The following is a 65,260-nucleotide window of genomic DNA, read 5'->3' on the forward strand; positions in this document are numbered from 1 at the left end:
TTACATTCTACCTGAAGAAAAGCATGCCTGTTTTCAACTGGTATCATGTGCATCCATTTATGAAATGTCAGGAACACTACGTGATTGTTTTCATTGAGGGCTAATCTACCTCTCCTCAAAGAGCACGTGCTGGGGTCCCAGGAGGAAGTCCTAATAATCTCCATAGAAATTTGTTCCGTTCTATTTCCAGTTCTCTAATGCATATGCCATTATCACCCCATATCTTTGAACCATACAATAGCTGGGAAATCACTTTATATTTCCAGTGCTCTAATGCATATGTCTTTATGGCCCCATATCTTTGAACCATACAATAGCTGAGAAATCACTTTAGCATAGAATATTTTTAAGGCTGGAATTATCATCTGTCCACCCTGTGTATACAATTTCAAAATAGATCCACTGATCTGCTTAGCTTTTGCAGTACTTGATTCTCTTTCCACTTTCCAGGATAAATTCCCTTCAAAGAGATTACCCAAGTAGTTAAACCTCTGGACCTGTTCTATTATATGTCGATCTATTTTCTATTTGTATTTAAGTGAGCAATGGCCAAATATTGTTGTAGATTTACTGTGATTTATCCTGAGTTTTTCCTCCTTACAGTACATTATATACCTTTTAAGAAGTTTCTTCAAGTCCAGGCAATGTAAGGTGCAATCCTATGAACGTTTAGACAGAAAAAAGGACCACAAGTCCCAGCATGTCCCAGCCAGCATTGTAGGCCATTTTTTTCAGTCTAAACATGTATAGGATTGCACCAGAACGGTACTTCTTTAATTTTTCAATCACCTTGCTTCATTCACAGAATTTTACAGAGGGGTCCAGATTATGTTGTCTTCTGCTTGTAATTTTCCTGTGTTTTCTCACTGCTTCTTCCATCTTTTTTTCCCTTCCCCACAAAAAAACAAAAACAAAACCCGACAAAAAACATTAAGGAGTAAAAAAAAAATGGAATAGCTTTCTAATGGGTAGCACTAGGAGCCCCATATCTGGAAGTCCCAAAGGATACATTAGCATACATTAGGATCTGAACTTTCCTGCCACTTATTACAGGGTGGAGGGCATGCATCCTCCATTTCCAAAATACAATGTTATTTATATAAATATGAAATCAGGTAGGTCCCAACAGGATAGGTGTCATAGAGGGATACTGCCGGCAGCTGGGAGAGATCCAGGAACTCATCGTGTGTCTGTTCTGTGGCCTGGCCTGCCACTTCTCTCCTTCCCACTTTCTTTTCTAGTAGGCTGCACACCCATAAGAGAGCCCACATGACTGTTGTGGAGGCCATTTCACATCCTCCCGTCAAGTGTCAGCTCCTGGTTTTTGAGGGCCCTTGGGCAAACCATCCTCAATGGGGTCCCTCCTTCTGCTCCTGCTCTTCATTCTCAGCATTGCTATTGCTTGTGTGCTTTGACAGGCAGAGGAGAGCCAGTGAGTAAGTTAGTGGCATCCAGCCTGGGCAGGTGAGAAGCAAGTGAACAAGTAGGTTCCAATGGTGCAAAGGAGTAAGTCTGGGTGTGGGCCCTTGGCAAGGGCCCAACAACGCCTACCTTTAACAACAACAACAACAACCTGGAGATTTCAGTGCTACCTTTGACTCCAGCCCTGTTTCTATCTCCCATCAATGCTTGATTTGCACTTTTCAACTGAGACACCACACACAGCTCGTGGTGCTGCTTCTTGTGATCTTACGGTTCTTCTTGTTCATTGTACATCTCCCTCCCTTGTAAGGTGCTTGTTCCCCTCATATTGAGCGCTGTCCACTTACAAAGCAGGTGACCCACTTCTGAGTTATGGCTCCTCCCCTAAAAACTCCTTGTAAATGCATCACTATAATTACATTGCACACAAGTTGGAAATCTCTACTAAGAACGTTAGAAGAACCCTGCTGGATCAGACCAAGGGTCCATCAAGTCCAGCACTCTGTTCACACAGTGGCCAAGCAGATGCTGACCAGAGACCCACACCAGTAAAAACAAAAACTCTGGGATCCCACACTTCCCAGATGCTGCTGTAAAACACACACACAAAAGGGGAGGGGAATCCCCCATCAATCTATTGGCAGTTCACAATACTCATGTTACACTCAAAAAAAGAAACGCCAGTGGACAAGTTTAAAAAAATAAATCCACAATAAACTTGATTCGCCATTCAATTGAGAAGGGATTGCTTTTCTGTTTTCACATCAACAGATGTTTGTGGAAACTGAGTACCAGGGCTGCAGTTGGAATGTTCCTGCCAAGTGTCAGCCTGGGGTGAATTTTTACAACCATATATATGAGCAGATTTCCGCATGGGTTTGCTGACAGACCTCTTGCAGCCCTGGCCCATTCCTGCTTCCCACAGGTTCTCTGCAAAATGCTCATGAAGTCCCTAATCGGAAATTTTGGTTTGCAGCTTGAGTCTTGGTAGGTAGTATATGGCCGTCACCTGGGATGTTGGGGAATGCATAAAGCCACATGGAAAGCTTGGGAATGAAGCTGAAGCCAACCTTACCACTCAAAACGAAACAACCCCCTTGGGCAGCTTGTTTGGTCACTGCTAGCTCAGATCCCATCAGGTTATACTTGGAGGTTGGGTTTTTGGTTTTTTTGCCCCAATGTGCATCACCTTACACTTGCTTACATTGAACTGCATCTGCCATTTGGATGCCCAGTCTTCCAGCTTGGAGAGATCCCTTTGGAGCTCTTCACAATCCCTTTGTGTTTTAACAACCTTAAATAATTTGGTGTCATCGGCAAACTTGGTCACTCCTAATTCCAGATTATTTAGGAGTAAGTTGAAAAGAATTGGTCCCAATATTGATCCCTGTGGGACTCCACTATTTACTTCCCTCCATTGGGAGAATTTACTACTTATTCCTATTCTTTGCTTTCTGTTCTCTAACCAGTTACTGATCCATTAGAGGACCCTCCTCTTATTCCATGACTGCTAAGTTTGTTCAGGAGTCTTTGGTGGGGGGCTTCTACAGCAGGACCTGCCCTTCTATATGCTTACTTTGTCTTTAATAATGCTTTCAACCACTTTACCTGGAACAGATGTCAAGCTAACCGGCCTGTAATTTCCTGGATCTCCCTTGGATCACTTTTTGAAAATTGGTGTTACGTCGGCCATCTTCCAGTCCTCTGGTACAGAGGCTGAGCTTAAGGACATGTTGCATATTTTTGTGAGGACCGCAATTTCATATTTGAGTTCTTTGAGAACTCTAGAATGGATACCATCTGGGCCTGGTGTTTTGTTTTCAGTTTGTCAATAAGGTTGAGAACTTCATCTTTTGTCACCGCTGGATCAGTTCCTCAGACTCCCTTCCTGAAAAATCAGTTCAGGCACAGGCATCTGTCCTGCAGTTGGATCGCTGGATGACAATGGAGTTAAGGGAGTACTAAAGGACAGGGAAATTGCAGAGAAGCTGAATGGGGGATGATAGCACTTTCCTAGCACTACATTAGTTTTGGGGCCCTGCATTGTCACCCACAGCACTTCCGTGGAAGAGTCTTCCCCGTTTAGGTGCTCTAGTCTACTTGACACAATGCCCTTTGACGTACAGAGCAACACCACCCCTGGTATGCCCTTCCTTGTCCTTCCTATAAAGTTTGTATCCAGGGATGACTTTACCCCACTGGTTCTCTCCATTCTACCAGGTTTCTATCCAGGTTCTCCTTTAAAACCAAGCATCCACTGGTTCTCTCCATTCTACCAGGTTTCTATCCAGGTTCTCCTTTAAAACCAAGCACTCCAATTCTCCCATTTTGGCTCGGAGGCTTCTAGCATTTGCCTAGAAACACCTATACACAGTTTCCCTCCCCAGATGTCTCTGCCATATAAGTTGAATCTTCTGTGATTTAACCATTGCACACTTTCTCCCAAAGTACAATTATGAGGGCATTTATGGAACACTCACCAGGACCAAGAGAGAAATCTTGTAATTGTGTAAAGAAAGAGCTACAGGCAGTAATCCAGTTTGTCCATATTTAAATATGATTCAGAGAAAGATGAGGGCAGCAACCTTTTGCACAATTATCCAGGATGTCCCACTGCACTCAGTGAGATGTAATTAGGAGTAAATGATGCATAAGATCAAGCTGCTGCACTCCTGAGCATACTTACTAGGAAACAAAGCTGCAGTCTAATACACACCTGGGCGTAAGCCTAATTGAAAACAATGGAATTTACATCTGGGTACACCTGAACAGGATTGCACGGTATCTTCCACTGAAATCCAGGGCACTTCCTTCCAAGTGAACAGGTTTGGGATTGAAGTGTAAAAAAATTCACATACACAAATCACACTTGCACATATCAATTATCTTTGAAACGAATTTTCTTTCAGTCCTTGGGAATAAGTGAGTATCTTCCCCACTAGGAATTATGAACTCTTCGTGTACATCTCAATGGAAATACATGTATGTATTAATTTCCAGAGTGGAAGCCATATTAGTCTGTTGCAGCAAAAACAATGTGTCTTATGGGACCGCAGAGCCTTAAGACATTTATTACCGCATAAGCTTTTGTAGACTACTTCATCATATGTATGAAGCATTATCCTTGGAAGTCAAGATAACACTTGATGCATCTCATGAAGTAGGACCATCATCCACGAAAGCTTATGTGCCATAGTAAATGTATTAGTCTTTCAGGTGCCACAAGATTTTTATGTTTGTGTGTGTGTGTGTGTGTGTGTGTGTGTGTGTGTAAAATATTATATACACACACACACTCCTAACTTTTGTCTCCAAGCCAAATCAAAGAACATTGCATACCCTTGGAATGGAAAAGCGCAGAGAGTACCGTTTTTCTCTCAGCATGATTAGATGAGAGAAAGAACTGGGCGAAAAACAAAGGCATATTTCAAGGGTGGAGAGCAAAGGTGATTTCCTGTTGTGTTACTTCTCTCTCTCTCTCCCTGAGAGTTTTGCTGCCTTCCTATGCTTTTAGTTTCCAACTTCTACTCCGCCTCAGTAGAACGGGACTCGGGTGCCTCCGTAGGTCACTTCATTTTCTGCCATGCCCTGAAAAGGAGATTAGAGGGAAGCAAAAAAAAAGGGGGGTGGAAGAGATGGGGTGGGGGGGAGAGAGAGAGGAGAGAGTGGATGATGGTGGTGATGGTGAGAGAGAATCTGCTTTCTATTTTCTCCTGTAGATTAAATGCATCTGGATCCCTGTGGAAAGAGCTTCCTTTGGCCACTGTGGTGCAAGTTTTCCCAGAGATATTTCTATGGGGGAAGGGGGAAAGAGGGGGGGGCAGCACAATGAAAAAGGCTTCTCTCCTTGCAGAGAGCGGCTGCCGTTGTTTAGACAGAGAGAGCCTATAAGCAACTTTTGTTGTTGGGAGAAAGAAAAGGGAAAAAAAGAGAAAGGCAGGAAGGACGTTCATAAAGAACGGTATAAGCAGAAAAGGGACGGCTGATGAGGGCGGAGAGGAACACCTCCAGTTTTCTCACTTGCGGTATTTGTGGATGGATGGAGAGCGAGCAAGAGCATGTTTCTTACAATAAATAACACTCCAGCCGGTTCTTTACCTCCTGTCTTTTAGATTTATGCCTATTTAGTGGCGTGGGTGTCCTGTCCGCCACCTCGGAGTTCCAAGACACTTTACAATGGTTTTCCTTATTTTGGGTTGTTATTATTATTTTTAATTGCAGATCCAGAAGCTATAAAGAACGAGCTTGGTGGGGAGAGAAAGGTTGCAGCTTTCCAGAGGGATCAGCAGCAGGGGCGTGGCTAGGGACAAACAGTGTCTTATATTGATGGAAGTTAATGCAGCCTCAGGTCATCTAGTTTGTCTCCCTCCCCCTTCCCCCTCCTCCTCCCAGACCCCCCACCCCCCGCAACCCCTTCTCTTGCCTTCCTTGGAAATGAAAAGGGAGGAGGGAACAGAGGGGGATAAGGAGAGCGGCAGCTCTCGGCGGAGAGGAGGAGGAGCTGGGACGCTGTGGCCAGGAGGTGGGAAAGTGGAGAAGGCGCTGGATCTGGCCACACAGAAGCGAAGCCGGTCTTGCCCGTCCAGCCGACGGCAACAGCAGACCCGGAGGGATCTGGGAGCAGCGCGGCTCCCGGCCGCCCCGCGAAGAAACTTCCACTTTCTTGACCGCCCCCTCCCCGCCCCCCGCGGCGTAAAACTTCCCCAAGCACCGTTAACGCAGCAGGCGCCTTCCTAGGTGGGGGGCGCCCCCCAGGTGGCCTTCCCGGGCGACGCCTGGCTGCGATCCGAGCCCGCCCGTCCCCCACCCGGCCGCACTTGCCTCTCCGCAGCCCCCTCCCCAAGACCGCTGAGCGCCGCCGCCCGCTCGCCCGCCCGCCCGGGATCCGCCCGAGGAAGAAGGCGCCCCCCGGGGAGTGGGGAAGCGGCAGCAGGAGGAAGAGGAACCCCGAGGAGGCGCGCGGGGCAAGGAAGGGGAGGGGGCGATGTCGCGACTGGGCTGCGGGGCGATGGTTCCTCCGCCCGCCTTGCTGGTGGCCCTGGCCGCCGGGCTGCTGGCGAGCTGGGCGCCGGCGGCGCAGGGCGCGGCGTGCGAGCCGGTGCGCATCCCGCTCTGCAAGTCGCTGCCCTGGAACATGACCAAGATGCCCAACCACCTGCACCACAGCACGCAGGCCAACGCCATCCTGGCCATCGAGCAGTTCGAAGGGCTGCTGGGCATCCGCTGCAGCGCCGACCTGCTCTTCTTCCTGTGCGCCATGTACGCGCCCATCTGCACCATCGACTTCCAGCACGAGCCCATCAAGCCCTGCAAGTCCGTGTGCGAGCGGGCCCGCGCCGGCTGCGAGCCCGTCCTCATCAAGTACGGCCACGCCTGGCCCGAGAGCCTGGCCTGCGGCGAGCTGCCCGTCTACGACCGAGGCGTCTGCATCTCCCCGGAGGCCATCGTCACTGCCGAGGGATCCGGTGAGTTGCCGCCCACCCCCCTTCCCATGACACTGGTCTCAGCACCACCACCCCCGCTCTCCAAGACCTCGGCACGTCCCTCCCCGTCTGAAATCAAGCCACCCTCCCTCAACCAGGCGCCCTCCCTACATGTTGCACTACAACGCCCAGCATCCCCATCCGACCGGTCGTGATGGGAGTTGTGGTGCAAAGTGTACGGAGGGCACCTAGATGTGTAGAGCTGTTCTAAGCCTTCTGCTGCTCCCCCGCCCCTCCATATTCCTAAGTATCCCTTCTCCCCAAAGATGATCCTTCCCTCAGCTAAAAAAACCCTTTTCCCTCCACTCTCTCTGGGCTCTTCAAGCTCCAACTTCTAAGTCTGTCAGTCTCTCCTGTCCTCCATCCCCGACCCTCAGTGGGTCCCTGCCTTCTCTTCTCCAATTAGCCATCACTTTACTTCATCGCAAGGTAAATGCCTGCCAATCCTTCTGCTTTTCCAAGTCATCATTTCCCTGTCTTCACACAATTTAAACAGTGATCCATCTTTCGATTTGGCAGCCCCAACCCAACAATTGCCAAGCCTGTCAACTTCATCCCCTCCACATTATTCTCTCCCCAGTTAATCCTCTTTGATCCCAGCGATCAGTCACCTTGTCCCATCTTCTCATCACTCTCCTACCCCCCCCCCCCCGCCAATCTCCCCTCATCTTCTCTGATCCCCCTCTCTGTGAACCTTCTCATTCTTAGCTGGCTTGGCAGAAGGCTGTTTGTCCACCACCTGCTTTTCTGATAACTTCTATTACCTGATTTTGGGAAGCCACAACTCCAGCTTCTCTAAAGCCCACAAAATAACCTCACCTGAGATGACCCTGCCTCCTACCCATTCCATAGAAGCCATACCCAATCCACTTCGAAGCCTGCCAACCTCGTCTAGTCTTCATGAGCTCTTTTTCTGGCTATCTTCTCACCAATATTAAAGCGTGTCAGCTATTCTTGAAGTGTTGAAGGTTTGCTTCTTGTCTGGACTGGGGCTTGCATTACATTCTGTGTGATATGAGGAAGCTGCAGTGCAGGCGAAGTGTCTGGAACTGAGCTGTTTGCTGGAGAATACAACATTCCCCCCCCTCCCGGTTGTCTCTCATTTCTCATTGGAGATAACAGCATGGATTTCTCTAGGATTGGGGCTTGCCCTCCAGGCCTTGCCCCCTAGAAGAACTTGGAAGGTGGCAGGTTGGATTAGGCCTGCAGGCTGGAGGTTGCCTTCCCTTGTTTGATGGAAAGGGCTTTCCGGGATCAGACCAAGAGCCCATGTAGACCAGTATCCTGTACCAACACTGGCCAGCCAGAGGCTACTGGGAAACCCACAGTAACCCTTTACTGCTGTTTGGCCTCCAGGGGAAATTCTGCCTTTCAATCTGGAGGTTCCATTTGATAGTATCCTCCATAAACATTGCCTAGTCCTGTTTTAAAGCCGTGGACATCATCAGCTTGGGGTGATGCCAGAAAGAAGTTATGTGCTGTGTGAAGAAGCACTTTCGTTTGCCTGTTCCTGAATCTTTCATTAGATCACTCTGGGCTCTAGTATTATGGGAGAAGGACAGATCCCCCCCCCATATTTTCTCCTTACTATTAATAAAGCTATTTATATCATTATAAGGTTGAAATGCTTTAGCCCACTCTTCCTCAAACTAGTGCTGGGCTTCAATTCCCATCGCCCCAGCCAGCATAGCCATAATGGGAGTTGTAGTCCAACACTTCTGGAGGACACCCGTTTGAGGAAGACCATATAAGCCCTTCTGCACAGAGTAGGTGCTCTAACCTTTGATCATTTTGGTTTTTTTTGTCTGCACGTTCTCCAGTCTATGCAGTCCTTTTTGAGTTTATATAGCTCCAAACAATGGCTGTTTCTTAAAATTATGTATTCTCAGCAGTCATCTTCACTGACTGTAGTAAACCTGGATCCTCTATGAACCTCCTGAGTCCCAGCGCCCCCTCAGCCTTCTTTTTTCATTACATTACATTTTCCTCGCTTACATTCCTTGCAGCCTGCCTTGAATATCTAAGGTGCTTCCAGAGGGGTTCTAGCGCTAACAGCCAGGCAGCATTATGTAGCTCTCCTGTTTTTTTTTTCCTTAGCACATTTTCCACAGTAAGAAAATAGATGGGAGAAGCAGTGGGAAAACACAGGAAGGCATGATGGTGCTGTCTGGACCCCCTGTTAAATTCTGTGCCTGAAATGGCATGATAAAAGCCTCATGTGGAAGCCCTGCTGGTCTACACAAATAGCAAGTCCCATGGTAAAATTGTTCTTGGATGGTACCACTTCAGATCCAGCTTGGGGATCGTATACCTCAGAGGTGAGCAGACTTCAGGCTTGTGGGATCTGCTTTGCCTTTTCACTAGAATCGCCAGATCCACTAACTGGAGCCAGGAGCAAAAGACATAACTTCGAATTAAAGAATCCTCAGCCTAGAAATTTGCTTTGAGTACTAGAACTAAACTCTCACACAGAAATCCAACTAAGTCTCTCTCTCTCTCTCTCTCTCTCTCTCTCTCTCTCTCTCTCTCTCACACACACACACACACACACACACACACACACACACTCTTCAATTCAGTCAATTTGTTGTTACAATTTTTAAACAATTGGGAGTCAAAAATCCTTACCACTGTTTTTCAAATCAACTAGGGATCTAACACTGGATCCTGCTGGCCCTGTTCAGAAGACACATTAAACCCTAAAGCCTTAACCACCGTGGTTTAAGATGTCTTCTGAGCAGGGCTGCTGTAACTCCTGCCCATCGCTGGATAATTAAATCGCAAATAAACTTCCCTTCACATAGAAAACTGGATGCCAAGGGTAAAGGTTCTAGCCATGACTTGCCAATTTTCTACCTGCAGGTTTATTTGCTTTTAACTTTGTGGGGGAACATCACCATATGCAATCTAAAGTGTCTGTGTCCCAAGAACTGTAAACCAGTTCCTAAGTCACACCATAGTCTACATTTTTTTGCTCCCACCTAGCACCCTCCACAAATCCCTTTGTAAACTCAGTGGAGGTCAGGCAATCGTTGATGATCTAAGCTCAGAGACGCCTCGATGGGGCTTGTGACTCTAAATGGAATGTGCGTCAAATCCAAAGGTGGCTTTTCATAACCAATTATTAACCTACCGTTCAGAGCGCTGAGCAAAAGCATGTGACGCTCCTGCCCCATCCGCTTTCCCAGATCCCTCCTTAGAAATAGAGAGCATCCTGGTGAGGTAGCAATGTGGAGCTGAAAAGTGAGGGTGGCAGGCAGAGAAAGGGTCAAGCACTCTCCCCACCCCCTCACTGCTTTTCTGGTCACGTTTCCCTCCCCTGAACTGTTGTTGTTTAAAGAAAAGGGGTTTTTTTTTGGTTGGGGGTGAATTCCACAAATTTCTTGTGAAATCTAGTCTGTCCCACAACTTAAGAATTAATAGATCCTGGATTTTTTTTCCCTTTAGTCTCAGTCTTCTGTCTAGTGCCAGCAGCATGAAACCCCACCCCCATGTAATATATTAGGGGATTTATGGGTGAGGAATTTATTTATTTATTTATTGCATTTCTATACCGCCCAATAGCTGAAGCTCTCTGGGCGGTTCACAAAAATCAAAACCATTCAAAGTATAAAACAACAATATAAAATACAATACAAAAGCACAACCAGGATAAAATGTAGAGTTTAGGCGTATAGCAGAGGACAGTGTATTAAAAAAAGAAATCAGACAAAAAGGGTCAAAGCAATGCTGGAGAGGGGAAACTCCTTTGAAGCAAGCAGAAAAGAAATAAAACAAAGCAAATATTAAAGAATTGGTGGGACATCGCTGCAATGTGGAGGGCTAGCTGGTATCTTCTGTGATGGGGAGCTGTGGTGCTTGTAAGCAGTGATGTTATGGGCCACTATTCAATACCTGTTGGGCTCATGCAACTTTTCACCCTTCAAGACAGTGTGATGCAGTAGTTATGGAGGTGAACTAAGACTGGGGTGATCCAGGTTCAAATTCCCATTCAGCCATCACTAGGTGACCTTCGGCCTGGCACTATCTCTCAGCCTAACATACTTGACAGTGTTGTTGTGAAAATGAAATGGTGGTCAGTGACTCATGTACACCACTTTGAATTCCTTGGAAGAAAGGTGGGATGTACTTGTTATAAACGAGTAAAATAAAATACATCCCAGTATTGCAGTTGATGTGCTAGTTCCGGGAGTGAGGGTGAGGGTGAGGGAACCATGGTTTTCACATCACTAACATCTCAGTGTTTGAGTTCCGGGGAAATCATGACGTTTCCATGCTAATCTGAAAAAGGATGTAAGAAACAATGGTTAGTTATTTGCTGAGAGAAATCATCTGGAGAGGTACCTAATTTCTCTCCTACCACCACTAAAGCTGAAATCTCATTGCCTTGATTCCTTACTAGTGCTATGTGGCTTGGGGCAGAGGCTCATGGAGCACAAGAACCCCTACTGTGGTCCAGAGGCAGGGCTGTGACCCAGGGAATGACATCTTCCTCCTTTGCTCAATGGCTGTGATGCCGAAACCACCACGGCTGGAATGGGCAGGTAGGGTGGTTTTACTACGGCACGTCAGTAGCAAGGGAACCAGCAAGAATTCTCAGTTCTCCCACAGCAAAGCAGCATCATAAGAGCTCAGCATCAGATCCTGTCCTCCTACTGCAACCAGCCCAGCCTGGTGCTCACCAGACGTTTCGGACTGCAGCTGCTATTATCCCCAGCCAGAATACCTAGTGATCCATGTTAGCTAGGGATGAGGGAAACTGATAGAGGCAGTAGGACAGCTTTCCCCAACCTGGTGCCCTCCAGTTGGGGCAGTATCCAATACTGCCGCTCAGCCTCCACCAGTTCCGTTGCACTCACGGGACCTGCTGTTTGCAAAGTGAGGAATTTCTTTTTAATTAAAAATTTATTGTGAATATCAACAAAAAGAACAGAAAAAACATCGTGAAAACGAAAGGGGGGAAAACCCATACATGGCATATATACACAGGTTTATCATCATTTCCATCATGTGTACCATCCCCCCCCCCCCCAAAAGCAGCAAAGTGAAGAATTTGTGGTTATAAAATTAACCCTGGAAACAAGTACAAACACTTGTTTCCGGAATGGGCATCTTCAGTAGAGCTCACTCCTGTGAGTTCTGCTGATCTGTGCCCTTATGGAAAGGAGTGTTTCCATTCATTTTGGATTACATCAGGAACCACTAGGTCCCCAATGCGCTAGTGGCAGGTCTTGCTGGTGCATGGGCAGAATTAGCTACTTCCCCTGGACTGCAACTCCTGTCATCTCCCAACCATCATAGTCTTGTTGTCACCTACCCAAGGAACAAGAAGAAAGAGGTAGATTAGGTCTCTCTCCTTGCTTTTCCTTTGATCTTTAAACTGGCCTTTCAAGTGAGACTCTCCTCCCCAGATGCTAGGGGGATGGTACCAGAAATACACTGGGCTTCTCCACATTAGGCAAAAAATCCCACAGCCTTACCAGGGCTTTGTCTTCCGGATTCTTTGCGGATTTAACGATCGGCACAATACACGCGGTCCCCCCTTGTTTATGCCACTTCCTTTCCATATGTTTCAATTATACCGCCCGCGGATGGCGCTGTTTTATTGCGTGATTTTGATTTATTACAGCATTTTCGGAATTTTATATAATCATGGATTCCCGCATGAAAACAGCAGGACAGGCATCGGCGATTGATGATGTCATGAAAATGGCCTGCAAACTTCCATGAGTGACCAATCATGAGCCTGTAATAAATCGCTTGTGAGGAGAACCTCATTGTGAGCAAAGAGAGCGAGATTGCAGTTTTATCACCCTTTGCATTTAATGTTGTCTTTGAAACAAAAGGACTGGCTAAAATGGATCAAATAAAATTTATAGGCTTGAAACCATACAGATTACAGAATACTTCAATCTCGAGTCATCGCAGATAGGAAAAGATTACTAACTTTTCTCATCAAAGCGCTCATAGACTACTTATTGCCCTGAGTGTTTGCTCTTCACATTGATACAACAATAGAGCAAAGGCTTTGTAGTAAGACTTTTGAATTTTGCAATCTGGATATCCGTTTGTTTCAGTTCAGGGTATCAGACTGAGAGAGATTGAGCTCAAGGAGCGGTTTTTTGACACCTAATGGAGAAAGGTAGCTGTTGGCCAGTTTGGGTCCATATTCAGATCAGGCTCCTAGAGGATTGAAAGGGCAGTTAGGGATCAGGCAATTGTACACCATGTTGGTTGTAGCCATTGCAAAAAGGATCCTGGTTATAATACACTTGGAATGGTAAGTCCCGTTGGGCAGAGCCAGCTATGGCTGGAAATTCCATTTGGTAATTTTTAATGAGCTGGGAATAGGCCTTTCAGGAGCCCACTCACAGAGCAATAGGCTCATCGTGGGGGCAAACATTTCTCTTTAGCTACTGCCCCTGCATGTTGAAATGTTTAGCGTGGTGTTGGAAGCTTCCAGCAAACAGGCCCTCCTGTGAGTCTTGTGGTAGCCCGGTTGGGGAACAGGGCTAGTGGAAGCCCTCAGGAAAGTGCTGTTTGATGGAGCTCCTTCTATGTGGTTGCGGGCTTCCTTAGTGACAGAAGTGGTGGGCAGCCATTAAAATTCCCCTTAATACCCTGGACTAACACAATATGGCCATAGCTAGACAGGGCAAAATCCTGGGATTGTCCCTGTGTGTTCACATGATGCACAGGGGATCCTGGGATCAGGGAGGGATGATCCCTCCCTTGCCCTGGGATCTAGCCCTCCCCTTTAGGCCCACTTTTTCCACAGTCTTGGGCTGAGCCCAAGACCGCAGAACATGTGGCTGGGCACCACAGTTTGTCCTGGCTTTTTGTGGTTACTTGCGAGGAGCTGGGACCCGTGCACAGGGCACAGAGCTCTTCAGGAGCACTGCGCCCATGGGGGGTGGGGTGGGGGGAGCGAAGAATTTTTTTTAAAAAAAAACAAAAACACTTACCTTTTGTGCATCAGTGCTCGTGCGCTGCTGGCTCTTTAAGAAAATTAAAAAATGGCAGGTGCGACAAGCTCTTCACCCCTCTGTCGTGGACTAACAGGTAGATCTAGCTAAGGCCTAAATGTCTGCTTGCTGCCGCAGGGTCAGCCCACAACCAGGGCTCAATGGTGGGTATCAGTCTCAGCCTGCTCCCTGGAGACTTTATACTATTGGTTTGTTTTTAACTCGGGGAGCATCGCTAGGACGCAAACGAACAGCCTCTTTGGTGTACGCTACCAATTTTCAACTGTTCTGCTTTCAGGAAGCCCTTCCCTCGTAGACCTGTTTGCTGAGAAACTGCTTGAAACCCAGCTGTGTTGACAGTTGGCCTGGTACTACATGGTGTGACACAAGCAGAGTGATGTTATGCCTCCTTAAGTGCCATTAAAAAGAATGGGCCGTGAGCACCGAAATAAGTGCCACCGATTTAAGTGGGACTTAACTGTGCCTAATCTCTAGACTTCACCAAGTGCCTGAGATCCAGAGTCCTGCACACAAGATCTTCCCCCATGCAGTATTTGGTTGTCCTTTTTCACCTGCCAAGCCCGTAAACCATCTTTTAAATTAAAAAATGGTTTGCAGGGAGGCCAGCCCTGCGCAGGGCTAAAATGTAGAGGGAGATGTGGGTGTGCATGTAAGCCCCACTCCCAGCCCCCCAGCGTACCTGGCTTCTGTGTAGACCTCTGCACATTTGAGCATGAAGATCTGAAGAGGGCTCTGTATGCGCGTTCAGCTAAATGTGCTTACAGATTTCCAGTGGTGGGAAACCCTGATAAAGCAAGCTTTGCAGCGACAGGAACTCTATAAACACTTTCAGCTGAATGCACTTACACAGCCCTTTATGCTCAGATCTTTACGCTCAATGTGCAAAGGTCTAACTGGGTACCAGGTGTGCAGGGAGGCTGGGGCGAGGCTTATGTGAATTCCCATGTCCCCCTCCACAGTTTAACCTTACACGCAAGCAGGCGAATGCCCGCGTAGAGCCAAGGAAGCTGGTGAATCAGGAACTAGACCAGACTCCTCCAGATTCATATGTGGATCCTGCAAAATCAACGCTCTGAACTTAGGCTCAAAGGCATGGCACAGGGAAATGAAGGCACAAAGACATGATATTGGCCGAACTGTGGAAATATGTGTATTAAGAACATAAGTGCCATGCTGGATCAGACCAAGGGTCCATCTTGTCCAGCACTCTGTTCACATAGTGTCCAACCAGCCATTGGCCAGGGACCAACAAAGCAGGACATGGTGCAACAGCACCCTCCCACCCATGTTCCACAGCAACTGGTGCAACAGCACCCTCCCACCCATGTTCCACAGCAACTGGTGCAACAGCACCCTCCCACCCATGTTCCACCACAACTGGTGCAACAGCACTCTCCCACCCATGTTCCCCAGCAACTGGTTCACAGAGGCTTACTGCCTCGAACACTGGAGATAGCACACAACCATCAGGGCTAGTAGCCATTGATAGCCTTTGCCTCCAGGAATTTATATTCTGGCAGGATTTTGCCTGCCAAGTGTTTGTATTGTCTAAAAGTTGTTTTAGTGCAGGTCTCTCACTGTTTTCCCCCCCCAAGTTGTATTGTGGATTGAAATTGTCCAGAGCTGCTCGGAGTGGTGCCCAGGCACTAGAAAAGGGGCTATGAATTTCTACAGAAATAAATATAAAAAATATGGTCAGGCGATGAAAGGGAATAGTAGATAGATCGGTATGGGCAACCTGTGGCCCTCGGCCTACTTTCATGTGGCCCTTGGCCCAGTTTCAAAAGCCTTCTGCATACAAACAGCCTTCTGGCAAACGGGATCTGTCCTTCGTGGCAGCCTGCTGTGTGGGGAAGAAGGAGAGGGAGAAAAGAGGGTGGCAGAAAGAGAGCGAGAGAGAGAAGAGAGAGATGTGGCAGGAAGAGAAAGAGAAAAGGGGTGACAGTCCCCTCCCCCCAATTTTGGGCTCTGGCGACTACTGGCTTCTGCCCTACCCACTGCTGACAGGGGCAGGATCTGCACTACTGCTTTATAACCATTTATAACGGTTTTGACAACTGCTCAGGCCCAGGACACATTACATATACCATTTTCAAACTGTTTTCAAAGTGTTCTATCCTGCTTGTTATGGCACTCATGTTCTCCTTGTGGCAGCTGGTTGGCCACTGTGTGAACAGAACGCAGGACTAATTAGGCCTTTGGTCTGATCCAGCAGGACTCTTCTTATGTTCTTATGATGTGTGGACCCTGACAGATTACCCAGAAGGGAATGCGGCCCCTCAGCACAAACAAGGTTGCCCACCCCGGGTGTAGAGTTTAAAAAGGGCTAAAGCTGTGCTTGTATTTGTTCTTGCATAGCTGCTCTCTTGTTCCTTCATCATGGTAGACCATTCGCTGCCCTCTCAGCTTGTATATACCAATTGGCTCTATGCGAGTTCGTTCTTGTGTAGCTTAGATCAATGTCCGGCACTGCTGGGTCCTGACCCACTGAAAACGTCAGTCATGGCTTTTTGCGTCGAAACGTCTGTTGTTTCTCGGCCGTCGCCTCAGCTGAACAGGCCAGCTCAGTCCTTCTCCCTCCTCGGGGCTCCTTCCAGCTTCTGGCTCTCCTCCCCACCCCCTTGCCTTGTATTTTGACATCTGCTCTTCAAGCTCCAGCCGTTCTGAATCAAACTCCCCGGGCCTGTCTGTAGACAGAGCTCAGACTGTTGTTGCAGCTGCGTCGGGGGTCGGAACCTGCTGGGAAGGTTTCAGCGCAAGTGGTTTCGAGTGCCCGGAACGAGGAGGCAGCCTTGTGAATGTCTCATATTGAAGGCTTTGCGAACGCCTTGCTCCGTCGCACGGAGGCGTTTTCCAGAGCGCCCAAAGAACAGATCCGCACTCAAACCAGGCTTGGCAAAGGCTGCAGCCATTTAAAAGCAGTCGCATTCAAACCTGAAGAAGAAGAAGCCGTTTTCTGTCAAATTGCCCCAAAGTTACCTATTCCCAAGGACCACAAGCGGCACAATAGTTTCATTGAATGGTTCCAGTGTGAAATCCATGAAGGCTTTCTTTCACTGAATGGGAACATGATGACATTCTAAATTCTGAGTTTCAAAATAAAAAAAATTGAAAAAATTAAACAAACACTCCAGCCACTATGTTGAAGCCATCTCTACACCCCCCCACACCTTCCCACCCCCCCTTTCCAAGGAATATAAATTAACCTTCTAAAAGTAGAATAAGACATTTCTATTCTAGTGAGTTACTCATTTTAAAACTGGATATAGTTTCTGGGCTTGAGAATTCTTGTCTTCGTGCCAAGCTAAAGTAGCAGGGGAGGGGGGAAAGGGAAGATTTGCCGGAAGGGGTCACCATGCATTGGCACTGTTGACCACAGGCCTTGGCCAACTTAGTGGGCCTAACTGGTGTGTCATGCAGTGTAGGCAGAATTTGTGGGAGAGCAGGGAGCAATGCTGGATGGTGTGTCAGCCTCGGGAAAACATTTCTTGGTTTCGGCATGGACTGCTATGCTATGGGTGAGGGGGAAGGAGTGGAGAAAAACCAGCCCAATTGCAATGCAACTTAGCTTGTGTTAACAGCCACCATAGAATTAGTTAAAGAGGATTCTGCAGAGGGTTGTGGCTCAGTGGTAAAGCACCTGTTTTGCATGCAGGAGGTCCCAGGTTCAATCACTGGCAGCTCCAGGGAAAGGGCACTGTCTAGGGTGACCATATGAAAAGGAGTACAGGGCTCCTGTATCTTTAACAGTTGCATTGAAAAGGGAATTTCTGCAGGGTTCATTTGTATATATGGGGAACCTGGTGAAATTTCCTCTGCATCACCACAGTTAAAGCTGCAGGTGCCCTGCCCTCTTTTAAATCTGGTCACTCTAGTATAGCTCCTGCAGCTTTAACTGTTGTGATGAAGAGGGAATTTCACCAGGTTCTCCATATATACAAATGACACCTGCTGAAATTCCCTTTTCTATGCAACTGTTAAAGATACAGAAGCCCTGTCCTGCTTTTCATATGGTCACCCTAGCACTATCTGAATATCTGGAGAGTTTCTGCCAGTTAGTGAGTAGCCAGTACTGAGCTAATTAGACCAAAAGTTTGACTTGGTATAACACAGTTTCCAGGGCTGGCCCTGCCATTAGGGAAAATGAAGCAGTTGCCTCAGGCAGCAGATGCTGGGAGATGGCTGCAAGGTGTTGGAGGAGAGTTCTGTGGGCCATACAGCCTGCCCTGCCTGCTGTCTTCCTGTGGAGGATGGCGCCCCATCATCACTGTTGAAGACAGATTCATCTGCCAGTCCAGTCGATTGGACGGGAGGGAGCATGTTAACCTGCAAAATGTCTTGGACCGGCCATGACAGTTTTCTATGTTTCTGTGCAGTGGCTGTAACTTGCAGACTGATCCAAGATAGATCTCTAGGCAGGGAAGGCCCTACCACTAGGCAAAGTGAGGCGTTTCAGGCGGCAGACGCTAGGGGCCGGAAAGAGACAGGGAGGTGTTTACGACATACTCAGCCTGCCCTGCTCTCCCCAAGCTAGCCTGTTGCCTCCAGGTGCAGTGGCGGATGCCATCTTATTGCCAGGGTTGAAGTAAGAGTCAGCTGTCAGCCCTGTCAGCTTCTGTACGTGGAATTGAGGGAGCAGGAATCAAAGGAAGTGGGGAATATCAAGTGTACAGATAAAAAGCAAACTGAGCGAGTGCCAAGTCTCCATCTCTGAGCCGGCCCTGGGCTTTCAGCCACACGGGCAAAGCTGAAGGTGCTGGAAGAGGGAAGCTAGGGTGACCTTATGAAAAGGAGGACAGGGCTCCTGTATCTTTAACAGTGGCATAGAAAAGGGAATTTCAGCAGGCGTCATTTGTATATATGGAGAACCTGGTGAAATTTCCTCTTCATCACGTGCTCTTCGCTCCTCTGATGCCTTGTTTCTTACCTGCCCAAGGGTCTCTACTTCCCTTGCTCAGCTTCGTCCATTTTCTTCCACTGCCCCTTACGCTTGGAACGCTCTTCCAGAACATTTGCAAACTACAAGTTCAATCGCAGTTTTTAAAGCTCAGCTAAAAACTTTTCTTTTTTCTAAAGCTTTTAAAACTTGATTTTGATCTTACTTTTATACTGTTAGTTTTACTCTACCCTGTGCCTGTTTGGTGCATTCTCTTCCCCTTCTTATTGTTTTATTATGGTTCTATTAGAATGTAAGCCTATGCGGCAGGGTTTTGCTATTTTATTGTTTTACTCTGTACAGCACCATGTACACTGATGGTGCTATATAAATAAATAAATAATAATAATAATAACAACTACAGTTAAAGCAACAGTTAAAGCTGCAGGAGCTATACTAGAGTGACCAGATTTAAAAGGGGGCAGGGCACCTGCAGCTTTAACTGCTGTGATGAAGAGGGAATTTCACCAAGTTCTCCATATGTACAAATGACACCTGCTGAACTTCCCTTTTCAGTACAACTGTTAAAGATACAGGAGCCCTGTCCTCCTTTTCAGATGGTCACCCTAGGGAAGCGTATAGATCTCCTTCCTGTATTTGTCATCTTCCTTGCTCACAGGTATACCTGACCATTGTTGGAGGCTCAACATTGGAGCTCTAGTTTGAATTTTTATATCATGTTCAGCTTAACTTCGGAATAAATACTTTGGCGTTGTAGGCCAAAACATCTGAAGGGCTGCTATTTTATCAGGAAATTAACACAAAGAATGCATCTGTTACACAGACTTCCACCATTTCCATCAGCCTTAGCCAGCATAGCCAATGATCTGAGGGAGAATGGGAGTTGGAGTCCAAAACATCTGGAGAGCCACAAGATGCCCACCCCTGAAGTAGAGGAAGTGATCCATTTAAAAACAAACAAACACATTTACAATATTATTTTCTTTTCCATGATCTGTCTGCCATCGAATGCTTTTCAAAACTCTTAAAATGCAATCCTACACATCTCTACTCAGACACAAGCCCACCAAGTTCAATGGACTTCCTCTCAGACAAGTGTGTACAAGATTGCAGCCTTATTTCTGGTAATATTCGCAAAGTCACCAAATGGCTGCAAAAATATAAAACATGATTTCTGGATCCTTCCTCCTACCATTGCAATACTAGCATCACAGTCCTGTAGAAGTCTACTCAGAAGTAACTCTAATTGAGTTCAACAAGAAAAAAAACACAATGTCATGTTTTTACAACAAGCCCGCCTCAATTAGGAGCTCCGTTTATCTCCATTGGCTGCAGGTGTGCTTTTTCTGTTTGGATGGATGGACCTCTTAGCAGGATGATTTTTATATTGTTTTTAAGGAAGGTGTAGTTCAAGGTTGGGTAACTTGTGGTCTTCCAGGTGTTTTGTCCTGCCATTCTTATCAGCCCTAGCCAACATAGCTAATGGTGAGGGGTCATGGGAACAGTAGGTCAGAACAAGTTGCCTGTCCCTGGTGTAGTTTGTCCACAGTCCATTTCTTCTTGTCTGAGCCTGGGAATTCACTTGACTTGTTTGATCTTGAGGGAGTACCTCAGAGCCCCCGTTCAGAAGACACCTTAAACTACGGCTTTAACTACAGTGGTTAAGCCAGAAAGCCAGGCCGTGTTCAGAAGACACCTTAAACCATGGCTTTAATCACGGTGAATAAGGCTTTCTGACTTAACCATCGTGGTTAAAGCCATGGTTTAAGGTGTCTTCTGAACTAACAGCTTGGCTTTCTGGCTTAACCACCATGTTTAAAGGCGTGGTTTAAGGTGTCTTCTCAATGGAGTCTATAAGACCTATATTGGTTTTGCTCACTGTAGACTGTATTCAGTGGATCCATTTGTGACAGCAAGTTCGCAACACCTTATGAGTAATTTGCCATGTGATTCCAATATGTTCCATGGAATGGTTGCTCACAGTTTGTTGCTCACAAGAGTGCAACAGCCTATACGACGCGTTGTTAAGTTTAACGTCAAGTGCTTCATGAAGAACTTATGTTTTAAGTGGTGGTAGTTCTAAAGGAAGACATAACTGCTTCATAAAGGAACAATTGCCTTAATCTTTTTTATTATTTCCAAACATCAGTAAATAAAAAACACTAACAAAACAAACACGTCCACAAAAATAAGACAAAACAAAATCAAGCAAGCAAACAAAACACCAAATAAAATGTTCTTCCAATATTCTCCTCAGCAAAAATATATAACAATGTTGTCATTATTATTATTGTTTTTCTTTATCACTGTCAAATCCAAATCTCTAATTTCTCTCTCCACATTTTCTACACTATTGGTTGAATCCACAGATATACAAGTCATTTTTTTCTCGTCCCTTCATAAAGTTTACAAAAGGTTCCCATTCAGTTATAAATCTTACAGTCGATTTTTCCCTCATTATTGCCGTGAGTTTCGCCATCTCCACCAGCTCAAACATCTTCAGTAGCCATTCCTCTGTCGTGGGCACTATTTTGCTCTTCCATCTTTGTGCGTATATCAGTCTTGCAGCTGTCGTCATATATAAGAATATAGTCCCATGATTCTTTTTCATCTGCTCATCCATAAATCCCAAAAGAAAGTATTCTGGTTTCAATTGGATATTAATTTTTAGGATTTTTTGGATTACAGAATGGATTTGTATCCAGAAAGTCTTTGCTTTTTTGCAGGTCCACCATGCATGGTAGAATGTCCCTTCCTGCTCTTCGCATTTCCAGCACAATCCTGATGCCCCTTTATACATTTTGGCCAATTTTGCTGGTGGCATATGCCACCTATACAGCATTTTGTAAAAAAATTCTTTAAGATTGGTACTTAACGTAAATTTTAGCCCTCTTGTCCACATATTTTCCCATTGTGCCATTGGTATACTATGTCCCATATTCTGGCCATAAAGGGAACAATTGCATTCTAAGTTTCATAGCCTTGATGTATTGTTATCTCTATGTTATGTATTATTCCCCCACACCCCCAAATTAAAAAGTTCAAAAGCTGGTATTATTTTTCTTTAACAATAAGGGTTTGCCATATTGGTCAAGCCTTGCTTTAGATCAGGATGTTGAATTTTTTCCAGCCCAGGTTCTGTATTCAATTTCAAAGTTGCAGTTAAAGCTGCACTAGCTATACCAGAGTGACTAGATACAAAAGAGGGCAGGGCTCCTGCAGCTTTAACTGTTGCGATGAAGAGAGAATTTCACCAAGTGCTACATGCATACAAATGACACCTACAGTCCAGAATTCTAATGTGGCTGTCCGATGGAACATTACTCAGAAAATCTCCTGGTCATCCCAATGTCTCTTTGGCCTCAGGTCATGGGTAATGAACTCATCGAGAAAACTTTGAATCTGGTGAATCTGTTGTGCTTCTGGCTATCAATTTTTCTTTTTGGTTTTTTGCATGCACAGCATTAACTAATGTAGTTAATGTCTTGTGTGCTGGTTTGTTGACTTCTTTTCAAGTTTTCTGCAAAGTACAACATTTTGGTAAAGCTGCAAAGTGTCTACTTTACAAAGATCTGTACCAACAAAAGTCCTAACATCACATTCACATCCCCAACATGGTGATCCCAAGATATTTTGAATAACAATTCCCAGGATTCTTGACCATTGGCTATGCTCGCTGGGGCTGTGCTGATGGGAGTTGAAACCAAAAACATCTGGAGAGCCCCCAAGTTGGGGAAGGCTGAAGAGAGTGACCAGTCTTAGAGGAGGAGAGCTCTTGTGCCTTGAGTAGAATACAGGATTTTGGCAAGCATAACTTGTCATGCAGGGGTGAGAATAGCTTTACTTGCATGAAATTGGTTTTCATATTTAGTATTTTATATAGTGTTTCTTTCAAGTGCTCAAAGTATCTCATGTTAGAGTTATTGGCCAGTTTATACATAACAACTACCCATAGTATGGGTTGAGTATGGCTTGTCACTGAACTGTGGGTTATTGTTGAATCACTGGTTATTGTTATGTGCAAACTCTGCATTGCGGTTTAACTATAGCTTATTAACAAATAACCCAGAGTTCACAACCAAATAACAGACCATAAGTTTTCTTCCTGGGCTGTTCATGGTTAACCCATAGTTAAACCATAGTGTAGGGTTTGCACATAACAACCTATGATTCAACAACAGCCCACAGCACAAAGACAACCCATGCTCAACCCATACTCTCAGTTGTTGTTATGTCACTGAGTTGTCGTTAGGGCACTGTCAACTGAGAAAAAAGTAATAAGTTTACTAACTACTGGCTCTTTACAAATTTCTGTTTTACTTACGTTTTTCAGAATTACAATAAAAGCAGAACAAAAAGTTATAACCATGCACAATCTCCTTCCCCTCATTGCTGACTCTTTAAAGGTGAAATTTTCAGGCGTTGAGGTTCACTTAAGATGCTTTCTATATATATACAGTCTTGTATTTGTTCAGCTTATGTAGTTCAGAGGGATAAGTTTCAGATTACTAGCTTTTTAACCAATAAATTGATGTATTAAATTTATTTGGTTATCACTTTTTTGAGATGTCTGTTTGAGATACTGAATGAAGTATAAGATAACTTGTGTACGTTGCCTCATTCACGGAAATTTACAGGGAGCCCAGGCAACATTGTCTTCAGTTTCTAGCACTCCTGCATTTTTCTGCCACTTCTTACCAGAAAAAGACGGAATAGCTGCTCACAATGCCTTCTGATTGATAGCGCTGGAAGCATCCTAGGGCAGAAACCACAAATATTATTCTGATCTCAAAGCCTTCACTGTCTGCAGTCTACTTTTGGAATAGTCAGAGCAAAACATATCACCCATCTGGGGATTTCTGGTTCTTTGGCTGCTTAGTAAGGGGGCGGGGAGCCCATTGGCTTTAGTTATACTGAAGTTATGAGAGTGCTCTTGCACTCATGTCCTGCTTGTGGGTTTCTCATGGACAGCTTGTTGGCCACTGTATGAATAGAACCCTGGACTAGATGGACCCTTGGTCTGATCCAGCAGGGCTCTTCTTACGTTCTTATGAGAACTGTTGCCCAACACAGCAGGTCACCATTTGGTTCCAGCATGAAGAGCAACCTAATAAATAATCTGGCAGGTCCTCAGTTGACCCAGGCTCCCATATGTGCAGATGGTACCTGTGGCTAGATTCAGAACATGGTGACCCAGACAACAAGCAGACACTTAAAATAGGCTGCACATAATTTATTGAAATAAAGAAAACTAAAATGCTACATATTTAAAAATATACTCCAAAATGCTAAGAGCAGGGCCAGATCGACACCAAATGGGATATAACACTATGAAAGCAGTTTGGAAACGGTACGTGGCATGCGTCCTGGGCCCCAAAAGTTGTCAGAGTTCTTCAGTACCGTTATAAAGCAGTAGTGTAGATCCTGGTCTGGTATAGTACTGATGCAGTGTATTTTTTTAACAGTGCTATGGCATGACTATCTATTAAATCCCATTGAGTTTAATTGTACTTACTTCCAGGTACGTAGGTATGAGACCGTAGCTTTAGGCTTACTTATGAATAGACATATGCCTAGCATTGGACTGTAAAAGTGTGAGTGAGCTGGGAGCCAGATTTTCACTAAGGCCATAAATTCACTAAGTATCTTTCGCAAACCTCAATCTTTCAGTCTTGCCTCCCCCTCCATGCACACACCCACACCCCGGAATATGGGGACAGTAATACAAGGTTTTTGTTTTTGTTTTTTTTAATTGAAAATGTATATAATTCATTTCTGCCCAAGGGTATCTCACAATATGATGACATATCATACAAGCGAATAGCAGCTCATAGAAAAATCAAGGCAATAAAATATAATCATAGTTTGCTTTTTAAAAAGAGGACAAAATTGGCTTAGCCTCTTCAAAAAGCACCCCGAAAAAGAGATGTTTTGCGGCACAATCTTATGATGCATGTTTACTTGGAAGTGAGTTACTCCAGGGTATGTGGGCACAGGACTGCAGCTCCAACCTATCTCAGAACCATGAAGAGGGATTTTGCCAACCAAGGCCTTAGCTAGACCTAAGGTTTATCCTGGGATCATCCCTGCCTTTTCCCGGGATATCCTTTGTGACATTTACATGAACAGGGATTACTCCGGGACAATCCCGGGATAAACCTTAGGTCTAGCTAAGGCCCAAGCATCACCAGAGAGGAGGTTTGATAGCTCAGGAGGCCACCAGCAAATAGGCTCTGCTACTTGTGACAGGGTTGTTGTAAGGATTACTGGAATGATATAGATGATACACTTTGGATACTTAAACCATTGCTAGCTGAGCAAGATCTTTGCCTTTCTTGTCCTGCCCAAATTAGAATGCAGGAATTCCATATTTTCTTCTACGAAACTGAGAATGTATTGTTGCATATATCTTTATATTGTTCATTTATAGCTGATAATACTTAGTACTGATGTAACACATTTCATCAGCTATAAATGAACAATATAAAGATATATGCAACAATACATTCTCAGTTTCGTAGAAGAAAATATGGAATTCCTGCATTCTAATTTGGGCAGGACAAGAAAGGCAAAGATCTTGCTCAGCTAGCAATGGTTTATACTTCAGCAGAAAGGGAAAACTTGGGAAATTAGGTGTCCAACTTTCTACATGAAAACTTCCTCTCTCTGATTTCTGCCTGGCAATCATGGTTCACATGTAACAACAACCAGGGGTAGTTTAACCTGTGGATTGTCAGGGCTGCATGTGAGTGAACACCCCTTCCGCTTTCCATCTGGTTTAACAATCAGCCCAGGAGTGTCCCATTCTTGGGTTGTTCAGCAAGATGTCTGAACCTGGCATTCTGGGTTGTTGAGGGGAAAACAACCCAGAGTTTTAACCCATGGTTTGTTTTGGGGTTAAAACTCCCTGGTTGTTTCTCAGAAACCCGGAGTACTGTGCCAAGTTCAGATGTCCTGGATTGTTTGCTAAACAGGATACAAAGCAAAAGTGACATGTGTGTGGCAGGCATGGCGCTCTCTCACTCACATGTGACCCTAACTGACCATGGGTTATTTGTGAAATGGGTAAATAACAAAAATAGCTAAATAGATTTTTTTTACAAATCATCAAAATGATCTCCTGGAATTTTATTCTGAGGCCATAGCAGCAAATAATAATAATAATAATATTTCATCTTCCTAACCTGAGATTCAGAAACACCAATATGGAGAAAATTGCTAAAGAGATTCCATATCAGGAGATTATTGGGAGGGAGATAACATTTGTTTTTGTTTCATTTTATCATTTAAGCTTAAAATGGGTCTTTAAAAAAGACATTTCATCCTATGCTCTGGATTTTCAGCCATCACATTGTGACCCAAACTGAGCCATATCATCATCATCATCATCTTGAAAGAGAGATAGTTAATAATAACAGGCATACACAGTAAAAGAAGGGGGGAAAGCAGGACTTATATGGTTATGATTTGGTGTTATGTGACTGAGATTTGGAGGCACAAAACTCCCCCCTTCTCAAGCGTGCTCCAATCCAATTAATTACTTCTGCTTCGGCAGAAAGTTTGTCATGACATCTGTACTCCAAAACAGGTTTGTAAACTATGCTTTGACGCTTCCTAAAGAGGAAGTAGTAACTAATTAAATTAAAATGTGCAAGGAAGAGAATGTGCAGTTGGAGGTGACAAAGCCCTAGATTTGTTTTGGCCCTTGGTCTCCCCTTTTATGAAATAATGAACCACATCGTGACTACGGGTGAGGATCAGCAAACAGAGAATGCTGTAGATGGTGGATAAGGGGTAAAAATGAATCTGGAATTGCGTCAGCATTTTAACATTGCGTCCAGTTCTTGCGTGTGTTAAAGACTGTGGCTGTGATACAAGCTGGGCTTTCCCACTGTCAGCAGGGGCAGTGGAAAGCACTCTGCGCATGCATCAATGTCTGTTCGCCACATAGACCTGGGTTCATATGCTCGGGCCCTGATCCAAAGCCATCACTTACAATAGGGATCCCACCTCCTGGCCTCTTTTGTCATTAATATAGTCTTTGTTATTCCCTATTTAGTGTATTAAAATTTAAGCATTTTAATGTGTCTGTGTTGACATAATCCAATATTAAAAATACTAACATTTCTTTACATATTTAACAATTCATGCCAGATTTCCCTATGGATTCTAATAATGGCAACTGTAGAGGCACCAGCGCAGGTGAGTACAGTTATTTTTAAAAATCTAATAACTTATTTTCTTCTTTTTCTACTCTTGTGTTGAGACCCAATCATAACAATACAGAGGTGACACAGTAGTGTCTAGGGTGACCGTATGAAAAGGAGGACAGGGGTCCTATATAACTGTTGTATTGCAAAGGGAATTTCAGCAGGTGTCATTTCTATGCATTGAGCACCTGGTGAAATTCTCTCTTCATCACAACAGTTAAAGCTGCAGGAGCTATACTGGAGTGACCATATACAAAAGAGGGCAGGGCTCCTGCAGCTTTAACCGTGGTGATAAAGAGGGAATTTCACCAGGTGCTGCATGCGTACAAATGACACCTGTTGAAATTCCCTTTTCTAGACAACTGTTAAAGATACAAGAGCCCTGTCCTCCTTTTCATATGATCACCCTAATAGTGTCAGAATGTGTATGTTTGTGTGTGCTTTAATAATCTTTGCCCAGAGAATTATATAAGCAACAAGTCACATGCAGAGATTTAAGAGACCACCATTGTGAGGTGCCGCGTGGAAGAGAGAAGGGGTAGTTTTTCTACATGCCCGGTGTGCTTTTGCAGAAGGCAGAGGCCAGGAGGAACATCTTCCACCTTCTGATGTGAAGGCAAAGGAAACGTTCCCCTTTCTGTAGAGAACCTGAGAAATGGGAGGGGAAGGAAGAGTTTGATTGCAACCACAAATAATGGCTCTCAGTTCAGCTGAACCAAAACATGTTGTCTCCAGCGTGTTATAACACTGCCTACCCCACCCACCCTCAGTGTTTGAAAGCTGAGGCAGATCGCAAATGCTGATGCACTTTATTCTTCACTGAGAGGAGTGACATTTATACATCCCTTAAATTTGGGAATAACCACATCAGCCCCCTTTTTTTAACCCCTCCCCCCCAAAAAAACTGTTCTGAAGTACATAAAAGCCTGGCTATTTGGCCGCTGAAGAAGATAAGCTGTCGAAACGTGTTTGTCCTATGCTTATTGCCATGATTGAGCACGGTTTTTATTGTATTATTGGTTTTGAATGTGTATAATAAGTGCTCTTGGTGACTCAACTTAACGTAGTGAATCAATACCCATGCAATGGAAGAAGGGGAGGGGTCACTAGCTAATCAAGCTTGGGAGACAATTCAGGCCTGATCGGTGTCATGTCTAACCCTACTGCCCCTGTTTTGGGAGAAGATGTTTCAGGTAATCAATCAGAATCAGATTCAGAAGAAGCAGTGGCAGACACCAGCCAGCCTGTACCAGTGGGGGAGGAAGATCTCACGGGCGATACCCCAGCTGGGAGTCAGCCCTCTCCAGAGCTTATCTCCTCAAGGCCAAATGCTACACACTCCGTGGGAAGTGAGCTTTCTTCCGGAGGTGAGCTTCCTGACAAGCTAGCTGATGCTAGGGTCCGCCGCATGCTCAAACGCACGGGGCGGAAGGAAGGTGTGAGAAAGTCGGTTCGACTAGGATTACACCAGAACCTGCCTCCGCACTAGGCTCTCTAAAGTTACGGGCGTTTGGGAAGAACCTTCCTATTCTTCTTGCACGGACAATTGTCTTGCTTAGTTTGCATAGTTTTGCCTAAGGGGACGTTTCCAAGAGGTTAAGCTCTCTTCAGGTAGAAGAGACTTTTGTTGCTTAATAAAAACTTTGTGGATTACTTAGCAAGTCCTTTGCCTCCCATCAAAAGCAGGAGTTTTCTGAGAAACACGACAATCGGCTAGTGACCCCTCCCCTTCTTGCTGCTCATCTGCTCCCTTGCTAAGTTGTTGCTCATTGGCTTAGCAGTGTACTGTGCCCTTTTGACATACACTTCTGCTATTATCACTGTTCAGCTTCCTGGGTTTTTTTTTAGGCGTTGGATTGCAGACACACACACAGGCGTGCACAAACACCAGGTCAGAGTACAGCTTCTCCAGTCAAAACATGTCTATGGTGATTGAAGAAAGGTTACCGTTGGTGTCATTCTATCCCTGCAGAGGCTAACTAAACAGGCCATGATAGATAGATATAGGTATAGATACATTGCATCCTGCATTCATAGCCTGACACTGAAATGATGGATGGGTGACACTTCTATTGCTTTTTCCAAATAATCAATGGGGCTTGGGTTGCATCCTCAAAAAGCCTCAAGAGGACTTCCGAGCATTCAGGACTAACGCTTTAAGAAGCTCATTTCAGACACCAGTTCCCTGCCAGACTTCCTTCTATCCAAACCTAGCAAGCCACTCCGTGGGGAAGCAGAAGGTAGCACATGGTGGCAGCTGGGCACAGGAGAGACCCAATGGCAATTCATGCACGGAACATAATTTCTTGGTGTGGGATCATGGGATGACTAGGAGCCCCATAATTGCTGGTAGCACACATATGTCTGTGTGTCGTTTGCAGACAAGGAAATTCCCTCTTGTGAGTCTATGGGCACCCCTTGCCACCTGTTAAACCCACACCACTCCCATTCTCCAAGGTAAAGCTTTTTGGTTTATTTATTTATTTATTACATTTTTATACCGCCCAATAGCCGAAGCTCTCTGGGCGGTTCACAAAAATTAAAACCATGAGGAGCATAAAAACAACCAACAAATTTAAAACACAAATACAAAATACAATATAAAAAGCACAACCAGAATAAAACCACACAGCAAAAATTAATTTAGGTTAAAATAATTTAAATTTAAGTTAAGTTTAAATTTAAGTTAAATTAGGTGTTAAAATACTGAGAGAATAAAAAGGTCTTCAGCTGGCGACGGAAAGAAAACAATGTAGGTGCCAAGCGAACCTCCCTGGGGAGGTCGTTCCACAACCGGGGTGCCACAGCAGAGAAAGCCCTCCTCCTAGTAGCCACCTGCCTCACTTCCTTCGGCAGGGGCTCACGGAGAAGAACCCCTGTGGAAGATCTTAAGGTCCGGGCAGGCATATATCCTTCAAATAACCTGGTCCCAAACCGTTTAGGGCTTTAAATGTTAATACCAGCACTTTGAATTGGGCCCGGACCTGGACTGGCAGCCAATAAAGTTGTAGAAGGACTGGCGTGATATGATCTCGCCGGCCAGTCCCTGTTAGTAGGCGGGCTACCCTGTTTTGTACCAGCTGAAGTTTCTGGACCGTTTTCAAAGGCAGCCCCACATATAACGCATTGCAGTAATCCAAACGAGAGGTTATCAGAGCGTGGATAACTGTAGCTTAGCTATCTCTGTCCAGATAAGGGTGTAGTTGGTAAATCAACCTAAGCTAGAAATGGCAAGTAAATCAGGCAACCTCTCCCAGCTTGGCAGCTTCCAGATGTGTTGGACTACAACTCCCAGTATCCCCCAGTCCAAACAGAAATTATGGCTGTTATATTCGGGAAGTTTGGTGGGGTCCTTTTTTTTTTCTTTTTTTTGCGTTTCAAGTACCCACCCCTGAAATGCTCCCCCTCCCCCGCAAATGCTAAACTGAAATGCCAGCAAGAAACCCTTGGAAGAATTGCCTTTTATTAAAACAAAACGAAAAAAATTGAAACTTTTGCTTTTCTGTGTGCTTTATCTGGTGTGTGTATTTTCAGTAAACTGATACAAATTACTTTCAGTGTCCATTATTATTATTATTTTTAAAAAAGAAGATGAGTTGGTTGGACGGGAAGTGAGTTGTAAAGAAGCTTTAAAAATCGTCTAGGTAAAATACAGTTTTCTCAGGGTTCTACCCCCACACCATTTACTTTTCAAAATTCCAGTCCGTTCTTACCAAAATGGTTTTTAGCTGTGAATTTATTGTTAAGGAAATATATTTATAGCATCCAATGGGCAGTATCCATTGATGTCACAGCGCTAGCGCTAATGCCTTTGTATTAGTGTAAAACAACATGAATTAGTGCTTGCTAGTGCAAAAGTAAAAGACGACAATTTGCTGCCACCTCTGAATCTCAGGGCATGGCTAGACGGGGTGATATTCCGGTGATCGCTCCGGGAACATTCCTGTGTGTACACATGACGCACAGGACATCCCAGGAGCAGGGAGGGATGATCCCTCCCTTGGCTCGGGATATTGTGCTACAGTTTAGTTCCAATTTTTTGGTGGTCTCGGGATGATCCCAAGACCACGGAATGTGTGGCCCGCCGTTGTGGTTTTGTCCCAGTTCCTTGTGAGTAACTGCGAGGAGCCTGGGCACAGGGTACGGAGCTTCTCAGGAGCTCTGTGCCCAACGGGGGTGGGAGGTGGAACGAGCGGGAGGTTGTTGTTGTTTTTAAAAATATATATATACTTTTTTCGCAGGAGCGCTCCTGCACTCTTCTCGGATTCAAAAACAAAAAGGCGGCCATGATGTCCACTTCTCCCTAGGATGTTGCGTGCCGCGTGTAGACGAGGGCAATGATCTTGCAATCATAAAATCGTAAGATCGTTGCCCTCCAACCCCCTCATCTAGCCATGCCCTCGGTGTCAAAGTGGCGCTTTCCCCCTTTCAAATGATAAAGGTGTTGCACTCCTGCTTGTTTACACTAGCATAACCTCATCACTGATTTGTGCTGCACCACTGTTGAGTCATACCCACTGACTGCAGAGTGGGCAGTAGGGATGGGCGAACCCCCGTTTCTGGTCTGTGTCATTTCCATGTAGGGTCACCCACAAGTCTGTTCTGTCCTGTTGATGCATCGGTCTGCAATTTTTTAAAAAAAGAAGCACGCAAAAACAATCATTTCCAAATGCCTCATTTTCTCTTAAAATAATGACAATAAAAGTCTTTTCTTGATACTTGCATCAATACATCTATGACGTGTGAAAGCTGGTGGACATCTAAATTTCAGTCTGCTCACTAACCCAGGAGATGCAGATTGGGTCCGTCTGTAACAGAATTCCCAAAGACTGAACTCCTCAAGCATCCTTAGTCGACAATTCTGGGCTAGACAGAGCAGTGTGGTGTAGTGGTTAGACTGTTGGACTGGATCTGGGGGGGATCTGGGTTCTGGTTCCTACTTGGCCATGAATCTCACTAGGTGTCTTTGGGCCGGTCACAGACTCTCAGCCTAACCTGCCTCACAGGGTTGTTGTTGTGAGGATAAAATGGAGAGGTGGAGGACCACTGAAGCTGCTATGAGTTTGTTGCAGGTGGGAAAAAAGTGGGGTATAAATGTATTAATATAAATAAGTAAATGGTCTGGTTCAGTATAATAAGTTTCTTTTATCTGACTGTGAAATTTCAAAGAAGGGCAAGTACATTTGAGCCCACCGATACAGGAAGCTATATCAAGTAAGACCATATTGAGTAAAAACGAACCAACAGTGGGACCTACTTCCGAGTAAAACATACATAGGATTGTGCGGCATGAGAATGAGCAGGAATCCTTGATTTGAGTCTTGCCTCTTTTCCTGAATTCGAAAGGAGTTTTGGGAAAACCTGCCTGCCTGAGCCCTGCTTCTGCATGATGGGGAATACCAATATGCACTACCACGCAGGGTCGTTGAAAGGCTCACCACAAGACAATGTATATGAAAAGCGCTTGAGATACTCTAAAATGTTTCGAAGAAGTGTTAAGCCTTCTTATTTTAAAAACATCCTTTTACAAAGGGAAGTGTGGGATATTGTTCAAAGAAGAATCTTGGACTGAGCGTTCTTAAAAGAACACTGCAAATACTCTCTGGCGTATTGTGGCTGATGAATCATGTCTGTGTGTACTATCTAATCAAGTCAAGCTTTATCCCTGGCAAAGGCAACTGGCGAAAGGTTGCGTGTCAATATTAGCCCCCTCCTCTTGGCTAGAAATGACATTTTTGTCTGTTTCATAAGAGATGGTTTGTTTGTTTTTTAAGTTGCTTAGAAGATTCTCCAGATTTTGTATTTTTTTTTTAATCATTTCACCATATTTTGACAGGTGCAAATACTTGGGTTAGATGACAGTGCCTATAAGTTTTATGTCTGCTCAATAGTCCATACATTATTAAAGGTTACTATGTATTTGCAGTGACTTTTGCCCCACTGCTCTCAAGTAGCCTCAGGCGCCCAAACTTCCTTTGCTTCCTGAAATGAGTCCACCCCTCTTCCCTCATCGCCCCTTTTGCCTGGCGCAAAAACAATCATTTCCAAATGCCTCATTTTCTCTTAAAATAATGATAATAAAAGTCTTTTCTTGATACTTGCATCAATACATCTATGACGTGTGAAAGCTGGTGGACATCTAAATTTCAGTCTGCTCACTAACCCAGGAGATGCAGGTTGGGTCCGTCCGTAACAGAATTCCCAAAGACTGAACTCCTCAAGCATCCTTAGTCGACAATTCTGGGCTAGACAGAGCAGTGTGGTGAAGTGGTTAGACTGTTGGACTGGAGCTGGGGGGGATCTGGGTTCTAGATCCTCCCTCCCAAACACCATCACGGTTCCCCCCTCTCTTCTGTGATGTTTCAGATTAATCCTTGACTTGGTCATGGGCCAGGACAGCCATAGACTACAGCATGACCCCTTCCCTTATGTATTCACCATTTGGTATACAGGCAGAGGTGTTGCTAAGCACTCAAACAATTTCAGGCCCCAAGCCCAAAGGACGCTCATCTGCCTACAATCTGCATATGCAAATTTATACATATGGATTTAGAAATATTGACTAGGATTTAATTAATTTCTCATCCAAATCATCTCAAATAAAACAAATTCTTCAATTAAGTTGCACCCTGATTGAGACCATCCCAAACCAATGGAAAAAAGTCCCTCCCACCCAAGCTTAATTGCCATGCAAGGGAAGATTTGGGAGGGGGGCATTGTTGCCGTTTGTGCCATTTCCCCTTAGAAATGCGTAGTTTCCCCGGGGAAGCGAACAACACTTTCTTGTCCTCCTTAAATGCAAGGGGGGCGTGGGAAAGCAGAGACAGCTACAGGAAATTAGGGTGTGCCTGGGCACACCTGGCACACCCCGTGCTCATGCCTATGCTTATGGGGTACAGGGGAGTTGAAGGGGAAAGGGGGGCATCCTGAAGGAATAGTACTTATAAGTAAGGGTAACGCTAGGGTTTAAGGGGCCGAGTAGGGAAAAACAGAAGCACAAATACATGACAGTAGAAACTTTTAGAGGCAATACATATATTTGATAAGAATTTTTTTAATGATCTCTGAATTGTTTGAGACCTTATGTGTATGAAAGTGACAGGTTGTGGATCGCCCCAGCTCCGGCCGGAACACCGCCCTGACCCATCCCCACGAGGGAGGAGGGTGGGGTGACTGCCTCCTGCCGCATTTGGGGCGATTCACACTCTCATCTCTGGGGAATAGATTCAGGGCCCTGGAAAATAGATTCATGGCTGCCCAGGCCTAGCAATTTTATGTAGAGTGTGAAGACACATATGGGGGGAAAATGTTGCTAATGAGATGTCAGTAATGGTGGGAACTTGTATGGTAACTTTCTCTGTTACTCACTTCCGGTTGATGGCTTCCCCCACATCGCACAGCATCTGCTCCAAGCTTCTCATTCCTGTGCTGTTTGTTTTCCTTGGCCTTTTCACATTCCTCGTGGCATCTCCAACATGCCTCTCGTTTGTATTTTGCTCAGTCTCTTAAGCACAGAAGTCAACGTATTTCTTGCATGTGTTCCTCTCTACATGCGAAGGTTGCAGGGCAAATGGTCCGCTGACTGTAATACTTCTGTGTTACAAGGCTCAGGTGGAAATTAGCAGCTCAGAGTGAGATACACATTGGTTCATTTCCTAGGCAACCCCCTCCCCTGAATTGGCAGAATTAAATCTGCAAACAGATGTGACAAGATGGGGTGGGTGGGGGAAGAGAGAGATTGGCCTACTACTTCTGATTTAAAATGAACAACCTATATTTGCAGGTGTAGGCAACTTGAGCCTCAATGTGCCCTCAAGATGCCCTATCCCTACTTCTTCTTTTAATTAAGACTTTTTTTAGCAGCAGCAGAGACTACTGTGAAATAGGTTTCTCTTGGTGTTGAAAATTGTGGTTTCAAAGGAGTTGTTTAATGTGACCCCATCTCTGTCTTACATTCAGTCTTTGGGGCAGGTTACTTGTCCTTTGACCTTTCTCCTATGGCAGCGATTTTGTGGTAGTGTTCAGGACTGTTTCTCAAATTGCCAAATGTGCCCATGGCCCACCCCGGTTGCCTACCCCAGCCCATAGTTGCCTATGCAGGTTATGGCGTCTCCCACTGCTGAGGCCAGGAGGGGCATTTGGAGAAGGTTTCTCCCAGGGAGAAGCCAGGTCACAGTTTCTCCAAACTGCATCCTATTACCTTTTTTCCCCTCTCAGCTTGTCAATGGAATGTTTCCTGCCCAGACTGGTGATATGGTTGTGGAGGGAGAAGATGGACAGAGGTTCTAATCCTAGATTTGGGGAAGGTTTCCCCTCCCCCAAATAGTCTGGTACTTTCCCCATACCTCCCAATTTTCTGATGATACTTTTCCCACCTGCACTGATAAAGTGGTGCAGGAAGAGAAGATAGACAACACACATGGAATGTTATATAGGTAGATTCCTGACATCTGCATTATTTTGTTACTTCAGAACCTCAGTAATAAATTGATGTTTTTGGTCTTTTATGGGAGGCAGTGTGTGTTCTACAGCAAACCGGAACATTCAAAGCAAACTCTGCTACTATCTTGCTCTGTGGCCTCGTGAAAGTGTCACAAACACTGCTTTTTCATGCTCCTTTTATCTAGATAAAGAAAGGGATGCCCATTATAATAGTCACATTTAGGAAGAGAGGTTGAAGTAATATTAAAAAGTAACCATGTTTATTTTTGAAAAGACTCCCACATTTTCTAATACATTCACGAAATATGTGAGTGGTTAATATTGGGTGCTTCCAGACAGGAGGCTTCTAGCGCTACTCGTCAAAAGAAATAAGATGGACGAAGTGGTGGGAAAACACAGGAGAAGTGGAAGATGACAACATCTGGACCTCCAGTGAAATTCTGTGAATGAGGGAAGGCTATAAAAGCCTCATCCAAAAGCACCTGCTGCTTTTCACTTTACCTGAGGAGACTGGCTGATAGAGGCTTCAAGCTCCACTAGCACCCTTTCCTCATCTCAGAAATCTAGAAACCAAAAACAGTTCTTGCATTATGGAAGTTCTCCCTGACAATAATACAGGCCCCTTCCACTGACAGTGAGCTAGTAGAACAGCCTCCCTCAGCCAGGTGTCCTCTAGATGTGTTGGATATTACAGGTCCCATCATCCACAGCTTAACCGGCTTGGGATGACGGGAGTTGCACTCCAATGCCTTCGGACGGCGCCTGCTTGGGGGAGATTCTGAGGGCTGGCAAGTGGGGTGACCAGATGCACAGGGCAAGGCTCTGTACCTTTACTACTTGTGTAGAAGAACACATTTCGACAAGTTCAGCTTGTCATGCAGTGATGAGAAAAGGGTTATCCACTGACATCTTCAAGGTACAGGTACCCTGTCCTCTCCTGCACTGTATCCCTCTCATTCTGTGCATTTACCATAACCTAGGCGATAGAAATTGATTTACTACTATGTACCATTTACTACACACACATGCTTCTTTAAGGAAACCTGGACTGATCAGATACCCTTCCAATTTTTCCTTTGTCCTAACCCAAGGAATCTCTGTTTTTTCAGAGCGCTGCAGATGCAAACCTATAAAAGCTACCCAGAAGACTTATCTTCGGAACAACTATAACTATGGTAAGTATTGGCTTCATGGCGAGTAACCTTTGAAGGAGAGAAGGTTAAATGGAGGTGAAAAATATTTGACAGAAATAGGTTCTGGGCCAGCTGCTCTTGCCAGTCCATCCACATCGCCAAAGGCAAGCGAACTCAGTCAGCTGTCGAGGAGGCAAGAAAAATTCTCATTTCTACCAATTGAAAATGCCCTCCCTTGCCGTCATGTGTCGATAGGAATGCCAAGACAAGGCCATCACTGTAATTAGTAGGTGTTAGCTTTCCTGGATTCAGGATTGAATGACGGATGGAAGATGTTTCTTGATGGAAACTTGGGAGAAAGGATTCCATTCTCCACCCTTCTTAGCTGCTGCTTCTTCCAAGATCTACAAGTGGTAGCAACAGTGGTGGGTAATGGAGGGCTGACTTGCTTAGCTCCTCCCTCTGCTGCTGACAGCTGCTGGTTTTGTTGTGCTATAGCAGTGTCCATCACTATACGTTGTAGTATTTATTGTTATTAAAATAATAATAACCACCAAATAAATAATAACAATATTATGTTAACAAGACCTTCATTGTCTTAAAACCATGATGAAAAGGATTGATGATGATTTCTTTTTTAAAGAAGTGCCTGTAAAGATTATATTTTAAAAAACCATTGGGTTGGATCCAGATTTTGTCAGAGCAGACCCACTGAATTCATGTCTACTCTAGACCCATTATAACAACACCGGTTTTTTTTTTTTAAAAAAAACTTCCATTGTAGGAAGGAAGGACGCTACCTGCCCCTAATTTCTAACCCTCGTCTTAGATCAGACCTCGCACGATTAAAGATGCAACAAATGAAAACAGCAGTGCTAGAAGGGCGTTTTAATAAAATTCCTTACGCCTCGAGACTTTGCCCTTTCCGTGGTGGCAAAGTGGAGGATCTGCCTCACTATTTGTTCTACTGCCCTGTCTATTCTCAAATTCGTTCTAAATATTTAGATTGTTTTTTGGAGAATAAGTCCAGCTGGTCCGGTTCAGAAAGAATATACTTTTTGTTTACATGCAATAACAAGACTGTCATATTGGCATTGGTCAACTTCGCTCTTACAGCCCAAACGTATAGAGCAAAATTTCTGACCTTGCAGAACGTATGATTTGTTTTAGCATTGTTTTTATTATGCTTGTTGTAACCATTGGTTGAAAAAATAAAGCTTTACTACTACTACTAGGAAGGAAGGACAGTTCAAGTCAATGGTTTTAACATTAAACGTTCAAGCCAATGGTTTTACAAATATAGTTTTTACAGGGACTTCTTTACAAAAGAAATTATCGTCCATCATCATCATCATCATCATGGTTTTTAGGGAAATAATAATATTAATATTAATAATAATAATAATAATAATAATAATAATAATAATAATAATAATCCATTCATTGCCAGAAGTTCGGTTCAAAGGACAATAAAACATCCAAGAGGTGGCATAATTTTAACTCTTCAATTTCTTATTTTCTTTAGTCATTCGGGCTAAAGTGAAGGAGGTGAAGACCAAATGCCATGACGTCACTGCAGTAGTCGAAGTAAAGGAGATTCTAAAATCTTCCTTGGTGAACATTCCTAGGGACACTGTTAACCTGTACACAAACTCTGGTTGCCTGTGCCCGCCTCTCAATGCTAATGAAGAATACATCATCATGGGTTATGAAGACGAAGAGCGCTCCAGGTAACTGCCTCCCCTCCTCCCGGTAGCTCTGAGCATATACCTCCCTATTTATTTATCTATTTATTTGTCTCTGAGCAGGTACAAAAATTACAGCATCAAACAATATAAAATAGAAAAGCTTAAAACTGAAATATAAAAAATAACCTGAATAAAACCTAGCAACACTGCAGAGATTTAAAATACAGATTTAAAATACAGATTTAAAACAGCAGAGCTAAAGAACTGGAACACTAAAATATTAAAAGACTGGGAAAATAAAAAGGCCTTCATATGGCACCGAAAGGAGGCAAACCTATCCAGGTCCAGGGAGCTCATTCGCCAGGCAAACCTCTCCAGGGAGCTCATTCCACAGCCAGGGTGCCACAGCAGAAAAGACCTTCCTCCTGATAGCCACCCACCTCACTTCCTTTGGTAGGGGTTCCTGGAGAAGGACCCCTGAATATAATCTTAGGGTCTGGACAGGTAGGTATGGGAGGAGGATCCTTCAGATAACCTGGCCCCAAGCAGTTTAGGGCTTTGACTGTTAATACCAGCACTTTGAATCGGGGCCAGACCCAGACTGGCAGCCAGCCCAGTACAGCTGGAAAAGTACCAGCATAAGTACTATGATAACACCCCTGCCGTTAATATTCTTCTTTTCATAAAGTCAAAGCAGCTTGCAGCAACTAAAAGTTTACATAATTACTATAGCGTGCATAATACAAAGTAAACACAAAAAATACTTCTAGGAAACACTGATGTGAATCTACCATCACCACCTAATTCCATGCAAAAATAAGCAAGAGTCTTGTGGCACTTTAAAGATTACCAGGTTTATTGGGGCATAATCTATTGTGGGCTAGAGCTCACCACTACTCACCTGCACAATTATTAATGTCATATACAGTATTTCTGGGAAGTGCTGTCCAACTTCTGAAGAAGGCAATATGGCTTTCTTCCTCTTTCTAGCTTCACTATGGCTATTTCAAGCTAGGATCCAGAAGCCATTCTCTATGCTAGGACTTTTTTTCCACTGGCACTCACAGAGCATAAAGCAACATAATTACATTCTCATCAGTGAGTATGGTGGTAGCAACAATCATTTCCAAAGAGCAGGAAAGGTTCCTAGTATTTTCTCCTTGAAGACAAAATATTCCCTGTCTTCCAAACTAGATCCACTTTGCATTGTTTCGGCATATTATAATGCGTCTTTTTTGTTCTTTTCCTGTGAAATGAGAAGATTACTCTTGGTAGAAGGTTCCATAGCTGAAAAATGGAAGGATCGTCTTGGTAAAAAAGTGAAGGTAAGATACAGTTTCATTCATTGTTTGATCATGTTTGACCTTTGTTATAAGACGGTGCTTTTTTCTGTTTTTGTCTCATCAGTGAACATGCACCCCGATTCTGTGCTTGTTTACTCAGAAGTAAAATCACACTGAACTTAATTGCAGCCTCAGGAATCATCTATCAACATACTGGGATGATTTCCTGAGCAAATTTGAGCCCCCTTTTTTTTACTGTAACCAGTACATCTCATGCCAAAAATAAATTCCAAAATATATACACAAATGCATTTAAAAACAAACAAGCAAACAATTACTTTGGAGCCCAAACATATTTTCAATAGATTAATTTAGGGTGACCATATCAAAAGGAGGACAGAGCTCCTGTATCGTTAACAGTTGTATTGAAAAGGAAATTTCAGCAGGTGTCATTTGTATATATGGGGAACCTGGTGAAATTCCCTCTTCATCACCACAGTTAAAGCTGCAGGAGCCCTGCCCTCTTTTGTATCTGGTCTGTCTAGTATAGCTCCTGCAGCTTTAACTGTGGTGATGAAGAGGAAATTTCACCAGGTTCCCTATATATACAAACAACACCTGCTGAAATTCCCTTTTCTATGCAACTGTTAAAGATACAGGAGCCCTGTCCTCCTTTTCATATGGTCATCCTAATTAATTACAAATTAATTAATTATTTTATGGCCAATGAATTAATAATTAATTGGGCATAAAATTAAACACAACTAAATTCAGCCCAGCAAAACAATATCAAGATCAAAAATGAATATGGAAATCATTCAATTTCAGTACATCTTCAAGACTGATAACAGGGTGGAACCAGAGACATTGTACAGAAGCTGTCTTTCCAACCATCCTGAACAGTTACTCAGGAACGGACATCACATCATGACGTATTGCTACATCCTGGGCATTTAGAGAAGCATTTAGAGAAGCATTCTGTGGCAGGTACCAGGCTTTGTTGCTGCTTCAAGCAGCTAAAAGCTGGGGAGATGATGATGATGGTGATGATACCTAATAAGAATAAAAGGTAGCACTTGAACCACCTCTTAAGTATTTTAAAAATATTTTTGAAACTTTTAAAAATTCAGTTAAATCATGAAGATTTTTAAGGATTCCCCCCCCCCCCCTAAAAATCCACATGGACCAGGATGGAATTCATCCTGAACTAAAAGCACTTCAATAGCCTAAGTGAATAAAAAAGGGCTTTGCCTGACTCCTAAAAACAACGTTGATTCCAGGCAGTCTTCCTGGGGGAGGGCATTTCATACCTTGGGCACCACAGACAAAAAAAACCCCTCCCGAATTGGCACCTGCTTCAGACAGATGACCTTAGAATACAGGCAAGTTAATAGGGAGTGGAAGCAAGTGTTGCTTCAGGTAGCTGGGTTTCAAGCCATTAAGGGCTTTAAAGGATTATTATTATCATCATCATCATCATCATCATCATCATCATCATCATCATCATCATCATCCTGCCTTTTTCCCAATACTGGGACTCAAGATAGCTTTACAAATTAAAACATGTACTGTTAAAAACAGATAGAGATCTACAAAACATAAAAATATAATTAAACATGGTACAATATTAAAATATTTTTAAAAAACCTTTAAAAGCATTTATAATACGAATATTTTTTTAAAATCCTACATATAAACAACACATCAACAAAGGTCCAAACTACTCCCCGAAGGCCAGCCGAAACAGAAAAGTTTTAATCTGCCTCCGAAAGCACACCAAGGAGGGAGCCAGTCTAGCTTCCCTGAGCCCTGGGGCAGCCACTGAGAAGGCCCTCTCCCACATTCCCACCAGACGTGCCTATGATGGTGGTGGGACTTGGAATTGGGCTCAGAAGGAGACTGGCAACCCCATGGAGCTCTTAACTGGTGGGAGATGATATGAATGAGCTGACCCTTTACATATAAAGGCCCAGCATTGGGCAAAAGGTGGGATACAAATAATAATAATAATAATAATAATAATAATAATAATAATAATAATAATAATAATAATATAGAAGCCAGCTAGCTAAACAGCCTTGGATCAGGAGATTTGAAGGGCTTACTTCTGACAATCTCCTGATGTCCTGCTCTGTGTTGGCGGGGTTTTGAGACGGGATTACCCCGACAGTCAAACTCCCTTTCAAGGGAGATTTGTCCAGTCTGTTCTTGGTTGTCTTTTTGGCAGCTGTTCAAAACATTTTTATTCCAACACCTTTTTCGTGTATTTTAATCTTGCCTGTTTTGCTTGTTTTGTTTTTGCTTGTTTTGATGGTCTCCGTTTTTCATCGTCACAAGATTTTAATTGTTGAAAGTTGCAGTGGGTGTGTGGGTGCTAATTAGGGCTAAAAGGTGTAATAGAAATGTTTTTATGATTAAAAATAAATGTGTGTGTCCATCTCCTGTCCCCGGCATTAGAGCCGGGAGGGAAATCCGCAAAGACATTAATGGTTCTTCTGTACTGATCAGAGAGTAAGGAGTTGGCTGGATTGACTTTCTCTGGACACAGTGGATCTGGGTGTGTGGGCAGCATACACATTTGGCCTGCAAGGCGTCCCATGTGCTTCTTTGCATACCCAGAGGCCCTTATCACTGGTCCTGTATGTGGGGGTCACTGAGATCTTTTCATTGCTGCTGCTCAAATTGGCATTGCCTTTTGGACGCCATATTTATTTTCCCCAATTGCATTTGCTCATCTGTTTTTGTTTTCCTGCTGCCAAAGTATGAAACAATCGTTCACTCAGTTCATCCCTACAGGGGTTAGGAGAGCATTAAGTCAGGAACTTTAAATACCTTGTCCTTTGGGACATCAGAGAAGGTTGCTGGGCTTTGAATGCATTTCTGCTCTTTCTGTATTCATGGAGGGTTATTTTGAATCAAATAAGATTCTTTTGAATTTCTTGGCAACATGGATAGAATTGTGCTGTGAACCCTGGAGCTTGGGCTTTGCGTATTAAAGCATATCCAAAGACGTTCAGGGTTCACTTGCGAACGTCTGCATTGGAATCCACTTTGCCAGGCACAAATGCAGGGTTGAACAACCCCACCAAGCCAAAACAAGCTACCAGCCATGTACATGGGTGGCCCAACAAGGGCTCAATCAACATCCTTTTTTGTTGCCTTCATTAAACTATGGCTTCTACTTGCGGGGGACGGGAAACTGTCTGATGATAAATCGATGATTGTTTTAGAGCATCAGTCACAGACATACTTAGGCCCTTTCTACACCTAAGGGTTATCCCAGGGAAATGGAGAGATCGTCCTTGCCTGCTCCTGGGATCCCCTGTGTGGCATTTGGATGCACAGGGATGATCCCAGGATATAGGGCTTGTGTAGACATGCCCTTAGTTTGGCTGTGGCAACATAGCTCAGTTTCTTCACAACAATGGTGAGAAATTGTGGAAAAGAACCAAAGAGACACCAGTTGTGAACTAATGCATGGTGTTCATTTTCAGAAAAGGTAACATGTGCTATTGTATATGTCTGCATGCACAACTGATTGAAATGTTATTTTTATTTGAGCATTGTATAATACACAGATATACTGTAGATATATAGATATGAATGAGACAAGATGGTATGACCACAGTTAATAAAATCATTAAAACCTCTTGCAACTACCAGCAGAATGTCAGAGATGCTGAAAGGGCAAAAGGGCAAACACTCCATGCTTTGCTCTATGCGTTTCTGTGGGAAAAGGCTCCTGCAATTAATTTGCATAACCTGAAACAGTCTAATTCAGCACAGAACTTTGATAAATTAGAAAGAATTATCGCATTTCAACAACATGTGTCCAAATGTCTGCTTGAGTTCTATGAGCCTGTGCAGTAGTTTATGTGGCTGACATAGGTATATTATTTCAAACATTTCTTACGCATTATGTCATATTACGTTCTAAAACATACAGTAGTGTCACTGATCAAAGCGATCCTGGTGTGTTTAATGATTTTAGGAACTGTGGTCGTATCATCTTGTTTGATATGTCACTCTCCAGGTTCAGACAACCATGAGGGTAAAATAAATCATCGTGGCTTCTCCTCCCACCCTGCATGTGTGACTATAATTAGCATAATTAGCATGCTGAGTTGCCATGTCATCCAAGTCTAGCACATGGCGTGGCGGGAATGGCTTCATACCCTCCCAACAACCTATGATGTGCAGTAAGGGTGAGTACCAGGGCAGGTTGCAGGGAGAAAACCACAGTGGCTTCTTTTACGCTATGATCATCTGAACACCTTCTCTCTGTGTTATACCATGCTCAATCAGGTACATTATTTCAGTCGACTGAGCATTCGCACATTGATGCAAAAGCACATGCCATCATATCCGAAAATGATCACTAGGTATTAGTTATTTACTAGGGTAAATTTGGTGCTTTTCTTCTTTGTCACCACCATTGGTGAGATCAGAGATAATAGCTCATGATTTTTGCACAGCTGCATTGTATTTTCTCAGGTATTCCCCCAGTGCTGGGAAAATGTGACATCATGGCAACTGAAATGCAACCTAGAAAGAAGCCATCTTATATAAGAATATAGTAATGTAAAACTTATGACTTGAGATCTACCAGGTCGATTTTGTTAATGTTTGTTTCAGACTGAAGCTTGAGCAGTGTAGACATGCAAAAAAATGTTGGAAGTTCAAAAAAGTTCAAAGCTCAAGCTTTAATAGCAATTAATTCCCTTTGTGCCAAACAGGCAAGGCAGCTCCTTTGCCAGTGGGATGACAGATACCCCTGCTCAGCCAATCAGTATGGCACAAAGGTGGGCCTCAGCACAGCCATGCCTTTAGGCTATTGCTGCCAGCAGGGAGGAAGAGGAGGATGGAAGCAGCCAATAAGGGCGCACAAGGGAGGGGGTGGAGCCATGCCACATGCAAATTTCGGAGGGGGGACTATGCTTGAGCAACATTTGCATTATTCATGAGCACCTTTATGATGAGGGGCAAAAAAGCAGGAAAGAAGCAAGATTACTAGCGCCCATGGCGACATGGGTTTTACACTAGTTAAAAACAGATTGGGTTGGAGCTAGATTTAATCGTACTTAAAAGAGACACCTTGAACTCAATAGGACCTACGATAGTCAAGGTCCATTGATTTGAGTGGGTCTACTCTGATGAAACCTGGATGCAACCCATTGTTTGGAAAGCTGTTCAGTGCTTTGCTTCGTCTGTGACAAGGCAGCAGACAGTTCAATTGTTTGTCCTAGTTTATAGTCGGCATAGGGAAAACTTTTTCTTTGCGGTCTTTGTTTATGACTATTTACCCCCTCCTGCTGAGCCAAACTGGCTTGGAGTCTGAACATATTACTCACACTTACTGGCTTTCTGCAAGATCAAGAGAACCTAATTTTAGACTGAAGCGTCAAATCCCCCAAAACCTCCGTCTCAAGCCAGTAGTGCAATCTCTCACCCCAGCATGGTGGTGTAGCCGCTCTCCTTACCATTAGCAACTTAAACTCTGACCTATGAATAAGTCCTCCAGCATTTGCCCTTTAGTGGAGGCCAGCACATTCAGAGAACACTCTGTGGAATGGTGGGTGGGGTAGGGTAGCATTGGATTAAACCAAAAAACGCAGAATTGATTCTTGACCACTAACACATTTACTGTGGCAGAAATTTAATCGGTGGAATCTGTCTTCCGTGGATGGAAGAGCTCCTTCTGTCCCTGGGAAATCTTCTCATCCAGCCAGTGATACAGCTAGGGCTGGAACATGGGCCAGAGTCCAAGCCCCCCAAGTGATGGCGGCAGGTGATGAGGGTATCAGGGCAGCAGAAGCAAAAAAAACCACCCCATTTTATTCCTGCAGTTATGGTGGTGCCATGATTTAAGTGAGTTTAAAATGCAAAACTGCATGAGTTCAGTGTTTCTTTATTTCTTCTTCCTGTCTTTGTACCCCACCTTTCTCCAAGAAATGGCACTCGAGACAGCTTACAGAAATCAGTTAAAATGGATGAAAACAATACATTAAATGAAAGAAAGAGACATAACAATGAACAGAAAAAAATATTATTAGAAAACATCACCCAACCCACCAGACCCACTTACAAGTTAAAGGCTTTTCTAATCAGGATTGGCAAATAGGATCAGGTTTAGGGCATGGAATGGTGGTTGGAGGAGTGCAGGAAAGAAATTATTATTATTATTATTATTATTATTATTATTATTATTATTATTTATTACATTTATATACCGCCCCATAGCTGAAGCTCTCTGGGCAGTTATGTGCTTATGAAGGTCCCTCTCCCTGCCATAAGACCATTAAGTCCAGGGTCCAAAATTACCTGCACGACTGCATCTAGCGCAGGGGACCTACTGGTAGGAAGGAGATGGCAGCAGCAGTTGTTGCTGCCTCCTTATGCTCCGTGCAGCACCCTATGCCCCCACCCCACCAAATCTGCTCCCAGGGGGGCTGGGGACCCTCTGAAAAAACATGGGAGGTGGCGTTGGGGGCTGCAGAGCGATCAGAAAAATGGTGATGCCCGTCTCCACCCCTTTCGTCTGCCCATGGAAGAAACGCTGGATTCAATTCTCTCAATTCAAGGTAGGTTAAGAGGGTGCCAGATCACCCAGTAAGCTTCATCACTGAGTGGGGATTTCAGTCCTAATTCCAGTGGTAGGTCAAGACATTTGTGGATCCCCTGCGAGCTATTAAGTAGAGAAGGAAGTAGCCGTGTTCAGTTGCCCAGTTCTGTACAGAACGATATTTGTGGGAGATTGGGGTCACAGTCACAGCCACTGCCCCCGCCCCTGAAGTTCAGTGTCTATATCCAAGATTTTTCCAAGGTATGGATTGTGTATATATCATATGGCACCCTCCACCTGTTTTGGATTCCAGCTCCCCAGCATCCCTTACAAATGGCCATGCTGGCTGGGGTTGATGGGGGTTGAAGTTCAGGGGTTGGATCCAGGATCTGACTTCGTGAGAGGAAGGAACCTCCAGTAAGAGGAAGGGTTCTGCTCAAAGAAGGCCCTCTTCCTGATTTGGGGGGATCCACTCTCCTACCCACCCACCCACCTCTATTCAGGAGGGTCTCCTGACTCTATATAGTATTTCCAGGGGAAGCGGTTGTGTGGGAAGGAGGGCATGGGGACGTCCACTTGTGTCAGTGCAGTCAGTACAGTGTAAATCTGGATCCAACACCAAAACATCTGAGGACATCAGTTGAGGGAAGACTGGCATATAGAATGGTGTAGTGGTTAGAGTGCTGGATTGGGACTTGGGAGATCCGGGTTCGAGTCCCCACTCGGCCATGGAAACCCACTGGGTGACTTTGGGCCAGTCACAGACTCTCAGCGCAACCTACCTCACAGGGTTGTTGTTGTGAGGATAACATGGAGAATGCCGCCTTGGGTTCCTTGGAGGGAAAAACGGTGGGAGATAAATGTAAAAAACTAATAATAAATAAATAAAGCGAGCCTATATACATTTGGGTGTGTATGCGCGTAAGAGTCTGTGTGAATGGCATTGTAAATATTTCGAGGGTGTGTGGGCGGTAGCCAGAATACTGCCCCTCGTTCCCTACTGATACACAAAGATAGACACCGGGAGAGTGAGGGGGTGACATGAAATGGGCTGAAAGGTGTTGCCTTTTCCGTTCTGTTTTCTCAAATGGGCCCACAGGTGGCTTCACTTAGGCTTTATTTTTTAGTAAATAAATAAACTAAATGCAAGGCACTTTTCTGTTTATGTCATCATGTGTTGGTGCTACCTGGTTCCTTTCCACTGTTAATATGATCTCTGAAGGGGCCTGGGATTGCTTGATTAAAGACACAGTGAAGGGAAAAGGGCTCTCTCTCTCTCTCTATATATATATATATTAGTGTGCGTGTGTATAATGCTTCTTGTGTTTTTAATTACACCTTGGGGGCTAATCTTACAAACATTGGTGTATGTACAAATCATTCATTGGCTTGTCCACAGCTGGAACTAGTGTTGGTTTAAATAGGAGTATGCGTATAATTAAGACTAAATTAACACTCATGCTACCTTCTCCCTCCCTACCCACAATATAGGGCCTGCAGGCTATCAGCTTTCATATCGTAGTTAAATGTGTCTTTTTAAAATCCCTGCCTACAACTCAAAATACTGAAGTATTACTGAAGCATTCAGTTCAAAATATGGCCTCTGCCTCACACCTCGTACTGTCAGTTTTTATTAGAAGAGGACAGCTTTATTTCAAAACAATGGGATTCAGCATGGCACAGTTAATTAAGATTGTTTTACATGCTTCGTTCTCGTTGAGAATGTTTTATATTAAAAAAAATATTGTACAACCAAAGCAAATGAAAAATACAGCTAATTGAAAGGTGAAAATAAAACAAAAGGTTGAAAGGTATCAATTTATTTCAATATAGCACTGAACAAGCGATGAGCTGGTTTGCACACAATGGGGCTTAATCAACCAATGATTTGCTGCATTGCGGGCTGCATGTGTGCCACCACCAGTTTGCAAATATGTCCGGGCAATACCACCAGTTTGCATATTGTCTGAGTTTGGACATCGTGGAGCAACCTCTGATTGGAGGTTGCTCAATGATCTCCAGGCCTGGACTACAACAACCCACATTTATCCTAAGAAGAAACCATGGCTTAATTGTAGATTGTTTAACTCATGATTAACCCATAGTATCCAGGTTTGGATGTCAGGAGCAATCTCTGATGGGGCCAATCAGAGGTTGTGTATGCAAAATGGCAGTGGCACACATGGCAAATTGTGTACAGCACCATGTACATTGATGGTGCTATATAAATAAATAAATAATAATAATAATAATTAAGCCAGGATTTGCCACCATTACAAACAGCTTTTATTTATCACTTGACAGTTTTCTCTTTTTCTCCAAAAGATAAGTGAAGCCCCCTCTTATGTATAGCCATAAAAACAGGCTGTTATGTTTTGCGTTTACATGCACAAATGAATAGATGAGATCTATGCTTAATTTTAACAGGACCTAACTAGATAGGATTGTTACAGTATTGGAGGTCCATGGTGGGTCAGGGAAAAGAGGATCTGCTACCATTAACTGATCCATCCATTCTTCTTCCTCCTCCTCCACCTCCTCTGTCTGCTACAATGTGGAACCAGAACTCCCAACCTAAACTAGGAAGGGGAGAGAGGGGGGGAGAGAGAGACCCTTGCTGCCTGGGATGAGCTTACCACTCTCACGACTCCTACTCTCATCATCAGACCCAGATCACTTGGACTGGGAGGTGGGCCAGTCCTTTTTGCAAAACATCCCTTCAAATTACAGATAGAATAACAAAGCCATTGATGTGTTCTAGTCTATCTTGACACACCTTTACAAGTTACAAAAAAACTTTATAGCATTTAAGCATAATTTGCTTTTATTGAAAAGATCAGCACATGTTCTTTGTGAGGAAATGCAGTTGTTGTTGCCATTATGTTAAACTAATTATTATTTTTTAAAAATCTAACAGCGCTGGGATCAGAAACTCCGTCATCCTGGTAAAGGCAGAAATGAACCCGGACAAAGCGATTCTGCTCAAAAATCTGGCAGAACCACCAATCCCCGGCAAAGGCGCAACTAGGAGGAGAATGTCACAGGTCAACAAATTGAAATAATCCATGGACTTGTATAAATTAAAGACTTGCCTTGATGGAGCAGCAAAGGAGAAATTGCACTATTGCACGTTGCATTCTATTGTTTACTATGAGACCATGTTGTAGCCAATATTAGTTTTATCTTCCCCTCGAGTTGCACGAGTACACTCAGAAAAATGGCATATCTCACTCACAATATCCGTGGATCACATCTGAATTTTATTTTTATTTTTAAAATGGCAAATCTGAGAAGGTTGGCAGATGCCATGGTAATTGTTTGTACACAATTACCCAGTCCAGAAATCTGTGTGCACTCTGAGCACCTGGATCTCTGGAACATACAAGCTGCCCCATTCCATTCAGCAGAGTGACCTGCCGCCTGCATTCCTTCCTTCCTATGCATAAAGAATTGGTGGATTAGAGCAGAGGTCTGGGAAGGCAATGCTGCCATTGAGCCCGTGCAGATGATTTTCTCCCTAAATAAAAGCTATATGCAGTCAGGGAGAGAGATTGCGTCTTTTCTGCCCCTCTCACCAGTTAGCACATGAACAAATATGCTGATAATATTTCTATAGGATGGCTATGTATAACATCCAGTGTGTGCAGGCTCCAAGCATGTGTTCCATAATCTACATGTAATTTGGAGATTGGCTACCTGATTCAGACTTAAGCACAACAAGGAGCAGAAAGGGTTTTTTTTTTCATATATCCCCATCCCACCCCATATTTGGGGAGAAAAATAACCTGGCCTGTCCCAAAGTTACACAGAAGAATGGAATCGGATGTACATTCAGAATCATTTTTTTTTTAATGTGAGAAAATGCAAGGCCAAATATACATGTGAAATTAAAAAACACACCATGGGATTTAATTGTAGAAACAGAAACAAGAGTTTTGCATGCTATTACTGTGACTTAACAAAGCAAGCAAAAGAAAATCAGCAATAGCATAACAAAACCATTTCTGCAGTTTGCAGTTAACCTGTGCAGGACGGAGACTTGGTTGCCCTTCGCTTTCACTTCTCCCCCTCCCTCCACATTAAAACCCTTGTTGGCAGTATGGAAAAAAGGATTATACAAAGAGATTATACCAAGAGCTCAGTGCATATCAGAGCAGGTCTGTTAAATGTCGATTCCTCTTCAATAAACCACTTGTATTAAGTCCAGCTTTAAAACGTGAACCATGACAAATACTGCACGGAAGACTTGATTTTGAATGTCTTGATCCTTGTGGGAAAGGTTGCACAGAATAGTTAAGTCTCGCCAGAAGTTACGTTGTGCTCTCTGATAACATTTCCCTTTTTCTCCGTCTTCTTTTGTTGTTGCGGAGTCACGGGGGTAGACAAACTTCCCCAGGCCTCCTTCTCGGCGTAGGCCTGCACTTTCTCATTTCGATGGTGTCATTTTGATTGTGTTTCAGGGTCTACCTTCCACAGCAGCATTTGATGGTCAGTATTGGAGAGTCCAATAAAATATTTGCCATTACCAGGAGAGTTACAGCCATATTCCATGCAACGTGTCTCATGAAAGAACGGCAGCAGTGAACAGAGACTTTAGCCTGGGTTTTTTTGCAACAAATGTACATTTTTTTTTATAACCTATGATATGTATTTCTATTTGACATATGCCAGCAGGACATTTTGACGATTATATCCTTTAAGCCTTACAAAACAGTGCCAATAGTTGGAGACTGTAATTCTGCCTCTCTCTCTCTCTCTCTCTCTTTCTTAAGTACAGAAATATCAGTAGAATACTGAACTAAAATAAAGCAAATATTTTAGCAGAAAATAAAACATTTATGTTACAAACTGCTTTGGTATTCTCACTAACAGCTATGGCAGTTCTCTTTGGAAATGAAGGGCTTCTCTAAATTAAGGAAAAATCTGCAGCATATGAGGGCTTTGCCTTCTGGAGTCTTTGTGGATTTACAATGGGCACAATACACATGCTTCCTCCCCACTTTGTTTTTCCCAGTTCCTTTGTGGGCATATTCTGCATATTTCATTTATACAGCCAGTAGATGGTGCTGCAAGATTTCTGAAATATCACGTGATTCATGAATTATACCTCCTCTTTGATGGTGTTTTGTGGTGGTGGCGGTGGGGTTGTTACTGCACTTTTGGCTATTTTTAAAATGACGGAATAAACCTAAAAAATGACAAGAGAGGCACCGGAGGTTGATGACATCATGAAAAGGTCCCATAAACGCCTCACATAAAAATGGCCAAAGTTATGAGTTCATGCAATGACAGTGCAAATACTGATGCAAAATAGTGACAGTGTTCACTACATGGAAAAGCCTTCCTCAACGTTCTATCCCACTCCGCCCATTGTTCTGACACACTCATGTGTGACCAAGAAACAAGCCAGATGAAGGTAAGCATAGATTTGATTCTCAACGGGTGGCGCCAGGGCATCACCAGAGAAAGGAAACAGGTTTAATATCTATTGGTTACCTTGGGTGGGTCCCTATGGAGTAAGAACAGTTCTGCACTAAAGGGACATTGGTGTAGTAAGGACAAAACCTGGCTCAGCCAACACTGACAGTGACCCTGCTGGAAGGGGAATGCCTCTTTGTGCATCCTTGCAATATTCAACACTCGCTCCACACACACACGTCATCCGACTTATTTATTTAAGCAATTTGGATCCCAACCTTCAGCACGAGTGCTCTTGGGATGGCTGATAAATCCAAAGCTTCTTCCCACCCCCTTCCACCTTCTGTTTTATTCTTACATCAACTCTGCGAAGTAGACTGATCCAAGGTCACCCAAGGATCTTCATGGCTGAGTGAGGATTTGAACCTGGGTGTCTCCAGGCCTAGTCCAATACTCTAACCACTACACCACACTGGCATTTTACCTACTGTTATTATTTTCCACTAGATGGTCATAAAACAAGTGGGGGAGCCCTCAGGGGCTGCATCCAAGCTCTAGGCAGATAACCGGTGCAGCTGGGGTAGGAGGACCACCAGCTCGCACCCTCTTCCTGGGACACCCATCCTTGCCTCGTCCATTTCCATTTGAAGCAGGAGAGGTTCTTCCCAGCCACAATGACTAGCAGCCTGGAGCAGGTGTGGCCTGGATTTACCATGGCTCCTGCAGCCCATAGGTTGGCCATGTGTGCTACTTTACAGAAGACCATCTCCTAATTGAAGGAGTCCTCTGCTTCAGGGCTCTCCAGTGCAAGTCAGGTTACAGATCAAGAACCATCAGAAACTGTGAGCAGGGGTCTGGATGTTGCCTAACCACAGTGAGCACCTGGACAGCAGACTGAACTGGCAGGGCACAGGGGTCACCTGGTCACCGTCTTCCTCTTGATGGTGAGATTTCCATTTCGATTCTTGTAACTCTTGATTTGCATTTGTACATCTCCATGCAAGTTTTATGCAGTGCTGTGTCCTCTTCTTGGGTGATGCGTTTCCTCTTTTTTGGCAATGCATAAATGGCCACCCGAGTAGTCCATATGCATTTTTAGAAAACTCACAGGGTTTTCCAGAACCTGTGCTATTATCCTGTTGACTGGTTTCAGCTCTGGGTTTCTTTCAGGCATGAGTCCCCCACCACCAACAACACCATAGATATAATTGTACATTCCTCACATGCTGACCCCCTCCCTCCTCCCCGCTAGCACTTAAATCTAGTGGGGCTAAACAAATAAAATAAGAACTGAGATCACGTTGCTAAATCGCAAACAAATACAGATGGGTTGAATCAGCTGAGAAAAATGCCTGTGACAGCCAACTTGGACCATACATATATAAATCGTGGAAACAAGTGATGCTGTTTTGTCCTATAGCAAACACACAGAGCCACGTGTGTGATTGGATGCAGTGGGGTACAGGGGATGGCTGATTAAAACCATATCTTTCCCACATCTGGTTACTATTATTTCAGGGGAGCAAACATTGCAATGGCAGTCTCTGTGGATAATTAGCAGGATGCTGCTTTAGCACACAGAATTTCCTATTATTATATGTCCCTGTGGGCATGAGGACTAAGTACTTTATGATTACTATATATCTCAAAGGCTCCTATATCGGGAGAGAGGTGAAGGTACCTTCTAGACAGCAAGAATTCGGAACTCTGCTTTTGGGTCTATAAGGTTGATCTCAAAGCTGCTGCTGCAGTCCGACTTTTGCTCCCCAAGATAGTTGGATTCAAAAACAAAACCCTTAGATGGGCTCCCCCTGCCCCAAGGAAAACAGGAACGCTGACTGACATCATTTTAGGAATGGCATGTTGTATCTTCCCGTTAGTTTTGAATAGAATTGCTCCTGAAGCTTGATTTAGGCCCAAACTGAACATAGCTGTTCAAACACAGGGCTGCCCCAATTAAGCCCAAAGAAGAGAGTGGACAAGCAATTTAAAGTGCCAAAGGAATGCCCTGGTCGGATGTGCGTGCTGAACTGCCCCCTCTATCCTCTGCTTTTCCTTCTATAGCCCCCCCACCCCCCACCCAGGTGTTTTTCTCTCAGAGAGGCTCATTCCAAAATTCCGGAGCACAGCCAGAAGAAAAAAAGATTTGGGAAAATAGATTATGGAGTAAATAAAGTCATGCGTGCATGAGAGAGAAAGAGAATGAGCTGAGATTAGTGAGGGATGCTAAAAGCAATAAAAAGGCTTTCTTCAGATACGTGAGTAGTAAATGACAGAGGAAAGAAATGGTGGTTCAACTGCTTAATGAGGATGGCAAATTGATAACAGATGACAAAGAAAAGGCTGAACTGCTCAATTCTTACTTTGCCTCAGTCTTCTCCCAAAAGCGAGTCTATGACCCCCATGGAAAAAGTGAAGCAGAAGTTGAGAGGGCAGGATTACAGTTTGAGATTGATAAACAAATGGTCAAAGAACACCTAATTTCTTTGAATGAGTTCAAATCTCCAGGGCCCGATGAACTGCATCCTAGAGTAATGAAGGAGCTAGCGGAAGAACTCTCAGAACCTTTGTCTATTATCTTTGCAAAATCATGGAAGACGGGTGAGGTGTCGGACGACTGGAGGAGGGCTAACGTTGTCCCTATCTTCAAAAAGGAGGAACCTGGGAACTACAGACCAGTCAGTCTGACATCCATCCCTGGGAAAATTCTGGAGCAGATTATAAAGAAGTCAATCTGTAAACACCTTGAAATCAATGTGGTGATCACTAGAAGCCAACATGGATTTGTCAAGGACAAGTCCTGTCAGACTAATTTTATCTCATTTTTTGATCGGGTAACCTCCCTTGTGGACTGTGGGAATGCTGTGGACATCATATATCTTGACTTCAGCAAAGCTTTTGACAAAGTACCACATGACATTCTGATTAACAAACTAGCTAAAAGTGGGCTAGATGGAACAACTATTAGGTGGATTCACAATTGGCTACAGAATCGGACTCAAAGAGTACTTATCAATGGAACCTTCTCAAACTGGGGAGAGGCAACGAGTGGGGTGCCGCAGGGCTCAGTCCTGGGCCCAGTGCTCTTCAACATTTTTATTAATGATTTGGATGAGGAGGTGCAGGGAACGCTTATCAAATTTGCAGATGACACAAAATTGGGTGGGATAGCTAATACCCTGGAAGACAGAAACAAACTTCAAAGTGATCTTGATAGGCTGGAGTGCTGGGCTGAAAACAACAGAATGAAATTTAATAGGGATAAATGCCAAGTTATACATTTAAGAAACAGAAACCAAATGCACAGTTACAAGATGGGGGATATTTGGCTCAGCATACTACAAACGAGAAGGATCTTGGAATTGTTGTAGATTGCAAGCTGAATATGAGCCAACAGTGTGATATGGCTGCAAGAAAGGCAAATGCTATTTTGGGCTGCATTAATAGAAGTATAGCTTCCAAATCTCGTGAGGTACTGGTTCCTCTCTATTCGGCCCTGGTTAGGCCTCATCTAGAGTATTGTGTCCAGTTCTGGGCTCCACAATTCAAGAATGATGCAGACAAGCTGGAGCGTGATCAGAGGAGGGCAACCAGGATGATCAGGGGTCTGGAAACAAAGCCCTATGAAGAGAGACTGAAAGAACTCGACATGTTTAGCCTGGAGAAGAGAAGATTGAGGGGAGGCATGATAGCACTCTTCAAATACTTAAAAGGTTGTCACACAGAGGAGGGCCAGGATCTCTTCTCGATCCTCCCAGAGTGCAGGACACAGAATAATGTTCTCAAGTTAAAGGAAGCCAGATTCCAGCTGGACATCAGGAAAAACTTCCTGACTGTTAGAGCAGTTCGACAATGGAATCAGTTACCTAGGGAGGTTGTGGGCTCTCCCACACTGGAGTCATTCAAGAGGCAGCTGGACAACCATCTGTCAGGGATGCTTTAGGGTGGATTCCTGCATTGAGCAGGGGGTTGGACTCGATGGCCTTGTAGGCCCCTTCCAGATCTGCTATTCTATGATTCTATGATTCTATGAATAGGTGTGTATTAAATTGCATGAAGCGTGTGTTTAAGAGAGTATGAGTGTTCACTTTAGCTTTGGACCTGCCCATTTATTTATTTATTTTGCTTTGGCTTCACCCACTTTTTGCAAAGGGCCTGCCCACAGCTCCTGTGTGCCCCTAAGAAAAGCAGCCAGGAAGAAATGCAGCTCTCAAGCTCTCCCCTGGATTGGTTCCTTTTATCTGTGCGCCCCTTTAAAATGCACCCCTTGTGCAATTGTGGGTATGACTGAAGTAGAGACATGTTTGGAGACACGGCAATAGATACTTCTTTCCTTGTCCTCCTTTCCTTCTTTCTACTTCCTCCCCTCCTTCTTTTCTTCCTCCTCTGAGCTTAGTGCCAAAATAAAGCACTTTGAGCTGCGTACTTCAGATGGCTGTTGCATGAAGATAGAAGTGTGAAGGTATTTGGTTCTAAACTTCTGCACAACAGGGTTGATTTCATCATTGATTTATTTACTGCATTTCTATAAAGCCAAAGCTCTCTGGGCGGTTCACAAAAATTAAAACTATTCCATATTTAGTAGTGGAAGTTAGTTTTACTCAATAAGGAACAGTCCTTTGGAGTAAGGAACAGGTGGCACGCCTATACAGGAGTGCTGTCCAAAACGGCTACTCTGAACTTGTCTCTGGTTGTAATACTTTAATCTATCTACCTATGTACCTATCTATCATCTGTGTAGGGGATTTATATCCCACCCTTCAAAACCTTCTCGGAGCAACTTACATCCATCCCTGGGAAAATTCTGGAGCAGATTATAAAGAAGTCAATCTGTAAACACCTTGAAATCAATGTGGTGATCACTAGAAGCCAACATGGATTTGTCAAGGACAAGTCCTGTCAGACTAATTTCATCTCATTTTTTGATCGGGTAACCTCCCTTACAACAAATAGAAAAATTACAGTAACTCCTACTTAGCATATGGATTGCTGCCACAATCTTTCTGCCTTTGCCAGTTGTCTCCTGGTACTGTAACTCATGAACCTGAAAAAAGAAGGAGAATACAACACCTCTCTCAAATACATTCTACTACTTTGCATGTTTGGCTCAAGATATCCTGAATACTTTTATGAATGAATAATGACCTATTTTGTAGAATTTTTAAAAAAGTGGGATTAGTTCCCCTTGAATTGACAATATAGTGGCAGTGGCACAATCCTCTTGGTTAGTTTCTTCTATAATAAGTTTATATTAATGGTGCACAATCCAGTGAGATCATTTTGGGTAAACGTTAGGACAAACTTCCTAACAGTAAGGGCTTGGGAGGAGATAGGATATTTTTCACTGGGCATTTCTTAATAAGCACTACCCTGAAACATGTTGGCCAGTTCAAGCTGCATTGAGAAGAATGATGGTGACACTGAAAGAACCGGGGTGGCAAGCACTGCATTCAGATGGAATACGCCAAAACTGTTTTCATAAAAAGAATGACTTTTAAATTCAGAAAACGGCCAAAGAGATTCTGGGTGCAGCAGGCGGGTCTCTACGATTTAAGATATAACCACTTCAGCCAACGTTTCCTTGCTACATACACAGAGGTTTTCTACATTAGAACTGCGTACCCGCCCCCCCCCCCCCCCCCCGCATCCTTACCAGGTCTTGGATCTTTTCGTGTTCAAAACGGGCTCCTTCAGACAGCGACCAACAGCAACCACGTGATTTTAAATTGAAAAGGGAATGCCATTAAAAACAATAGGCTGCAATGAAGCAGCACCATCTAGTGGCAGAATAAATTCCATCATAAATAGATGTCAAGATTATCTCTGTGTTATAAAAAGACAGGTTACTTGGGGAAAATCACGGGAAATGTCCTGGCTGTTGACTACATCATGAAATCGACCCACAATCTTCTGCGAGTGGCCAGTCACAAGCATGCTATAAATCGCTCATTTAGAGAAGCCCAGAATTCTTACCGCATTTTAAGTTTAAGCAAAAATGGCTAATAATTTATGGCCTTCCAAGCGCAGGTACCGTCATTGTGGATAGGAGCACTCTTTTTTCATCAAACACCCCCCCCCCCGTCCCAAACAGGAGCAACAACAACATGATCACAGTAAGACAGGATGTTTTCCTGCAGTTAACTAGTTTTGTAAATCAGAGATATCTCCTCAGCAATGCCTGGTACAGTCAGTTTCTATCAATTGTAAAGTAGCCAATTAGTCACAAATACCTTCACAGTACTTTTTAAACTGCATGCTTAAGCGGAGAAAATGAATGCTAATAAGGAGGATTACTCCAAGCTTGGAGGTTGTTAGACATACCACTTCTCATAAAGCCATAGCGTCTGGCTTTTAAATATGTTTGGAGTACGACTTAGTCATTTTGAGAGCAGCCTTTTTTGGTGTGTTGTTATTATTATTATTATTATTATTATTATTATTATTATTTATTTATTTATTTATTTATTTATATAGCACCATCAATGTACATGGTGCTGTACAGAGTAAAACAGTAAATAGCAAGACCCTGCCACATAGGTGTGTTTTTTAAACAGCAGTGTTTCTTTTGTTGGTTTGAACAAACATAAATTAGATCAGGGGTGTGGAGACATCAGGCTTGTGGGATCTACTTTTTGGTGTGTGTGTGTGTGTGTGTGTGTGTGTGTTGTTAACTAGAAACCCCAAATCCACCAACCAGAGCCTGCTGCGAAAGCCAAAAACTTAGAATTAAAGAATTCTTAGCCAAGGAATTTTTTTGCATACCGGAACAGAACAGAGCCCGCGTTACTTCCACACACACAAATCCACTTACGTTGTACTATCCATTTCAGCAGTATAATTTTGGGGGTGGGGAGTTATTTTTGTTCCTGCTAGTCAAACAATTGGGAGTCAGAAACTGTGAAGTGATCTAGGGGTCTCTTATAAGGCCCCGGCCCCTAGAGGTCACAGAGTCCAGATTTTTCTCAAGACTCCCCAAAACAGCAGCTACCACCACTGATTGATTCATAGAGAGCAGTAGGGCTCTCCTTTTTATATCCTTAACACATGGAGTGAGATATCCCAATCTTCAATTCCACCCAGACCAGAACATAGGTATCTCAAAATATAAACATTTATTTATTTATTTATCAGGTCAATGCGAACAACAACTGATACATCATCATAGCTCTAAAAACCCAACATCTCTGCTTTCAATAGCTTCTCTCCTGCTCTCCTCATTCACAACCTGTCTCTTAATTCTACTCACTGACTTAAGGCACAATCAGATACATGTTTAAACAGACAACGCATCTGGAGACAACGCATTTGGAGCTGCTCTTTACAAATGGTTGTAACACTGCAGCATTTGCACTCCATAGGCTAAGAACATAAGAAGAGCATGCTGGATCAAATCAAAAGCCGTTCTGGTCTAGCGTCCTGATTCCCACATTGGCCTCTGGGAAGTCCTCAAGCAAAAGACATCAGGGCAATGTTGGTGACTCGCAGCACATCTCTCGCCACTAAGGGCGTCCCTCACCAGCCAGCCGTGTGGTCCAGGGGAGGCTGCTGCCAGGGTTGTGCCAGGTCTGCTTCCGAGGCTTCATCGAGGGCCAGGAGTCGGAAGCCAAGCAGGCCTGCCCAAAGGAGGGGGAGTGAGTGGCACCGGCAGGCCTTCGGATGGTGCCAGGTGGGGTGTGCGTGTGCCTGGGCCTCGGGCGGCCTTCTTCCTCTGGGAGCTCCCTGCTGCTTGGGACAGCAACTTCATGCCCACAGGCCATGCTGGCTAAAGACTTGTAGCCAGTCCGCCCTTGTTGGAGGGCTCGAATTTTCCCCCTATCAGGGCCCGAACCCATCTGCCCACCCCACAAAGTGAGCTTTATGGCCCAACCAGGGATTTGATCGCAGACCTCTCAATCTCTTCAAATACTTGAAAGGTTGTCACACAGAAGAGGGCCAGGATCTCTTCTCGATCCTCCCAGAGTGCAGGACACGGAATAACGGGCTCAAGTTACAGGAAGTCAGATTCTGGTTGAACATCAGGAAAAACTTCCTGACTGTTAGAGCTGTACGACAATGGAATCAGTTACCTAGGGAGGTCGTGGGCACTCCCACACTAGATGCATTCAAGAGGCAGCTGGACAACCATTTGTCAGGGATGCTTTGAGGTGGATTCCTGCATTGAGCAGGGGATTGGACTCGATGGCCTTATAGGCCCCTTCCAACTCTACTATTCTATGGTTCTATGCCAAATACTCTAACCAACCATTATATCTAGGGTGGTCATATTTTGGAAACCAAAAAGGAGGACAACTTGGTCGCCATGTTAAAATTATTTTTAAAAAATAATTTTAAAACCTCAAACTTTTTTAAAAAATCCTAAAACTCAATGGATGGACAGATCTGTTTCAAACTTGGCAAAGCTAAAGTCCTTGTTAAAAGCAGTCATGGTGCCAAGTTTCATCTCTTTATCTTTAAAAATAACATTTTTTAAAAAATTATATCCTCAAATTTTAAAAAATTCCTAAAAATCAATGGATGAACAGACCTGTTTCAAATTTGGTATGGCTAAAGCTCTACCTAAAAGCTATCATGGTGCCAACCTTCATCTCTTTATCTTTAAAAATGACAATTTTAAAAATAATAATTTGAAAACCTCAATTTTAAAAAAAATCCTAAAAAATCAATGGATGAACAGATCTATTTCAAATTTGGTATGACTAAATCCCTCCCTAAAAGCTACTGTTGTGCCAAGTTTCATGTCTTTATCTTAAAAAATGACAGAGTTATAAGCATTTTTGTTAATTCCCATTAGAGCTGCTCTTTGAAAAAAATCCGGATTTCCCCACCCCCTCCCGGATTTGTCATCAAAAACCCGGACAAATTCAGACAAATCCGGTCACCCTGATTATATCACACAGACGCTGCAGTTAATGCTATATGCTTTTTTAAAAATGTTAATAATCTTAAATGCTACTACGAATGTAGGATGGCATCCAGTCCTGTCCTCTGCCAGCAGAATGGAAATGGATGGCAGAACAGAAGCCCCCCCCCCCACTGCAGTTCCCTGCACAGCTACCAAAACCATATCAGAAGGCATGGAGCAGCCTCTTGAGCAGATTTGGGGGTTTGCACTGGGGGGCTGCAGTGAGGTGGGCAAGGGGAAGCCCAATGATCAGACATCCGCTCACATGACAACAATTTAACCCATAGTATCTCCCTTCCAAATCCCATACCTCTCCATGTTATTGTTGCTTGCATTGTTTTTATTGCTATTGTTGAAATTGTTTTTGATCACGCATTTTAATTGCACATTTAACTGGGCTCCCATCTATACGACAACGGGATTGCTCCTCGTTGAATATAAACCCGAATTTTCATTGATTCGAATCTAGGCAAAGGGTGTCACACTGCAGCAGCAACAGCGATTTATCTTCTGAATTTTTTTTTTTTTTTTGGTAGTGCAGTTATTAATGCACACATACGAATACGCGATAGGTGGGAAGGCGGGAAATTGGCCAATCACTTTGTCCTGCCCTCAAAGCTATGCCCACATTTCAAAATTCGATTTAACTCCCCCAGCGACACATACACAAGCAAAATTATTCAACCCCCGTTGCAAATCGGGTTTATTGTCAAAATTGACAGACTTTCAGTATAAGTTGCATTTTCAGTTGAATTTGGGGGAACCACTTGAACCATTCATTGTGTTGAGCTATTTCAGTTGCTTCTGTTTGATTTGTTCATTGCAAACAGCTGAAAGTCTGTAAATTTTGACAATAAACCTGATTTGCAATGGGGTTTGAATAATTTTGCTTGTAACTGTAACTATAATGCAAACTTGACTGTTAATCCAAAAGCCACGGTAAATCGCAACTACGAATATGCGCATTATTGGGTTAAAAATCCAGCACTGCGGCGAATGGGCGGCTGCGTCATGTGTCCTGAAACGTGAATCTGTGCGTTTAGGTCGGGGTAAAGAAGCTGTATAGACATGCCCCTGGGTATTTGAGCTGTGATTTTTAGGGCTGTGCGCCCTGCTCCCGATCCACAAATTGCTCAACCAGGAACAGTAGGCCCCACTTCCGGGTTGAGCCGCAGGCTCTAGTGAAGCTGGCGATGGACGCAGGTAAGACCCCCCTCCCCCTTGCCCCCTTACCTGGCTCTGCCACCATCGCCGCAAAGGTGGTGGTGGCAGGGCCAGGTAAACCCCCCTCCTTTCTCCCCCTTACCTGCGTCCATCTGCGGTCCCGCGGCAGCTTCAACTGAGCTTGGTCTTCCTGTTTGAGTCCTCCGGCTCAGTTGAAGCAGCTGCGGTGCTGCAGATGGATGCAGGTAAGACCCCCCTCCCCCTTGCCTCCTTACCTGGCTCTGCCGCTGTTGCCGCATGGGCGGCGGCGGCAGCGGAAGGGCCAAGTAAATCCCCTTTACCTTTTTTGCGGAGCTCCGGATCGAGGCGAAGGATCCGCCTTCACCTCTATACGCTCTGTGACGCTCTGCTGCTCCCCCGATCCTCTTCGCCTCCACCTTAAGGGGAGGCGAAGCACCCCAATCCGCTTCTGCTTCTCCGGTCCGAGGAGAAGCGGAGCAGAGCCCTAGTGATTTTAATGTTGTTCTATTTAACCCACTCAGAGATACAATCCTATCAAGCAGCATCTAAGTATTTATAATAAATAAAAGGAAACACCTCTGAACTGCGCGTCTACGTTTCTTGGAACTATAGGTTCGGTTTGACTTTATGGGGGTTCTCAAAATGCGTTTTCACTTTAGTATCTCTTCCCCTTTTCTGTAGGTCATGACGGCAATTTGCAGACCCTAATTCAAAAAACATTCAAGCACGAATTGCAGCCAGAGAAGAGGGAAGCAAAATCGGCCCACAAGCAGAAACTACACCTCCCATCTCGCTGCTCATTAAGGTCTCGTCCAAGGCTGAGCCAGCAGCGCAGCTGCCGGGTTCGGGGTAACCTTAAGTGCTACCAGCTGAGTCTAATTACTAGGCCTCCCAAAGGTAACTTAAAACCACACAGAAATCATGTTAATTTGGGTAAAATTTATCTAACATGGCATGAATAGGATTTACTGACTGCAAGAGCATTTAAGAGATCAGTTTACATTATAATGGTTCATACTGATGAAGTTCCGTATGCTCGGTGCTTTATGTTATGCTTGGAATACATGTGAACTATTTTAATCTCTGCTAAAAGTCCATAAAAAATAAGGATTTCTCAAAACTGTAAACATTGCCTCAATGTTGTGTCACAGTCAATCCCGTTTTTTGTTGTGCTTCTTTTTAATAAGACTTCAGGAATTGGTTCACAATTATGTAATCTCTTTTGACTCCATACGAAAGACATTCCTTCTGTGGCTTCTAGCTATACCTATCTGCAAATGTTTCCCATTTCCGAAAATTACCCACTCTGGAGTAGTGTTATGGGTTATGCTATGGCTGGAAGAGGTTATTTGTAGTCCTAGAATCTCTAACATGGTGTCCATGGGGTTCTCTTTGTACCTGCCAGGTTCCTAGTCTCTCCTGATTTGATTTGATTTTTAAAGATTTAATTATTATTTTTAATTGAGAGGTTGATATGCTGCCCTCCAGACCCAGTTGTATTTGTGTTCAAAAGAGTGGCGCGGTGTTTTGGAGTTCAGACCTCTCCCCTGCCTTGTACTTTAGCTTGCTTTGCTTTTAGCCTCACCCCTTTGCCTTCTGGGAATTGAGTGGCAGCTATTTTATGAATGGGCAAGCCCTCCCATGGCAGCCATTTTGTGAGAGCATCTACAACACCTCAAAATTCCCAATGTGCCCACTGACCTGAAATATTTTGAGACCCCTGCCCCTGTAAATGCTTGAAGATTGCAGCCATAGATGATGTAGTGTCACCTGCTTTTTAAATGTACACATGAAAATGATGATCACCAGTCAGGCCCGGTGTGAGGAGTTGGCACAGGCAGGCAGCAGCTGAGGCCCAATGGCTCAGAAGGCCCTATTCCTGCATCTTCCGCCTCCTCACTCACCCAGCCAAAAGTTCTGTGCCAGGGCTGATGATTTAAACACACACACACACACACACACACACACACACACACACACACACACACACACATTTTGAGTAGCAGCAATCTGGATCAATCTGATGCTGTCTTTGGGGGAAACACAGCCAATCAGTGCACAGGTAGGGTGATCTTTATATCAGTCCTGTGTCCCCATTACACGTATTAAAGGGAACGTATTAAACTTTTGATCACTTTTCCATATAGACATAATGGCCTAATCTACACCAAGCAGAATATCATAGAAAATGGTATGAAAGTGGTATATAAAAAGCAGGAGCCACACCAAGCAGGATATAGCACTATGAAAGTGGTATGAAAGCAGTATATGTTATGTGTCAATGGGCCCCAACAGTTGTCAGTGCACTTCCATATCACTATAAAGCAGTAGTGTGGCTCCTGCCTTTTATATACCACTTTTGTAGTGTTATATCGTACTTGGTGTAGATGTGTCACAGGCCCCAACAGTTGTCAGTGCACTTCAGTACCACTATAAAGCTGTAGTGTGGCTCCTGCCTTTTATATACCGCTTTCATAGTGCAATTTCCCGCTTGGTGTAGATTAGGCCATAGACAGAAAATAGCAGCTGCAGGAGAACCAGATCAGGGTCAGGCATTTTGTCCTTCCTGCCCCCTCAGTGTCATTTCCCCAATGAAAATCACCCTCGCAAAGGTGCAATGTGACCTAGGAGGGCAGTTTAAAAAACCTGCAGTCTTACAGTTGCTAGAATTAGGCCTTCATTAACTTGGTGCTTGTAGATATTTTGAACTGTAACCCCCACAATCCCTAACCACTGACCAAGCACGCTGGGGCTGATGGGAATTGCAGCTGCTATAGCTGTAACAAAACATGATTAATATGTACTGCTATTATACAAATGTTTGTCCTTTGGGATCACATCAAGTAGCTACTCATCTACGAATATATATATATATATATATATATATATATATATATATATACACACACACACACACACACACACACACACACACATACATACATACACACCAAAACGGACATTCCAAATCTGAACAAAACACCAGATGTTTAGATATTACTGTGCTCTCTCTGTAGTCGGTGTCAAAAACAGTTTGGCACCGATACCAGGCGTCAGTTTAGTGCTCTAGCTGTGACAGTGTGGGCTGGAGAATGTTGGGGTGCGGATGAAATAGCCCTTCAGGGTCGGCTCAGCAAGAAAGGCAAACTGGGTAGGTGCTCCAATATTCCAGGGGTACCTACCTTAGCAGTTCTGTGCATGTCTTGGGGAGTACCTGCCTCAGCAGCTCTGAGATAGGTACTCCCCAACGTACTGTGCTCCAAAATTCGAGGGTTACCTATCTCTTCTGCTCTAGGTGTATCTTGGGTGGGTAGCCACTGCCTGATATTCTCTGCATCCCAGATTATAGAAACAGTCATAAAGGAGAAGGCATAAGGAAGCAATGACACATTAAAAAATGAGAGTAAAATTAGTATCATAATCTATGCTTGATCATTTAATGTGCTGCTTGGCATATGGTAATGTATCATGATGGGGAGGGGGGATTTTAAATCACCCAGGGTAGCAAAAATTCAAAAGCCAACACTTCAGGCTCTTTCTGAGCATATGCAGGGACAGTAGGGGGAAGGACCTATGGCTCAGTGGTAGGGCACTTGTTTTGAATGCAGAAAGTCCCTGGTTCAATCCCTGGCATCTCCCTGGGAAGGCT

General features: G+C 44.0%; 1 protein-coding gene across 1 annotated transcript; it reads left to right on the plus strand.

The window, feature by feature from the left end:
* The first annotated feature begins 6,406 nt into the window (after positions 1 to 6,406).
* FRZB (frizzled related protein) lies at positions 6,407 to 50,934 on the plus strand. The gene is made up of 5 exons (XM_063118299.1): positions 6,407 to 6,887; positions 36,550 to 36,615; positions 38,099 to 38,303; positions 39,523 to 39,586; positions 49,024 to 50,934. The coding sequence occupies exons 1-5, from the start codon at positions 6,407 to 6,409 to the stop codon at positions 49,132 to 49,134; spliced, it is 927 nt and encodes a 308-aa protein (XP_062974369.1). The 3' UTR covers positions 49,135 to 50,934.
* Positions 50,935 to 65,260: the final 14,326 nt, after the last annotated feature.

Source organism: Elgaria multicarinata, chromosome 2 (genome assembly GCF_023053635.1).
Source record: "Elgaria multicarinata webbii isolate HBS135686 ecotype San Diego chromosome 2, rElgMul1.1.pri, whole genome shotgun sequence".
NCBI classification, from domain to species: domain Eukaryota; kingdom Metazoa; phylum Chordata; class Lepidosauria; order Squamata; family Anguidae; genus Elgaria; species Elgaria multicarinata.

Excerpts from the sequence above, each read along its gene's own strand:
- FRZB (XM_063118299.1), top strand. The coding sequence starts at position 6,407 with ATGTCGCGACTGGGCTGCGGGGCGATGGTTCCTCCGCCCGCCTTGCTG. Across the intron at positions 36,616-38,098 it reads TCGGAACAACTATAACTATG|TCATTCGGGCTAAAGTGAAG; the intron begins GTAAGTATTGGC and ends TATTTTCTTTAG. Across the intron at positions 39,587-49,023 it reads GTCTTGGTAAAAAAGTGAAG|CGCTGGGATCAGAAACTCCG; the intron begins GTAAGATACAGT and ends AAAATCTAACAG.